Genomic DNA, 72,089 nt, shown 5'->3' with positions numbered 1-72,089 from the left:
GGAATACCCAGGTGCCTCAATCCACCCAGATGTGTATTTAAGTTGCCACCTTAGATAAACCATTAATTTAACAATCTCACATCTATCATGGATACACTCACCCAATCCACGTCTACTATCATAGCATAGCATAATAAGCAAATGTAGAAGTAACTCCCAAAGGTTTGATAATAAACAGGTACTAGGTACTACCTCAACTACTCCCCAAACCCACAATTTAATTAGATCCTAAACATGCAATGGTGTGAGGATTGATCTAATGCAATAAAACTGGGTAATTGGAAGTATGATCAAAGTGTTACTTGCCTTGCTGATGATCCGCAAAACCTAGCGATTCAAAGTAGCAAGCGGCGCACTCTGGGTACTATATCGCAAACAAACAAGCATACAATAAATATTCATCTAATGCACAGGTAAAACTCGAATAATAGATCTAACCAGAAAGTTCAACTGAAGAACTCCGGTTGGCAAAAAGAATCGAATGGAACGAAACAACAAAAGACAAACGGCAAAAGAAACAGGCTTCGTTTACTATTATGGATCTAGGGCAATTTTTATAGTGGCAAAAAATTGTTTGAGTTGGTTAAATGGAAAGAGGGTTTCGAGACGGAACTCCAGGCGCTTGAATCGCCTGATTCCGATAAACGAGCGAAAAGTTATACTAAAACGAAAATCGGATCAGGAATCGCGATCAGAAAAATCGCGGATTTAATCCGAGAAAAAGAAAACGACACACAGATTAACGAACGGACGTTCGTTATCTGAATCGAAACGATGAACGCGTTCGTTAAAATGAACGAACGAGTGAACACTCGCTAATTAAATTAACCGGAAAAACCGATCTATAAAAAAACGAAACTAAAAAACCGAATGAAAAACCGACGGAAAAGCGAACGGTTTTTCGAGAAAAACCGGCGGCGGCGAGGTCTACCTCCGGCGAGCGGCGGGGCGGCGGTCCGGCGGGCGGCGAGGTCGGCGCGGGGCGGCGGCGCGGCGAGGGGCGGCGGCGGCGTGGTGCGGCGGCGGTGCGATGCGGCGGCGGCGGCGAAGGCGGCGGCGGCGGCAAAGGCGGTGGGCGGGGCGGCTAGGGTTTGGGGCTCGGCTGGGCCTCCCCCGGCTTATAAGGCCGGCCGGGCCAAGTGTCCGGGTCGGACACGGCCCGTTAGGTCAGTTCGTGTTTTTTTTAAATAGTTACGCTTAGAAAAACAACAAAAGGAATACTAAACGGACTCCAAAAATCCCAAAATAAATTTTCCCCAGCTTCTAAAATCAAGCCGCACAGGATGAACATTTATTTGGGGCCTAAATGCAATTTTGAAAAAACATGCATTTTTCTAAATTCAAATAAAATAGCAAATAAAACCAAAATAAAATCTTATTTGATTTTATTATTAAATCCTCAATATTACTTTATTTTGGGAAAGTCATTTTATTCCCTCTCTCATATTTTTTTGTAATAGAAATAATTGAAGATAAAATAAATAAAATCAAATGATCCTATTTTCAAAATTTGAGAAAACTCAAATATGAAAATAACGAAATCCCCAACTCTCTGCAAGGGTCCTTGAGTTATGTAGAATTTTCTAGGATCAGCCAAAATGCAATAAAATATGATATGCAATGATGATCTAGTGTATGACATTCCAAATTGAAAATTTGGGATGTTACAGACCTGCCACATTTTGTGACGATGGTATGGGCTCCAACGCCCCTTCATCGGACTGGTATAGCAATCTGTGATTTGGGTAGCCTTTGGCTAGGCTGCTAAGGTCGTATTCTTCGGCGACCAGGACTTCGGTCCATCTGTCGTTGAGTAGGTCTTGGTCAGCTTGAAGCTGCTGCTGCTTCTTTTTTAGGCTCCTTGCCGTAGCTATCAGCCTGCGCTTGAAGCGCTCCTATTCGAAGGGCTCTTCGGGTACGATGAAGTCTTCGTTGCCGAGGCTTACCTCATCTTCGAAGAGCGGAAGGTAGTTGTCGTCCTCCGAACCATCGCTGGGCAGGGCCTGTTCGTCGGGGCTGGCTTGCCCGTTTTCTTGTTCCTCCTGCTCGGATGTTGCTCCCACATGGTCTTCATTGCTTTCGGCGCCGTCCGGAGCACTATTTTCTCTATTGCCATTATTGCTGCAACGTGACTTGGGGCAGTGTTTGGGGCGCCGAAACTTAGGGTATGACTCAGGAGTTCTAACTGGATCTCCCTTGTCTTTGCCGCGAGGCTTTTTAAGTGTATCAATCATGTACACGTCATGTGAAGGGGTGGACGTCTCGCGCCTGATGACTGGCGGGTCTTGGCCTTGTTCCTTATCGGCATCGTCATCTATACCGTCAATGTCTGCAGAGCCAGGAGTAGGCATGTCGGTTAAGTCCTTGGCAGTGGCTATGAAGTGGGTGGTGGGTGGGAAGTGAAATTCTCCGTGAATGACAGGTTCTTTGAAGAGTTTAGCACATCGCCCAGAGGTGAGTGCTAAAAAACATCTCCGACGCTGAATTCGAAGATCGATAACCGATCTAGCTCGGTGTCCGCAAGCGTACTTGGTCTGGAACTTATAGCCAGAGAAGAGTCTGGAGTTCCGTTGGTGCAAATATTGCAGGGTGTCGAGTATGCGTGTGGCTCCAACGCCGCGGACTCTGTGGCCTTGAATGGCACGATCTGCTCTAGTTCTAAGGCCATTGCAGCAACAGGAGCCATCTCCTGAATCTGGTCCGATGACAGATTTGAGTCATGTTCATCGGGGCAAGGGGGAGCGATCGTTGCGGTCTCAAATCCATTGAAGATCAAGTCTCCGCGAATATCCACGACATGGTTCAAGCTTCCAAATCAGACCTGATGGCCAGAGGCGTAGCTATCAATCTGCTCTAGATGGCCAAGCGAGTTGGCCCGCAGTATGAAGCCTCCGAATACGAAAATCTGTCCAAGGAGGGAGGTTTCTCCTTAGACAGCGTCACTATAGACGATCGGAGGGGCCATCGAACCTCTCGTTGACGACACAGTGGAAGTCTTAATAAAAGCACCAATGTCAGTGTCAAAACCGGCAGATCTCGGGGACGGGGTCCCGAACTGTGCGTCTAGGATCGATGGTAACAGGAGACGGGGGACACAATGTTTACCCAGGTTCGGGCCCTCTCTATGGAGGTAATACCCTACGTCCTGCTTGATTGATCTTGATGAATATGAGTGTTACAAGAGTTGATCTACCATGAGATCGTAAAGGCTAAACCCTAGAAGTCTAACCTGTATGACTATGGTAATGAATCTCTCCTTTCCGGACTAACCTCTCCAGTTTATATAGACACCAAGAGGGATGAATCTAGGGTTACATAGAGTCGGTAACATAAGAAGGAATCTTCATAGTCAATCTCCAAGCTTGCCCTCCACGCCAAGTAGAATCCAATCCGGACACGGGTACGGTCTTCGGCCTTCATGTCTTCGTAGCCCATCAGTCTGGCCCATGGATAACAGGCCGGACGCCCGAGGACCCCTTAGTCCAGGACTCCCTCAGTATGTACCAGTAGCTATGTGTTTGATCTCTCTCTCTCATGTTCTTGAGGTGGTACGATCTTGATGTATCGCGAGCTTTGCTATTATAGTTGGATCTTATGATGTTTTCTCCCCCTCTACTCTCTTGTAATGGATTGAGTTTTCCCTTTGAAGTTATCTTATCGGATTGAGTCTTTAAGGATTTGAGAACACTTCATGTATGTCTTGCACGTGCTTATCTGTGGTGACAATGGGATATCATGTGATCCACTTGATGTATGTTTTGGTGATCAACTTGCGAGTTCCGTGACCTCATGAAATTATGCATAGGGGTTGGCACACGTTTTCATCTTGACTCTCCGGTAGAAACTTTGGGGCACTCTTTGAAGTTCTTTGTGTTGGTTGAATAGATGGATCTGAGATTGTGTGATGCATATCGTATAATCATACCCACGGATACTTGAGGTGACATTGGAGTATCTAGGTGACATTAGGGTTTTGGTTGATTTGTGTCTTAAGGTGTTATTCTAATACAAACTCTATGATAGATCGAACAGAGAGAATAGCTTCATGTTATTTTACTACAGACTCTTGAATAGATCGATCAGAAAGGATAACTTTGAGGTGGTTTCGTACCCTACCATAATCTCTTCGTTTGTTCTCCGCTTTTAGTGACTTTGGAGTGACTCTTTGTTGCATGTTGAGGGATACTTATATGATCCAATTATGTTATTATTGTTGAGAGAACTTGCACTAGTGAAAGTATGAACCCTAGGCCTTGTTTCAGTGCATTGCAATACTGTTTGTGCTCACTTTTATCATTAGTTACCTTGCTGTTTTTATATTTTCAGATTACAAAAACCTATATCTACCATTCATATTGCACTTGTATCACCATCTCTTCACCGAACTAGTGCTCCTATACAATTTACCATTGTATTGGCTGTGTTGGGGACACAAGAGGCTCTTTGTTATTTGGTTGCAGGGTTGTTTGAGAGAGACCATCTTCATCCTACGCCTCCCGCGGATTGATAAACCTTAGGTCATCCACTTGAGGGAAATTTGCTACTGTCCTACAAACCTCTGCACTTGGAGGCCCAACAACATCTACAAGAAGAAGGTTGTGTAGTAGACATCAAGCTCTTTTCTGGTGCCGTTGCCGGGGAGGTTAGTGCTTGAAGGTATATCTTTAGATCTTGCAATCGAATCTTTTTGTTTCTTGTTTTATCACTAGTTTAGTCTATAAAATAAAACTACAAAAAAGAATGGAATTAAGGTTACCTCATATGCTTCATCTTTTTAATGTCTTTCATGAAAATAAGGATTCCGATAATTGTGCCAAAGTGTTAGAAGAAGAATGCATTAGAATGTTTGGCACTAAATCTTTGTATGATGAGCATGATTGCAATGTTGTTAGTATGAATTCTTTGAATATCCATGATGCTAATGATATGCAAAGCCGCAAGCTTGGGGATGATATGTTTGATGAAGATGATATTTTTAGTCCCCCAAGTTTTGATGAGCAAATTTATTTTGATAATAGCATGCCTCCTATTTATGATGATTATATTGATGAAAGTGGATTTGGATAGGTCATGACTTTATTTAATGATGAATCCACTATTTCGGAAGAGGTTCCAATTGATTATGAGAACAAAGTTGCCATCTATGATGATTATTGTGATGACATGTATGCTATAAAGAATAATGATAACCATGAAACTTGTCATCATGATTTTAGTTTTCAATTGGATTATGCCCCACATGATAGTTATTTTGTTGACTTTGCTCCCACTATTATGAATGAGAAGAATTTTGCCTATGTGGAGAGTAGTAAATTTCCTATGCTTGTAGATCATGAAATCAATGCTTTATGTGATAGTTATATTGTTGAATTCATTCATGATGCTACTGAAAATTATTATGAGGGAGGAATATATGCTTGTAGGAATTGCAATAATACCAAGTTTCCTCTCTATGTGCTTAAAGTTTTGAAGTTTAGCTTGTTTTACCTTCCTATGCAAGTTGATTCTTGTTCCCACAAGTTGTTTGCTCACAAAATCCTATGCATAGGAAGTGGGTTAGACTTAAATGTGCTAATCATATTCTTCATTATGCTCTCTTTATGTTACAATTCTTATCTTTTATGTGAGCATCATTGAAATCATCATGCCTAGCTAGGGGCGTTAAACGATAGCGCTTGTTGGGAGGCAACCCAATTTTTGTTCCTTGCTTTTTGCTCCTTTTAGTAATAAATTAATCATCTATCCTCTCTGATGATTGTGTTTTTTATGTTTTAATTAGTGTTTGTGCCAAGTAAAACCTTTAGGATCTTCTTGGGTGATTGCTATTTGATCTTGCTGTAAAAAATAGAAAGTATGCGCTCACGAGAATAATTTTCATTTTTTTACCAGAGAGCGATAAAATACCAATTACACTTGAAGTAGATTAATAAAAAAATTGCCTATGACTTCCTAATTTCCCAGGATTTTTTTAGTTATAGAAGTATTCGAAAGCTACAGATTACTACAGACTGTTCTGTTTTTGACAGATTATGTTCTCTATGTGTTGTTTGCTTATTTTAATGAATCTATGAGTAGCATTGGAGGGTATGAACCATAGAGAAGTTGGAATACAGTAGATATTACCCCAATATGAATTTAGAATGAGTTCACAACAGTACTTAAGTGGTGATTTATTTTCTTATACTAACGGAGCTTACGAGTTTTCTGTTAAGTTTTGTGTTGTGAAGTTTTCAAGATTTGGGTGAAGATTCGATGGACTAAGGAATAAGGAGTGGCAAAAGCCTAAGCTTGGGAATTCCCAAGGCACCCCAAGGTAAAATCCAGGGACACCAAAAAGCCTAAGCTTGGGGATGCCCTAGAAGACATCCCCTCTTTCGTCTTCGTTCATCGGTAACTTTACTTGGAGCTATATTTTTATTCACCACATGATATGTGTTTTGCTTGGAGCGTCATTTTATTTTATTTTGTTTTATTTGCTGTTTGAATAATATCCCAAGATCTGAAATTCTTAAATGTTAGAGAGTCTTCACATAGTTGCATAATTATTCGACTACTCATTGATCTTCACTTATATCTTTCGGAGTAGTTTATCATTTGCTCTAGTGCTTCACTTATATCTTTTTAGAGCACAGTGGTGGTTTTATTTTATAGAAATAGATGAACTCTCATGCGTCACTTCTATTATTTTGAGAGTCATAAATAGCATGGTAATTTGCTTTGGTTATGAATTTAGTCCTAATATGATGGGCATCCAAGAGGGATATAATAAAAACTTTCATATAAAGTGCATTGAATACTATGAGAAGTTTGATGCTTGATGATTGTTTTGAGATATGAGGATGGTCTATTAGAGTCATGCTAGTGAGTAGTTGTGAATTTGAGAAATACTTGTGTTAAAGTTTGTGATTCCCGTAGATTGCACGTATGGTGAACCGTTATGTGATGAAGTCGGAGCATGATTTATTTATTGATTGTCTTCCTTATGAGTGGCGGTCGGGGACGAGCGATGGTCTTTTCCTACCAATCTATCCCCCTAGGAGCATGCGCGTAGTACTTTGTTTCAATAACTAATAGATTTTTGCAATAAGTGTGTGAGTTCTTTATGACTAATGTAGAGTCAATGGATTATACGCACTCTCACCCTTCCACCATTGCTAGCCTCTCTAGTACCGCACAACTTTCGCCGGTACCATAAACCCACCATATACCTTCCTAAAAACAGCCACCATACCTACCTATTATGGCATTTCCATAGCCATTCCGAGATATATTGCCATGCAACTTTCCACCGTTCCATTTATTATGACACGTTCCATCATTGTCATATTGCTTTGCATGATCATGTAGTTGACATCGTATTTGTGGCAAAGCCACCGTTCATAATTCTTTCATACATGTCACTCATGAGTCATTGCACATCCCGGTACACCGCCGGAGGCATTCACATAGAGTCATATTTTGTTCTAAGTATCCAGTTGTAATTCTTGAGTTGTAAGTAAATAAAAGTGTGATGGTCATAATTATTAGAGCATTGTCCCATGTGAGGAAAGGGTGATCAAGACTATGATTCCCCCATAAGTCGGGATGAGACTCCGGACGAAAAATAAAAAAAGAAAAAATGAGAAAAAAAGAGGCCATAAAAAGGAGAAAAGGCCCAAATAAAAAAATAAAAACAAAAAATGAGAGAAAAAAGCGAGAAGGGACAATGCTACTATCCTTTTACCACACTTGTGCTTCAAAGTAGCACCATGATCTTCATGATAGAGAGTCTCCTATGTTGTCACTTTCATATACTAGTGGGAATCTTTCATTATAGAACTTGGCTTGTACTCCCTCCATTCCTAAATATAAGTTTTTTTAGACATTTCAAATAGACTACAACATACAGACGTATGTAGACATATTTTAAAGTGTAGGTTCACTCATTTTGCTTTGTATGTAGTCACTTGTTGAAATCTCTAGAAAGACTTATATTTGGAAACGGAGGGAGTATATTCCAATGATGGGCTTCCTCAAAATGCCCTAGGTCTTCGCGAGCAAGCGAGTTGGATGCACACCCACTTAGTTTCTTTTTGAGCTTTAATACACTTATAGCTCTAGTGCATCCGTTACATGGCAATCCCTACTCACACACATTGATATCTATTGATGGGAATCTCCATAGCCCGTTGATACGCCTAGTTGATGTGAGACTATCTTCTCCTTTTTGTCTTCTCCACAACCACCATTCTATTCCACCTATAGTGCTATGTCCATGGCTCACGCTCATGTATTGCGTGAAGATTGAAAAAGTTTGAGAACATCAAAAGTATGAAACAATTGCTTGGCTTGTCATCGGGGTTGTGCATGATTTAAATATTTTGTGTGATGAAGATGGAGCATAGCCAGACTATATGATTTTCTAGGGATAGCTTTCTTTGGCCATGTTATTTTGAGAAGACATGATTACTTTGTTAGTATGCTTGAAGTATTATTATTTTTATGTCAATATTAAACTTTTGTCTTGAATCTTATGGATCTGAATATTCTTGCCACAATAAAGAGAATTACATGGATAAATATGTTAGGTAGCATTCCACATCAAAAATTCTGTTTTTATCATTTACCTACTCGAGGACGAGCAGGAATTAAGCTTGGGGATGCTTGATACGTCTCCAATGTATCTATAATTTTTGATTGTTCCATGCTATTATATTATCAACCTTGGATGTTTTATATGCATTTATATGCTATTTTATATGATTTTTGGGACTAACCTATTAACCTAGAGCCCAGTGCCAGTTTCTGTTTTTTCCTTGTTTTAGAGTATCGCAGAAAAGGAAAATCAAACGGAGTCCAATTGACCTGAAACTTCACGGAACTTATTTTTGGAATGGAAGTAATCCAGGAGACTTGGAGTAGACGTCAGGGAATCTTCGAGGAAGCCACGAGGCAGGGAGGCGCGCCCTACCCCCTGGGCGCGCCCCCCACCCTCGTGGGCCCCTCGTGGCTCCCCTGACCGACTTCTTTTACCTATATATATCAATATACCCTAAAAACATCGGGGAGCAGAATAGATTGGGAGTTCCGCTGCCAGAAGCCTCTGTAGCCAACGAAAACCAATCTAGACCCGTTCCGGCACCCTGCCGGAGGGGGGAATCCCTCTCTGGTGGCCATCTTCATCATCCTGGTGCTCTCCATGACGAGGAGGGAGTAATTCTCCCTCGGGGCTGAGGGTATGTACCAGTAGCTATGTGTTTGATCTCTCTCTCTCTCTCTCTCTCTCTCTCGTGTTCTTGAGGTGGTACGATCTTGATGTATCGCGAGCTTTGCTATTATAGTTGGATCTTATGATGTTTTCTCCCCCTCTACTCTCTTGTAATGGATGGAGTTTTCCCTTTGAAGTTATCTTATCGGATTGAGTCTTTAAGGATTTGAGATCACTTTATGTATGTCTTGCATGTGCTTATCTGTGGTGATAATGGGATATCATGTGATCCACTTGATGTATGTTTGGTGATCAACTTGCGAGTTCCTTGACCTCGTGAACTTATGCATAGGAGTTGGCACATGTTTTTGTCTTGACTCTCCGGTAGAAACTTTGGGGCACTCTTTGAAGTTATTTGTGTTGGTTGAATAGATGAATCTGAGATTGCGTGATGCATATTGTATAATCATACCCATGGATTCTTGAGGTGACATTGGAGTATCTAGGTGACATTTGGGTTTTGGTTGATTTGTGTCTTAAGGTGTTATTCTAGTACGAACTCTATGATAGATCGAACGGAAAGAATAGCTTCATGTTATTTTATTACAGACTCTTGAATAGATCGATCAGAAAGGATAACTTTGAGGTGGTTTCGTACCCTACCATAATTTCTTCGTTTGTTCTCCACTATTAGTGACTTTGGAGTGACTCTTTGTTGCATGTTGAGGGATAGTTATATGATCCAATTATGTTATTATTGTTGAGAGAACTTGCACTAGTGAAAGTATGAACCCTAGGCCTTGTTTCAACGCATTGCAATACCGTTTGTGCTCACTTTTATCATTAGTTACCTTGCTGTTTTTATATTTTCAGATTACAAAAACCTATATCTACCATCCATATTGCACTTGTATCACCATCTCTTCGCTGAACTAGTGCACCTATACAATTTACCATTGTATTGGGTGTGTTGGGGACACAAGAGACTCTTTGTTATTTGGTTGCAGGGTTGTTTGAGAGAGACCATCTTCATCCTACGCCTCCCACGGATTGATAAACCTTAGGTCATCCACTTGAGGGAAATTTTCTACTGTCCTACAAACCTCTGCACTTGGAGGCCCAACAACGTCTACAAGAAGAAGGTTGTGTAGTATACATCACTGACCAAGTGGAATAATGAGCTCATTACGCAGTTCTATTCTACAGCTCATTTCTATCCAGATGGAAGGATTGTATGGATGTCCGAAGGTACAAGGTACCAATCAACAGTTGCTGAGTGGGCCAAGTTGATCAATGCCCCTGCAGAGCTTGAGCATGACATAGATGTCTATGCCAAGAGAAAGAAAGATCACAACTCCATGGCCAACATGTACAAGGAAATACCTAACAAGTCCTTGGAGACTCACAAGCTAGGCTTTGTATATTATATGTTATCTGGACTCGCCACTATTAACACCATCTTGAGGCACACCTTGTTGCCCAAATCAGGAGATCACAGGATGATCAGAGGCCACTCCATCAATTTGCTTCAGTTGTTTGATGTGCCCCAGAAGTTTAAGGTGATGAGTTTGATTGTTGAGACCATCAAGAGAACAACTGCTGACCAGAAGAGATCATGTGGGTATGCTCCACACATCCAGATGCTCATCAACTCCAAGATGGGCACATGCACATACTTGTTGGATAAAGAACACCTTCCCTTGAGGCCTGACTTTGAGGACAATACAGTTGTCATGGATGCTGAAGATCCTACATCAGTAGAGGCTCAAGAGAAGAGGGAGAAAGCAAAAGCTGAGAAGGCAACCAAGATGCCAAGTGCTGAAGAAGCTTCACATGTTTTTCTCAAGTCAAAGCAAGATCAACTTGGATATCTTATTCAAGCCACTTTGAGGATTGAGAAAGGATTGGCCACCCTGACTCAGAATCAAGGGAGTCTTGAGAGGACCATTGAGACAAATTTCTACGATCTTGACTTGAAGGTGACAGAAATGCAAACAGCTGTTGAGCAGCTCCAGGAAGAGGCTGAAGAAAGGAAAGGAAAAGCTACCACTAACGCTTTTCAGAGAGTACCTAGGGCACAGAGATCTGCAGCAGTGCCTGTGGCAGACACAAGAGCTACTACGTCAGCACCTGCAGCCATAGCTTCAGTAGCCCCTCCGGTTGCAACTCCACCAGCTCCAACAACCTCAACAGATTCATTCGTCCTAGGAGTCCTCTCCACGCCACCTCCCGAAGATCAAGCCAAGAGAGCCGCATAGCACTATGCATTTTCAAGCTTTTTGGTAATTGGTTGCCAAAGGGAGAGAAAGTGTATAGATCATAGGCTTCGCGAGAGAGAGATCTTCTTCTTTTTGCTATCTCCTTTGCTACTTGTTTGATACTTATTTGTTTGCATGCCTGGATGATACTTTATGTGTGTGTGATATACTTGTATGGTCATGTGTTTCATCATATCATACTTTAGTGCTTGTACTTGAATAATGATATTATTTATCTCTCATGTATGATCATTCACTTTGCCTTGGTGATGAGTGCATATTTCATATTCTATCATTTTGAGCACTCCACCAAGATGTATGTGACATGGAAGAGTAACCCATGATCCTAATCGACTGTGCATTTGCATTCAAAATCAAATTTTAAATAATGCACAAATTTAGGGGGAGTTCTTGCTTATCACATACTTCTCAAAGCGACGATATATTTCATTCTTATTATCATTTTTCGAAGCTTTGATCTATATGTTGTCATCAATTACCAAAAATGGGGAGATTAAAAGTGCAACTAACCCTGGGTGGTTTTGGTAATTATTAACAAGATATAGCTCATTGAACTAATACTCTTTCAAGATGATCATTTTAGAAATTTCTATGATTGGCATGGCATGGACTAGAGATGTGGGACCCTCAAAATGCTAAGGACACATATTGTCTCAAGCTCAAGACTCTACATTTTCATTTTAGTGACCCAAGATCACATTGAGTCCATAGGAAAAGCCAATACTATTAAAAGGGGATGAGGTGTTGCTTAATGGCTTGCTTGCTCAAAATGCATAGTGATATGCTCCAAAAACCCGCAACCACTTTCTCATATCCACATATGTCCCAAACCAAAAGTCAAACTCGCCCCACCGATTTGATCTATCCGGCGCCACCGAGTTCATTTGACACACATCCATAGCCAGAAACCCTGATCAATTAGGTCTCAACGATAGGGATCTCTGTCTCACCGAGATGGGATTGCAAACTCTCTATTTCCCTTCGTAACGTTTCGGTCTAACCGAGATGAGTGACCGGTCCCACCAAGTTCGCAATGCAAACTCTTTGTTTCCTTTTCTTAACGTTTCGGTCTCACCGAAATGAGTGATCGATCCCATTGAGTTTACCTGACCAACTCTCTGTTTGCCTATTACAGAAATCGGTCTCATCGAGTTCATGTGATCGGTATCACCGAGATTACGTTATGCCCTAACCCTAATGAAATTGGTCCCACCGAGTTGACATGTCGGTCCCACCGAAAATCCTAACGTTCACATTTTGAACTAAATCGGTCTGACCAAGTTTGAGTATTCGGTCCCATCGAGTTTGGTAAATTGTGTGTAACGGTTAGATTTTGTGTGGAGGCTATATATACCCCCCACCCATCCTCCATTCATGAAGAGAGACATCATAACGAGCCTATACTTCCAGCATTCATTTTCTGAGGGAGAACCACCTACTCATGTGTTGAGACCAAGATATTCCAATCCAACCACAAGAATCTTGATCTCTAGCCTTCCCCAAGTTGCTTTCCACTCAAATCATCTTTCCACCATATCCAAATATGCGTGAGAGAGTTGAGTGTTGGGGAGACTATCATTTGAAGCACAGGAGCAAGAAGTTCATCATCAACACACCATCTATTACCTTTTGGAGAGTGGTGTCTCCTAGATTGGTTAGGTGTCACTTGGGAGCCTCCGCCAAGATTGTGGAGTTGAACCAAGAAGTTTGTAAGAGCAAGGAGATCGCCTACTTCATGAAGATCTATCCAAGTGAGGCAAGTCCTTCATGGACGATGGCCATGGTGGGATAGACAAGGTTGCTTCTTCATGGACCCTTCATGGGTGGAGCCCTCCGTGGACTCACGCAACAGTTACCCTTCATGGGTTCAAGTCTCCATCAACGTGGATGTACGATAGCACTACCTATCAGAACCACGCCAAAAATCTTCGTGTCTACATTGCGTTTGCGCCCTCCAAACTCATCCCCTTTACCTTCATATGCAATGATTTACATTCCGCTGCTATACTCTTAGATTTGCATGTGTAGGTTGATTGCTTGACTTGTGATAAGTTGCTAAAATCTGGCAAGAGTTACAATTGGGAAAAGGCTAGATTTTTATTTGGTCAAGTAGTCTAATCACCCCCTCCTCTAGACATACTTTCGATCCTATAGGTCGAACACACTTTTCTGAGTCAATGCCCGGCCTCGGAAGATCAACACGTCGCTGCCCTACCTAGGCTCAGCAAAGAGGTCCCCGTTGGTCTACATCCTAAGCGCTCTGGGGTCTTGGGCCCATCACCCATTGCACTCAGGGCCGTTGCGCGCAGGGTGAATACCAGCGCCACCTCGGATGGTCAACATGATCTGACTGTGCCGCAATGCTGAACTAGACGTCTGACAAAGCTTGGGCTGATACTGCGATGCCGAGGCCATTAAATATTCCCGCGTGGTGGTTGGTGCATAAAGGCCAAAGGCCAACTCAGAACAAATACCCAAAGCATTAGTGTATTAGTAGCTCGTAGAGACAACCAGAGACTCACGATCAATGTGACCTCGTCGCCCCGTCTCGTGGACTTACGACAACGGCCCAGAATGCCTGGCCGTGCCACATAATTATCTCGTGGGTGCTCTCCGGGCCTGCCCAACTTCCACATCAACTCACGGGTACCCCTCAGGGATGACCTGTCACATCCCTAGTTCTGGTATGACCTAGACTAGATAGTCATGTGTGCGTCATGTTTAAATTTCAATGAATTGAAATGGGGACATGTGAAAGCCTCAGAAATCATTTCTGAAAATGACCAAGATAAAAATTGCTTCAAATAGGTCCAAGAAAATGTTCTTCTCTATGAAAATATTGGCCAGAGGTAAAATTCAAACCAATATTTTTAGGAGCTCATAAATATTTATTTTGGGCATTTGAAGTTAATGCAATAACTATTTGCACTGGATTTATATTTGTTATATATTTAATATGTGTCCAATAATTCTGAGAAATTGTGAGGGGCTTTGGAATAGTCCAACTAGTCCCTACAAAAATTCTCAGAACAAAACAAATTGATTTTGTATTTTGAAGAAACAAATGTCAAAAATTAGAAAATAGAAACAAATAAGAGAGAGAGAAAGGAACAGACTTTTCTAGCGCTCACCTGGCAGCCCACCTGGCCCAACTACTGTTGGCCCAGCCCACCGTAGCCGCCACCATCTTCAACCTCCCGCTAGTAGGCAGGAGGGCGTGTGGCCGCCATGCGCACACACGCGTGCGCCACCTACTGCTTCTCGCCGCTGCCCTGATGCGCCTGGAGACTCCATGACACCCCCGGACCTCTCTCTCTCTCCCGTGTTTTCCCCCTCCTCTGATCTCTCTCTCGCTCGGACCTGAGCACGCCCGAGAGCGCCGTCGTCGAACCCATGACCATCGTGCTCCCCGAGCCGCCCCGAGCTGCCCCCGAGCTCCGCCAGCCTCCGCTACATCGCCCCGTCGAGTCCCACGAGCTCGTATGGCATGTAAAGCCACCATCGCCGTTGTCTTCCACCTCGGGCTCCGACCACCACCGATGTCGATTCGCCGCACCCAGGACATCCCCGAGCCCGCTCAGCTGACTGATATGAGCTCACCGCCCTTTCCCCCTTGTTACCTCCATCGTTTGAGACACCTAGCATATGTAACCGTCATGGCCGAGCTTCCCCTGCCGCTGACCATGTCGTCATCGTCGCCACAGCTCGTTTCATTCGACTCCTAGCACACCCTCGAGCTCGTGGACCTCCCAGGAGCCCGCCCAGCCTCTCATCTTGCTTGCTAGCCAAGCGTAGCCCTGCGGCCATGCATAGCCGTCCTCCGGCCGCTGTTGTCGCCTTTGTCATTGCCGCTGTAGTCCGTCCCGGCATCACCCACGGCCACCACCCGATGCACCTCATCGCGCCGCAGCCATAGAAACCTACCCCACCCCCTCTCATCGATGAAATTGCTGGAACGAGCGACACTGCCGCTCTAGTTCGTCGTCGTCTAACCGCCGGCGCATCTGACATGGCACCATCATTAAACGCTAATGACGCCACTAACTAACCTCTAGCTCACTGATGGATGGAACCTCTGCTTAATTAACCCTGAGTTTATTTCCTCCTTAGATTAGTTTATAACCGAGCGGGGCCCGAGCGTCAGAATTGACCCTGCTGACGTGGTCGTTGACTAGGCCCACTTGTCAGCGACACTAACCAGCCATGTGTCACTGACATGTGGACCCCACATGTCATGTTTGACCTGGACTAGCCTAGTTGACTGGCTGATGTCATGATGATGTCATGCTGACGCAGTAAATAATTTATGTATTTAAAATAATTCAGAAATTCCAGAAATTAGTTAAAACTTCTAAAACTCATAGAAATTCAACCGTAACTCCAAATGAAATCATTTATATATGAAAAATTATCAGAAAAATCCAATCTATCAATATGTACCATTTCCATGCATGTTAGAACTACTTATGGATTCTGTTTAGGACAAATCAAATAAATGGCATTCGCATATCCACATATGGAGTTTGAATTTGAATCTTGGATTCAAACCAACTTCATTTAAATTGCTGCTAGTTGCATTAGCTTGAACCACAAGATATTGCCATGTCATGATCATGCATCATATTGTTGCATTGCATTGATTGTGTTCTTTCTCTGTTGCTAGTATTTGTCCCCTCTCAGTAGATGTGGTTCCGGCGATGAGATCGATGACACCGATGAAGAACTATACTATCTTCAGAAGTGCCAGGCAAGTAAAATCCCCTTGTTCATTCCGATAAAATCCCACTCTCTCGCTCCTGCTCTCTGTTACTGCATTAGGATAACAATTATTCAACTGTTACATGTTGCAGTAGTTGAACCCCTTTCCTCTGCATGACATGTCTTTGCCACAGTAAATAGTTGAAACCCACTAGCATGAGTAGGAGTTGTTTGAGCCATGATGTGCCTACTCATTTATGATTGCTTGTTATGCCTGCTATTGCTTAGACTTGTATCAGGTCTGATTCGTCGGGGATGAATTGGAATGTGGTCATCATGTCCCACTGTTGAGAGCTAAGTGTGTGAACACGATTTGGTAAAGGTATCGATGAGAGGCCATGTAGGAGTACATGGTGGGTTTTTTCATTGGAACTGTCCTTAGGAACTGAGATATGTATGTGTGATTCAAGATCAGCTACTACCACACGTTGGGCCTGAAACCAATGGACTCTCTCGACTTATTAACTGCCCTTGTCCTCTGTCCAGGAGTTGCAAGTAGTTTCTGGTGTTTCTAGTATACTGGAGGCTGTGCGCAGCGCTGACCCTAGGGGTGAGCTGTGATGTAGTAGGTACGTGGCCCGGTGTACCAAGACGCCCGTTTGGTGCCTCGAGAACCCTGTATAGATCATTTGGGGCCGCTGAGGACACCGCGGCCGGATCTCCTTACAGATGGAACGCGAATAGGCGATAAACCTGGACTAGGGACTTGTATGGTTAGTTAGGTCGTGGCCGACACCCTCGCCAGGCTTCCACTTGAAGGTTGCCGAGATACATGACGTGTACATGGCGGTAAGTGGCGAGAGCGTGTGTGAAGAAGTACACCCCTGCAGGGTCATCAAACTATTCGAATAGCCGCATCCGCGGTAAAGGACTACTTGGTTGCTTATACAGTTCATAGACAAGTGAAAGTAGATACTCTAAAATGCGCAAGATAAGCGTGAGTGCTATGGATGGCCTTCTCGTAGGGAGACGGGAGCGGATCCATAGTGGTGTATTGATATGGTGAATATGTGGACTCGTGTGCGCCCCTCAAAAGAGTTACCAACAGTCGTAGTACAGGATAGCTACTGAGTCAAGCTGGCTTGCTGCAGCCAAACTCCACCACCCCTTTATTGATACAGATGCATTTGTAGATAGTTCTGATGTAAGTCTTGCTAGGTACATTTATACTCATGTTTTCTTAATTTATGTTTTGCAGAGAGACTTCAGTCTCACTAGTAGTTCCACGTGGACTTCGGCGTTTAGCTTGTTACCTCAGCTACAATCTTGTACCCTTGGGAGGGTCTTGTAGATGGTCAGGCTCTAAAGCCTTCTTCATTTTCATATGTCTGTACCCAAACATGTTTATGCTTCCGTTGCTTGTATGCTTTGTATGTTGGGTCATGTGACCCATGGTTGTAATTGTTACTATGTATGACTCTCCAGAGCCTTCTAAATAAATACTTTGAGTCATAGAGTTTTGTTGTGATGCCATGTTGTATTTGCACACATCGAGCATATTGTGTGTATGATTTGAAATGCTTGGTATGTGTGGGATCTGACAACCTAGTTGTTTATTCTTGGTAGCCTCTCTTATGGGGAAATGTCTCCCAGTAAATCCACTGAGCCATGGTAGCTTGCTTCTGCTCCGGAACACTTAGGCTGGCCGGCATGTGCCCTTATTCATTCATGTGCATGTCCCTTTGGGGAAATGTCATGCGTTGTTCCTTTAGGTCCTTGTAGCTTGCTATGAATTGGGTTCATATGTTGATGACCGACATGTTCGTTGCTGTGTCATGTATGCCTGTCCCTGTAAGTTAGTGCCACCTTGGGTTTACGACTAGTCATGTCAGCGCAGGTTCTCTGTCATATGGATGCTAGCGACACTATCATATACGTGAGCCAAAAGGTGCAAACGGTCCCGGGCCAGGTAAGGTGGCACCCGTGGGGATACTGTGCGTGAGGCCGCAAAGTAACATGAGGTGTTACATGCTAGATCGGTGTGACTTTGGATCAGGGTCCTGAAACGACCCGAGTTCAACAATGGTCTCAAGTAAAGTTCAGGTAACTGTGTGTCTATAACATCAAGGGGGAATCCGAGGAACCACCCTTGATGGAATCCACTTGATGTAATCGTCAAGCTGAACTTAGGAGGAATCGCCCTCGAGGTTCACAAATGAGGTGTTACACGACAGAGTCGTATTGTGAGTGGTGAAAGAGGAATCACCCTCGATGACCACGACTGAATAGCTACACTACAGAGTTATCATCAGGAGTGTGTTACGAGATATCACCCTCGGTACTCGATAGCAGCTTTGCAGAGTGCTACTTCTTCAGCTTGCTTTTGTTTTTCCCCTGAAGAGCAAAGGGTGATGCAGCAAAGTAGAGATAAGTACTTCCTCTAGTTGGAGAACCAAGGTGTCAATCCAGTAGGAGACAACGCACAAATCACCGAATACTTGCACAAACAATCAAACAACTTGCACCAAATGCGATAAAGGTGTTGTAATCCCTTTACAGTTACTTGCAAAAGTGAGATCTGATAGAGATAGATAAACGGTAAAGTAAATATTTTTTGTACTTTTGGTTTATAGACCGGAAAGTAAAAGATTGCAAAATAGTAGATCGGAAACTAGTCTGATGGAAAATAGAAACTTATATGATGGAAAATAGACCCGGGGCCATAGGTTTCACTAGAGGCTTCTCTCAAGAAAGCAAATAATACGGTGGGTGAACAAATTACTACCGAACAATTGATAGAAAAGCACAAAGTTATGACGATATCTAAGGCAATGATCATGAATATAGGCATCACGTCCGTGTCAAGTAGACCGAAATGATTCTGCATCTACTACTATTACTCCACACATCGACTGACTCCTGCCTGCATCTAGAGTATTAAGTTCATGAAGAACAGAGTAACACATTAAGTAAGATGACATGATGTACAGGAATAAACTCAAACAATATGATGTAAACCCCATCTTTTTATCCTCGATGGCAACAATAGAATACGTGCCTTGCTGCCCCTACTATCACTTGGAAAGGACACCGCAAGATTGAACCCAAAGCTAAGCACTTCTCCCACTGCAAGAAAACCCAATCTAGTTAGCCAAACCAAACCGGTAGTTCGAAGAGAATTACAAAGATATAAAATCATGCATAAAAGAATTCAGAGAAGATTCAAATAATATTCATAGATAAGTTGATCATAAATCCAAAATTCATCGGATCTCAGCAAACACACCACAAAAAAGTATTACATCGAATAGATCTCCAAGAACATCAAGGTGAACATGGTATTGAGAATCAAAGAGAGAGAACAAGCCATCTAGCTACTAGCTACGGACCCGTAGGTCTGTGGTAAACTACTCACGCTTCATCGAAAGGGCAAAAGAGTTGATGTAGAAGCCCTCCGTGATCGAATCCCCATCCGGCAGGGTGCCGGAAAAGGTCCCTAGATGGGATCTCATGATTAGAGAAGGTTGCGGCGGTGGAAAAGTGTTTTCGTGGATGCCTCTGGTGGTTTGGGGATATTTGGGAATATACATGCGAAATAATTAGGTCGGGAGGTGCACGAGGAGCCCACAAGGGTGGGGGCGCGACCTACCCCCCTGGGCGTGCCCTCCGTCCTTGTGGCCGCCTTGTGGCTCCTCTAACTTCATCTCCAAGTCTCCTGGTTGTCTTCTGGTCCGAGAAAAATCATCGTGAAGGTTTCATTCAGTTTGGACTCCGTTTGGTATTCCTTTTCTGCAAAACTCAAAAACAAGGAAAAAACAGGAACTGGCACTGGCCTCTAGGTTAATAGGTTAGTACCAAAAATAATATAAAATAGCGTATTAATGCATATAAAACATCCAAAACAGATAATATAATAGCATTGAACAATAAAAAATATAGATACGTTGGAGACGTATCAAGCATCCCCAAGCTTAATTCCTGCTCGTCCTCGAGTAGGTAAATGACAAAAACATATTTTTTTTTGATGTGGAATGCTACCTAACATATTTATTCGTTTAATTTTCTTTATTGTGGCATGAATGTTCAGATCCATAAGATTCAAAACAAAAGTTTAATATTGACATAAAAACAATAATACTTCAAGCATACTAACAAGGCAATTATGTCTTCTCAAAATAACATGGCCAAAGAAAGCTTATCCCTACAAAATCATATAGTCTGGCTATGCTCCATCTTCATCACACAAAATATTCAAATCTTTCACAACCCCGATGACAAGCCAAGCAATTTTTTTCATACTTTTGATATTCTCAAACCTTTTCAACTTTCACGCAATATATGAGCATGATCCATGGACATAGCACTATATGTGGAATAGAAGGTGGTTGTGGAGAAAAAAAGAAGGAGATAGTCTCACGTCAACTAGGCGTATCAATGGCTATGGAGATGCCCATAAATAGATATCAATGTGAGTGAGTAGGGATTGGCATGCAATGGATGCACTAGAGCTATAAGTTTATGAAAGCTCAAAAAGAAACTAAGTGGGTGTGCATCCAACTCGCTTGCTCACGAAGACCTAGGGCAATTTGAGGAAGCCCATCATTGAAATATACAAGCCAAGTTCTATAATTAAACGTTCCCACTAATATATGAAAGTGACAACATAGGAGACTCTCTATCATGAAGATCATGGTGCTACTTTGAATCACAAGTGTGGTTAAAGGATAGTAACATTGTCCCTTCTCTCTTTTCTCTCATTTTTTTTATTTGGGCCTTCTCTCATTTTTGGGCCTCTTTTTTTTGTCCGGAGTCTCATCCCGACTTGTGGGGGAATCATAGACTCCATCATTCTTTCCTCACATGGGACAATGCTCTAATAATGAAGATCATCACACTTTTGTTTACTTACAACTCAAGAATTAGAACAAAATATGACTCTATGTGAATGCCTCCGACGGTGTACCAGGATGTGCAATGAATCAAGAGTGACATGTATGAAAGAATTATGAACGGTGGCTTTGCCACAAATACGATGTCAACTACATGATCATGCAAAGCAATATGACAATGATGATGCGTGTCATAATAAACGGAACGGTTGAAAGTTGCACAGCAATATATCTTGGAATGGCTATGGAACTTCCATAATAGGTAGGTATGGTGGGTGTTTTGAGGAAGGTATATGGTGGGTTTATGGTACCGGTGAAAGTTGTGTGGCACTAGAGAGGCTAGCAATGGTGCAAGGGTGAGAGTGCGTATAATCCATGGACTCAACATTAGTCATAAATAACTCACATGCTTGTTGCAAAAATCTATTAGTTATTGAAACAAAGTACTAACCACATGCTCCTAGGGGGATAGATTGGTAGGAAAAGACCATCGCTCGTCCCCGACCGCCACTCATAAGGAAGACAATCAATAAATAAATCATGCTCCGACTTCATCACATAACGGTTCACCATACATGCATACTACGGAAATCACAAACTTTAACACAAGTATTTCTCAAATTCACAATTACTCACTAGCATGACTCTAATATTATCGTCTTTATATCTCAAAACAATCATAAGGAATCAATCTTCTCATATCATTCAATGCACTTTATATGAAAGTTTTTATTATATCCCTCTTGGATGGCTATCATATTAGGACTAAATTTATAACCAAAGAAAATTACCATGTTGTTTAAAGACTCTCAAAATAATATAAGTGAAGCATGAGAGTTCAAAAATTTCTATAAAATAAAACCACGGCCATGCTCTAAAAAGATAAAAGTGAAGCACTAGAGCAAAATTGCCTAGCTCAAAAGATATAAGTGAAACACATAGAGTATTCTAATAAATCACGATTCATGCATGTCCCTATCAAACGGTGTGTACAGCAAGGATGATTGTGGCAAACTAAAAATCAAAGACTGAAATCATACAAGACGCTCCTACCAAAACACATATCATGTGGTGAATAAAAATATAGCCTCAAGTAAAGTGACCGCTAGACGAAGACGAAAGAGGGTATGCCTTCTGGGGCATCCCCAAGCTTAGGCTCTTGGTTGTCCTTGAATATTACCTTGGGGTGCCTTGGGCATCCCCAAGTTTAGGCTCTTGCCACTCCTTATTCCATAGTCCATCAAATCCTTACCCAAAACTTAAAAACTTCACAACACAAAACTCAGCAGAAAATCTCATAAGCTTCATTAGTATAAGAAAACAAATCACCACATTTGGTACCGTTGCAAACTCATTCTTTATTTATATTGGTGTAATATATATTGTATTCCAACTTATCCATGGTTCATACCCCCTGATACTATCCATAGAATCATCAAAATAAGTAAACAACACATAGAAAACAGAATCTGTCAAAAACAAAATAGTCTGTAGTATCTGTAACTCTCGAATACTTATGTAACTCCAAAAATTCTGAAACATTAGGACGACCTAAGCAATTTGTCTATTAATCTTCTGCAAAAATAATAAAATCAATAGCACGCTTCTATGAAAAATGAAAATTATTTTCCTTGGTGCAAAAGTTTATGTTTTTCAGCAAGATCAAATCAACTATCACCGTAAGCTATCTCAAAGGTCTTACTTGGCACAAACACTAATTAAACACAAAAACTCATCTAACCAGAGGATAGATGAATTATTTATTGCAAAACAAAACCTAAATAGCAAAAAAATTGGTTGCCTCCCAACAGATCTAGGTATTTTCATCTTTGGTATGCAGTCCATAAGTAGCTCTCATAATAGATTCATATGGCAATTTAATTTTATTTCTTGGAAAGTGTTCCATGCCCTTCCTTAATGGAAGTTGAAATCTAATGATTCATTATTTCATATAAATAATTGCACCAATCGTTCTAAGGAAAGGTCTACCAAGAATAATAGGACATGTAGGATTGCAATCTATATCAAGAACAACGAAATCTATGGGCACATAATTCCTATTTGCAACAATAAGAACATCATTAATCCTTCCCATATGTTTCTTAATAGTGGAATCCACAAGATGCAAATTTAAAGAACAATCATCAAATTCACGAAACCTAGCACATCACATAAAGTTTTTGGAATCGTGGGAACACTAGCACCAAAATCACACAAAGCATGGCACTCATAATCTTTAATCGTAATCTTAATGGTAGGTTCCCACTCATCATAAAGTTTTCTAGGGATAGAAACTTCCAATTCAAGCTTTTCTTGAAAATATTGCATCACAACATCAACAATATGTTTAGTAAAAGCTTTGTTTTGATTATAAGCATGAGGAGAATTCAACATGGATTGCAACAAGGAAATTCAATATATTAAAGAACAATTATCATAATTAAATTCCTTGAAATCCAAAAGAGTGGGTTCATTGCTACTTAAAGTTCTGACCTCTCCAATCCCACTTTTATCAATTATTGCATCAAGATCTAAAAACTCCAAATCATTGGGATGCCTTTTAACTAAAGTTGACTCATCTCCAGTCCCATCTTTATCAAGATTTATATTGGAAAACAAAGATTCAATAGGAGTCACATCAATCACTTTAAGATCTTCATCTTGTTGGGGAACGTAGCATGCAATTTCAAAATTTTCCTATGCTCATGCAAGATCTATCTAGGATATGCATAGCAACGAGAGGGGTAGAGTGTGTCCATGTACCCTCGTAGACCGAAAGCGGGAGCGTTTGACAACACGGTTGATGTAGTCGAACTACTTCTTGTTCCGACCGATCAAGCACTGAACGTGCATCACCTCCGAGTACTACACACGTTCAGCTCGATGACATCCCTCGAACTCTTGATCTAGCAAAGTGTCGAAGGGGAGTTTCGTCAGCACGACGACGTGGTGACCGTGATGGTGAAGTGATCCATGTAGGGCATCGCCTAAGCACTACGACAATATGACCGAAGGCGTAAACTATGGAGGGGGCTGCCGCACATGGCTAACAATCGTTGTTGTGTGTTCTAGCGTGTTGGGGAACGTGGTAATTTCAAAATTTCCTACGCACACGCAAGATCATGGTGATGCATAGCAACGAGAGGAGAGAGTATTGTCCACGTACCCTCGTAGACCGAAAGCGGAAGCGTTAGCACAACGCGGTTGATGCAGTCGTACGTCTTCACGATCCGACCGATCAAGTACCGAACATACGGCACCTCCGAGTTCAACACATGTTCAGCCCGATGACGTCCCTCGAACTCCGATCCAGCCGAGTGTTGAGGGAGAGTTTTGTTAGCACGATGGCGTGGTGACGATGATGATGTTCTACCGACGCAGGGCTTCGCCTAAGCACCACTACAGTATTATCGAGGTGGACTATGATGGAGGGGGCACCACACACGGCTAAAAGATCAAACGATCAATTGTTGTGTCCATGGGGTGCCCCCTACCCCCGTATATAATGGAGCAAGGGGGGTGCGGCCGGCCTAGATAGGGGCACGCCAGGAGGAGTCCTACTCCTACCGGGAGTAGGACTCCCCCCTTTTTCCTTGTTGGACTAGGAGAGAGAGGGGAAAGAGGTGGAGGAGAAGAAGGAAGGGGGGAACGGCCCATGCCCTGGCCGCCTCTCCTCTCTTTCCACCAAGGCCCACTAAGGCCCATTAAGTCCCCGGGGGGTTCCGGTAACCTCCCGGTACTCCGGTAAAATCCCAATTTCACCCGGAACACTTCCGATATCCAAAGATAGGCTTCCAATATATCAACTTCATGTCTCGACCATTTTGAGACTCCTCGTCATGTCCGTGATCACATCCGGGACTCCGAACAAGCTTCGGTACATCAAAACATATAAACTCATAATATAACTACCATCGAAACGTTAAGCGTGCGGACCCTACGGTTCGAGAACTATGTAGACATGACCGAGACACGTCTCCGGTCAATAACCAATAGCGGAACCTGGATGTTCATATTGGCTCCCACATATTCTACGAAGATCTTTATCGGTCAGACCGCATAACAACATACGTTGTTCCCTTTGTCATCGGTATGTTACTTGCCCGAGATTCGATCGTCGGTATCTCAATACCTAGTTTCAATCTCGTTATTGGCAAGTCTCTTTACTCGTTCCGTAATACATCATCCCGCAACTAACTCATTAGTTGCAATGCTTGCAAGGCTTAAGTGATGTGCATTACCGAGAGGGCCCAGAGATACCTCTCCGACAATCGGAGTGACAATTCCTAATCTCGAAATACGCCAACCCAACAAGTACCTTTGGAGACACCTGTAGAGCACCTTTATAATCACCCAGTTACGTTGTGACATTTGGTAGCACACAAAGTGTTCCTCTGGTAAACGGGAGTTGCATAATCTCATAGTCATAGGAACATGTATAAGTCATGAAGAAAGCAATAGCAACAAACTAAACGATCAAGTGCTATGCCAATGGAATGGGTCAAGTCAATCACATCATTCTCTAATGATGTGATCCCGTTAATCAAATGACAACTCATGTCTATGGTTAGGAAACATAACCATCTTTGATCAACAAGCTAGTCAAGTAGAGGCATACTAGTGACACTCTATTTGTCTATGTATTCACACATGTATTATGTTTCCGGTTAATACAATTCTAGCATGAATAATAAACATTTCTCATGATATAAGGAAATAAATAATAACTTTATTATTGCCTCTAGGGCATATTTCCTTCATAGCGGTGCCCCCCTCATATATATATATATATATATAGGTTGGAGGGGAGGAGAGGCAGCCAAGGGGAGCCCCAAGTAGGAGGAATCCTACTTGGGCGCCTCCCAATTCGGCCTCCCCCCTTCCATATCCATCCGGAGGGGGAAGGAAGGAGGAGGGAGGAGGGAAGGAAGGGGGAGGCCAAATCCCTCCCCCTCCTTTCTCCCTTCTCTTCTTTCCTTCCCCATTATTTTGGCCTACATGGGGCGCACCAGCCCCTTAGGGGCTGGTCTGTCCCCCTCTTGGCCCATTAAGGCCCATGTAGTTGCCGGGGGGGATGCCCGGAACCCCTTCCGATGACCCGATATGTACCCGGTACCCCCGGAACACTACCGGTGTCCGAATACCATCGTCCAATATATGAATCTTTACCTCTTGACCATTTCGAGACTCCTCATCATGTCCGTGATCTCATCCGGGACTCCAAAAAACATTCGGTCACCAAATCACATAACTCATATAATACAAAATTGTCATCGAAAGTTGAGCGTGTGAACCCTACGGGTTTGAGAACTATGTAGACATGACCGAGACACCTCTCCGGTCAATAACCAACATCGGAACCTGGATGCTCATATTGGTTCCCACATATTCTACGAAGATCTTTATCGGTCGTACTGTAATGACAACATACGTTATTCCCTTTGTCATCGGTATGTTACTTGCCTGACATTCGATCGTCAGTATCTTCATACCTAGTTTAATCTCGTTATCGGCAAGTCTCTTTACTCGTTCTGTAATACATCATCCCGTAACTAACTCATTAGTCACATTGCTTGCCAGGCTTATTATGATGTGCATTACCGAGAGTGCCCAGAGATACATCTCCGATACTCAGAGTGACAAATCCTAATCTTGATCTATGCCAACCTAACAAACACCTTCAGAGATACCTGTAGATCATCTTTATAATCACCCAGTTATGTTGTGACATTTGATAGCACACAAGGTATTCCTTCGGTATCCAGGAGTTGCATAATCTTATAGTCGAAGGAATATGTATATGACATGAAGAAAGCTATAGCAATAAAACTGAACGATCAACATGCTAAACTAACGGATGGGTCTTGTCCATCACATCATTCTCCTAATTATGTGATCCCGTTTATCAAATGACAACATATGTCTATGGTTAGGAAACTTAACCATCTTTGATTAACGAGCTAGTCTAGTAGAGGCTTACTAGGGACATGGTGTTTTGTCTATGTATCCACACATGTATCAAGTTTCCGATTAATAAAATTCTAGCATGAATAATAAACATTTATCATGACATAACAACTTTATTATTGCCTCTAGGGCATATTTCCTTCACATCTTTATTTTCACGGAAACTAGAAGAACACGTTATTACAAACCAATCTCGTTTAGCACACATCTTAGTGGTTCTTTATTTGCACTCATTAGTGGAAATTCTCATAGCTTTGAGAGATTCATTAATATCATGCTTTGGTAGAATAGATCTAAGTTTCAAACAATTAACATCAACAGAAATTCTATCCATGTTCCTAGCCAAATCAGCAATCCTAAGCAATTTTTCTTCAATCAAAGCATTAAAATTCTTTTGCGAACTCACAAATTCTTTAACACTATTCTCAGACTCAGAGGGCACCTTATTATAATTTTCATAAGAATTCTTGTAGGAATTACCATAATTATTAGAGGAATTACTAGGAAACGACCTAGGATTAAAATTACCTCCATACGCGTTATTACCAAAATTGTTCCTACCAACAAAATTCACATCCATAGATTCTTTATTACTTTCAATAAAAGTAGACAAAGGCATATCATTAGGATCAATAGAAGCACTCTTGCTAGCAAATAATTTCGTAAGCCCATCCATCTTTCCACTCAAAACATTAAACTCTTCAATTGTATGCACTTTTTTTACTAGTGGAAGATCTTTCGGTATGCCATTGAGAATAATTAACCATTATATTATCTAGGAGTTTAGTAGTTTCTCCTAAAGTAATTTCCATAAAAGTACCTTCCACGGCCGAATCTAAAAGATTTCTAGAAGAAAAATTCAATCCGGCATAAAAAATTTGTATAATCATCCACAAATTCAAACCATGAGTAGGACAATTTCGTATCATCAATTTCATCCTCTCCATAGATTGTGCCACATGTTCATGATAAAGTTGCTTAAAATTCATAATCTCGTTTCCAAGGGAGATGATTTTAGTAGGAGGGAAACACATGGAAATAAAAGTATCTTTACACTTATTCCATGAATCAATACTATTTTTAGGCAAAGATGAAGACCAAGTTTTTGCACGATCTCGAAGTGAGAATGAAAATAGCTTCAATTTAACAATATCATTATCCACATCTTTTTTCTTTTGCATATCACACAAATCAATGAAATTGTTTAGATGGGAAGCGGCATCTTCACTAGGAAGGCCAGAAAATTGATCTTTCCTAACAAGATTCAGCAAAGCGGCATTAATTTCACAAGATTCCGCACTACTGGCTGGAGCAATCGGAGTACTAATAAAATCATTATTATTGGTGTTGGAAAAGTCACACAATTTGGTATTCTCTTGAGCCATCGCGACAAACCAAGCAATCCAACACACGAACACACAAAAGCAAACGAAGAAAACGAATGGAAGAGGGGCGAGGAAAAGGCAAATCTTTTCGAAAATCGTTTTAGAAGTGGGGGAGAGGAAAATGAGAGGAGAATGGCGAATAATGTGATGCAAGAGATGAGAGTTTATGATGGGTACTTGGTATGTCTTGACTTGGCGTAGATCTCCCTGGCAACGGCACCAGAAATTCTTCCTACTACTTCTTGAGCTTGCGTTGGTTTTTCCCTTGAAGAGGAAAGGTTGATGCAGCAAAGTAGAGATAAGTATTTCCCTCAGTTTGAGAACCAAGGTATCAATCCAGTACGAGACAACGCACAAATCACCGAATACTTGCACAAACAATCAAACAACTTGCACCCAACGCGATAAAGGGGTTATCAATTCCTTCACGATTACTTACAAAAGTGAGATCTGATAGAGATAGATAAATGGTTAAGTAAATATTTTTGGTTTATAGATCGGAAAGTAAAAGATTGCAAAATAGTAGATCAAAAACTAGTATGATGGAAAATAGAGACTTATATGATGGAAAATAGATCCGAGGGCCATACATTTCACTAGAGGCTTCCCTTAAGAAAGCAAATAATACGGTGGGTGAACAAATTAGTGCCGAGCAATTGATAGAAAAGCGCAAAGTTATGACGATATCTAACGCAATGATCATGAATATAGGCATCACGTCTGTGTTAACTAGACCAAAACGATTCTGCATCTACTACTATTACTCCACACATCAACCGACTCCTGCCTACGTCTGGAGTATTTAGTTCATGAAGAACAGAGTAACACATTAAGTAAGATGACATGATGTAGAGGAATAAACTCAAGCAATATGATGTAAAACCCATATTTTTATCCTCGATGGCAACAATACAATACGTGCCTTGCTGCCCCTACTATCACTAGGAAAGGACACCGCAAGATTGAACCCAAAGCTAAGCACTTCTCCCATTGCAAGAAAAGCCAATCTAGTTGGCCAAACCAAACCGATAGTTCGAAGAGAATTACAAATATATAAAATCATGCATAAAAGAATTCAGACAAGATTCAAATAATGTTCATATATAAGCTGATCATAAATCCACAATTCATCGGATCTCGGCAAACACACCGCAAAAAAGTATTACATCGAATAGATCTCCAAGAAACTCGAGTAGAAGATGGTATTGAGAATCAAAGAGAGAGAAGAAGCCATCTAGCTACTAGCTATGGACCCGTAGGTCTGTGGTAAACTACTCACGCTTCATCGGAAGGGTAATAGAGTTGATGTAGAAGCCCTCCGTGATCGAATGCCCCTCCGGCAGTATGCCGAAAAAGGTCCCTAGATGGGATCTCACGGGTACAGAAGGTTGCGGCGGTGGAAAAGTGTTTTCGTGGATGCCTCTGGTGGTTGGGGGATACTTGGGAATATATAGGCGAAATAATTAGGTCTGGAGGTGCGCGAGGGGCCCACAAGGGTGGGGGTGCCCTACCCCCTGGGCGCGCCCTCCATCCTCATGGCCGCCTCATGGCTCCTCCGACTTCATCTCCAAGTCTCCTGGTTGTCTTCTAGTCTAAGAAAAATCATCGCAAAGGTTTTATTCTGTTTGGACTCCATTTGGTATTCCTTTTCTGCAAAACTCTAAAACTGGGAAAAACAGGAACTGGCACTAGGCTCTAGATTAATAGGTTAGTCCCAAAAATAGTATAAAATAGCATATTAATGCATATAAAAATCCAAAACAGATAATATAATAGCATGGAACAATCAAAAATTATAGATATGTTGGAGACGTATCACAAAGTCGAGCAACAAAAGGGGTGTGATGTGATGTGAGGTGTAGGGCTCTAGTCGTCGATCACGTTGATCGAGTCGTCGATGATGATGCAGGGGCAACAGGGACAGGGTGGGGGTCACTGATGGATCACTAACCAACCTATGCTAAGCAGTTTAGGATAAGCAGGTAAGGTACAATAGTAGGTTACAAAGCAGGCTATCCATCAGAATAGGAGCAATCAATTACAGTAGCAAAATCTAATGCAAGCGTGAGAGAGAATGGAATGGGCGATATCAGAATGACCAAGGGGGTTTGCTTGCCTGGAAACTCTGCTGAAAGGGAAGAAGGGTTGTCGATGGCGTAGTCGATCGCATCGGCATCAACATCGGTCACGGGGTCTACCGGAGAAAAGGAGGGGGATGAAACAGTAAATAAAAGCAAACAGATGCATCATTAAGCATTGCATGACGATAGGCGGTGTTAGGGTGTTCTAGCGCAGTGCTACATGATACCGGCGAAGGGGGAAAACATCCGGGAAAGTTTTCCTGAAGTTTTGATAATTTCGGACAGGTGAAATGAAGGGGGACGATTCCATGTTCGCAATGCTAGGGGAGTGTGGTAGATGAACGAAGGGCGTACCTGGATTCGCCTCACTTTTCTGAGCAACTTTCATCTACAAAGTATTTTCATCTAAGCTACCGATTATTTTATATGATTTTCCAAAGATTTAAACAATTTCTAGATTTATTTTAAATCAAAAATGATTTTATTGTGCAATCATGACGTCGGCAGTCAAGCCAGCTAACTCAGGTCAAACCTGGCAGATGGGTCCCACCAGTCATTGACAATGGACTAACAGGGTTTTCTAAATTAAACTAATTAACCAAATAACTAATAGAGGCCCAATGTCAGTAACTAATCAGTTTAAGTTAATTAAAAACTAACTAATCTACTTAGTATTAGGGGTGGGGGCCACTACTCAGTGACTGGGGTTGCCCAGTCAGGGTTGACCAAAGTCAATGGGTTAAAGGGGGGCCAGCGGGGCATCTGGGGGCCACCAGTCAGTGACTGTGGGGTGGCCCAAGGGCGGCAATGTCGGCGGGTGGCGCCGGAGTAGCTCTGGCGAGTTCTTTCGCAGTGGTTCTACGCCGGAACCGGCCGGAATCGCGCTACGGTTCACCAAATCACGCGCAGAGTAGCTATACGGGACCCTAACGCTTGTGCGCATCTAACGGTGGCGGGCGCGGGTGCAGTGGTGGTCGGCAGGGGTGCTGGCGACGAACCGTGGCAGCGACGAGGATCGGGCGTGGACCGGGGTGAGACTAGAACGGCTTGGAGGGCGAGCTAGGGGCGCAGTGCAGTGATGTGCGCGCCCTGGAGCGCGCCAGTGGCTCGCGCGTGGGCTCGGGAGCGCGTACGGCACGTAGGCGGCAGCCATGGCGGGCAGCAGAGCTCTTTTTCCTCGGCGAGGCGAGCTAGAGGGGGCGCGGGCACACGGGGAGAGGGAGGAGGGGCGAGAGCTCACCGGGGAGTCGCACATGGCCCGGCTATGGGTTTAGGAGCTGAAGTGGGCGCTAGCGTCGGAGGAGAACGACGACGGTCGAAGGAGGAAGACGAAGGGGATCCGGCGCTGGGGTGGCTCCCGCCTTGACGTTGTCGGTGCAGACGAAGCAGCAGATGGCCGCGGGGCTCGTGGACACGTGGGGCGGCGAGGAGGGTGCGGTGGCGCGGCAACGCGGCGGCGATAGTGCATCGGGGCGAGGTGGATCTGGAGAAGGGGGCGAGGCCAGAGGGGGAGAGGGGGCGTTCCAAGGAGAGTGAGTGGGTGTGAGGAGCCCGAGGGGGTCGTGGGACTCGACCTTATCCCCCACCGCGTCGACGCCGGCGAGCTGGTCCGGCGGGGCGTCGGCCCTATTGCGACCCCGGTCGGGGGAACAGGGAGGCGACCGTGGGGGCTAGGTGGGCCAACTGGGTTGGGCCGCCCAGGTGGCTATGGCCAGGGGCAGTGGGCCTTTCTTTTTCCTTTTACTAGTCGACCCGTTGCGCCAAATGGCGCAGAGGCACGCTAAATCCATGTGCGCGATGAAAAACATATCCATAGTTTAATTCCCTTTAATAGGAAACATGGTGGATTGTTATCTACAATGAGATGTATATACACATTTTAATTTGATAGCACAATATATTTGCTACCATGTTCGCAAAGACCCATTTGTAACCATGTTCATATTGAAAATATTTGCATCTTCAGTGACTATGTGTTTGAGCAAAAAATACATAGGCTTTTGTTTAAAAATATATGTACCTTTAAAATCATGAGTGCTTTCAAAATATTTTCATTAGTTAGGAGCTTTAGGTTTAAGCAAACATGTATGATTGGAGCTTTAGCCCCTCTATATAAAAATAATGAAGGAGCATCAAACATTGAATAGCAGATGAACAATAGTTTGAAACGTCTCCATAACAACAATAGCTATCATCTATGACATTTGTTTTATAACTATCAAACATGGCTAAATCATCATTTCTATTGAATCTACATAACAAGTATTTATGGCAAGGGACATCATCACATAGATTAAAGAGAAAAGAGGAATTCATCAACAGTTCAACACTAAAGCATCAACCACTTGCATGGTGGTAGGAGCAAGTGGCAACGTCTCAAGTCTCTAAGTTGGCTCCATGGTCAGCAATACATCATCATACGCACATCTTGGCTACAACTGATACATGCATCTCAAACAACATGTTGGTGTTTTTACCTGATGAAATAGATAGTGACACAAATTTATTTGCTAGGTACAAATTATACCAGCGACTTGTATGGAAAAAATGCAATGTTTCATTAAGATCACTATTCGACCATTTTTATAAAAAGAACCAAAACTGAATCCAGAAAACAAATGTTGTTTTCCCCTGTAATACCTGAATGAGCTAGTCCATAGATTTAATCTGAATTCGACATCGAATGGATTCTATTCAATTTTGTGAGCACGTTGAACACAATCTACTATATTCTAACAGTCGATAAACCATCAAAGTAAACAATTCAAAATTTGCATGGGTACAAACATAGATAAGATAAACCTCCAGGTTCGTTATGGTTTAGTTGAACTCTACATACTAATGAGAAATTTCAGGAAAATGTGAAAGCACCTCAAACCACATTTTCTTACTACCAAGCTCCCATGCGCTGTCACCTCTTCCTGAACTCAAACTAATGGCTCGTCTCCTTAGATACCTACTCCCTCCGTTCGGTAATAGATGACCCCGTCGTATTTTTTGCGAAACAGTCCTTCTATTTTTTCCGACCAATCCCGCGGTCCTCCGCTCCCGACATAGAACTCCGTCGCTCACCATTCTTGCTCGCCCGCTCGCCGTCTTGGCTCTCCGACGCCGCCCCCCACCGCCTTCCTCCCTCCCCCGCCCCACGCCGCCTTCCTCCCCCGAACCACGCTGCGATGCTGCCGGCTCGTCCCCCTCCTCGTTCCCCACCGTCTCAAGCTTCAATTTTTGCCACATCGCCGGTGGTTGATCTGCCGGCAGAATTGCGGGCGGCGGCCTGGAGCGGCAGTACGCAAGCTCTGACTCCATACCGAGCCAGCCGGCACACCCGCCAAGGAGCTTCGCCAGCCGCTGCCCTAGCGCCCGCGGCCGTCAATGCGTGGTCGGGCGCCGCGTCGATGTTGCCGCTGCTCGGCGCCGCCGTCGCCGACTCGTGGCTCGGCCGGTACCGCACCATCGTCGCCTCCTTCGTTATCTACATCACGGTCAGCCTAGCCACCTCTCACCTCTGGAATCCCTTTCTCCATTCTCAAGTATACTGTTCAGTTAACCTCTCTGTAGTCTGTAGGCGCCATAAGATTGGATCAAAGCATTAGTCTTTTTTGTCCTGCACAAATCCCGCTTGCCAGTAGTCATTGGATCAAAGCATTAGTCATTTCTCTGTAGTCTGTACTCCCATCTGCCACTTGCGTGCGACTTGAGATCGCACAAATCCCGCACAGATGGCGCACAGATTTGGGCACTAGGCTGCATCTTCAGAAACATGCAGCTATTCTTTGCCGTATCTTGGTTCAGTCCTCTGTTTCTGCTAGATTTTTTGTTCTCCACTTGTGTGTACACTGAAGGGAAAATTCAGAACCTGAGCTCTCTCTGAAGAAGGGGATGCAGTTACCAGTTAACTGAATTTCTTCTTTTCTGGTGGTCTGACATGTGTGTTTGTTTATTTCTCTTGCTCTCTTGGCTGCTCCAGTGGCACAAAAGGCGAGCTACCTTGGCGTGCAGAAGAGGCCCCCCTCCCTTGCCTTGTGCCCGGCGACCAACAACTGCGTGTCGACGTCCGAGAGGATAAGCAATTCCAATCACTACGCTCCCCCATGGTAACCATCTGTGTTCAGTTCTTTCACCATTGATCATGAACCACATTATATGATAAATTCAGTGAGTAAGAAATTGCAGAGTCCCAAATATGACAAAAATGACATCTGCATTTTCTAAAAACAATTTAGTTGCAATACAATGTCAATTACCTGAAGCAGCACATTCGGATTTAGTTGCAATACAATGTCAATAGTTGCAATACAAGGTCAGTTAGTTGCTTCATTTGTTATTATTATTATTATTACCACTGATGTGTTTCTAGAAGAAACAATTATTACTCCTAATTCATGCTCACACAACCACTTCATGCTCACACAATCATACAAGTTGAACCACATAGTTATTGACACAGAGATTGCCATGTTGCTAATAAAAAAATTGCATCATCCTTTCCTTTCATATACAGTAATCAAATCTGTTGGAGTTTACACACAATCTGTGCTCGTATCCTATGCTCTTCCTGGTCATCAACAATGGAAATGATTGTGTGAAATTTAACACATTACTGGCCTGCAAACTGCTTCCATTATCCTGCTGAACACAACCTTTGCAGGGACGCACGGAATTGCTCCTTTCCCTTTCTCTGCTTCTTTTCCTTTCTTTGCTTGGAGGGCGCTACTGCTCTTCTTTCTCTTTCTCTGCTTCGAAGGTGGTGGTGGTGCTGCTACTGCTTGTAGGGTACTGCTGCTTGGAGGATGTTGCTGGTCTTCTTTCCCTTTCTTTGCTTGGAGGGCGCTGCTGCTCTTCTTTCTCTTTCTCTGCTTCGAAGGTGGTGGTGGTGCTGCTACTGCTTGTAGAGTACTGCTGCTTGGAGGATGTTGCTGGTCTTCTTTCCCTTTCTCTGCTTGGAGGGTGCTGCTGCTCCTCTTTCTCTTTCTCTGCTTCAAATGTAGAAATGTCAGTTCAGTGTGTAATATGAATCTTTTTTGCCTTTATAAATTGCAGAAGAAGAAAGGTAAATTTCAGCATTCTAGCTTTCTTGCTGGGGGAGCTACATCTGCTGCTAGGAAACTGGTTGCTCAAAATGGGACTCTGAAGGTATGCAATTCTTATCTGCAAACAGCTCTTACACCAGTTTTATCAGGCAACATGCTGACACAACCTGAACTTTATTGTTGGCAGGCTATTTGGCCTCACAGTGGCCACTATCGCCCCACAGAGGAGAACTTCCAGGAGTTTAAAAGCTTCCTCAATGACAGCTTGGTTGATCTCACTGATGCACCTGAAGAAACTGGCTCTCTTCAGACAACTCAAGTCATTCAAACAACATCTACAGAGACAGAAAAACGTGAGGAACCAGTGGTGGCGCGCGAGAAGATCCTTCAGAGGAGATGGTGGTAGCAGCTGCACCCCTGTGGTAGCATCAGCATCTACAGAAGAACCAGTGGTAGCATCAACACCAACATCAACATCTACAGATCGTTCAGAGGATCAACATCTATAGAAGAACCTGTGGTAGCAGCTGCACCCCTGTGGCCACGAACCTTGCCGTGGAGATGCAGGGACACCTTCCCACGCTACAGCAAGGAGGAGAGGAAGATGGAGCCGCGGCGGAAGATGGAGCTGCGGCGCCTGAGCCTGGCAGCGGCAGAAGATGGAATCGCGGCGCCTGAGCCTGGCAGCGGCGGAAGATGGAGCCACGGCGCCTGAGCCTGGCAGCGGCGGAAGATGGAGCCACGGCGCCTGAGCCTGGCAGAGGCAGAAGATGGAGCCGCGGCGCCTGATCCTGGCAGCGGCGGAGACGGAGCTCGATGTGCTGGAGTCACCGGCGCTATCTTGCTGCCGGAGACAGAGCTCGAGGTACTCGGAGGTGGGGAGCTCGAGGTGCTGGGTGCGGGAGCTCGAGGAGCTGACGCCGGCGACGGGGTCCTAGTGCTAGGGATGGAGCTCGAGGTTCTGGCCGGCGGGAGATCGAGGTTCTGGCCGGCGGACGGAGGTTCCGCGCGGTGGATCGCGACGAGCGGACGGAGAACTGGGTACTGAATTGTAATGATTTCAAATTTCGGAAGGGCCTTATTGTAAAATTGATTTGTTCACGATTCCGCCTCCCCTGGAGTCATCTATTACCGAACGGAGGGAGTACTATCCAATCACGTGATCACATAATATCCTTCTTTCTCCAAGGGAGGGTATACCTTGCATCACTACAACTAAAAAGGAAATAATATGAATGAATTAGATGGTGATGGCTTCCTCACCAAATAAGCATGTAAAGACAATAAGAACTTACATATGTTCAAGCAGGAAAAGGAAGCAAACCAAGTACATGTTTGAATGAATATATAATCTATTGCAGACCTTGCCTAGTACAAATAGTGACAAGCAAGCACAAGATGCATCAGCTTACATGCTTTAAACCACTTCCATTGACATGCACAACTGATTACATTACAAAGAAGTATATCGTGTCATATAGGCATGGGCATGATACCACCCGTTGCGCCAACTGGAGCAGAGACCCACTAACACCATGTGTGCTTTGAAAAAAATTCCATATATTAGTAGGTTTAGCTGTGGCCAAGCACGTACACTGCTTTACACCCGTTTCAGAATCATTCTTTTTTAAACCATGCAATAGGATTGCATATATTCCAGAGGAGTCTTTACACAATCGGGGATGATCAAATGACCCAAGCTCACACCAGCCTACTGCCTAGTATCAGGATCGATGACTCTCTGGAGCAGCGCGAAGACACTATTAAAGCCCGCTATCTTGTCCCTCCATATGCTCCAAATGACCACGGAGATAAAAGCATTCACAATTTTCTTTCGCCCACCCTGCATTCTTGACCTAGCATCCTGCCACCGGACACGAAGAGCAAGATCAGTAGGAGTGACCTCGTTTCAGAACCATTCTAAAAAAATACCTAAAGTCTGTCAATATAGACGAAAACAAAATTCTTGAGTACTTACCGAGGCTTCTCTATGTAAACTGGAAGAGAGACAAAAATCAGACATCACAACATATAAAATCCCATGAAAATGTGTTGCTCAACAGTTCTTCCAGTTGGTGTATTCTCATATTCCAGGGAAACATGAAATTCATACAAAATGAAAAACCTAGGACATGGCTGGGTATAGTCTTTAAGACAAAACCAGGATTTGACTAATCAACACAGGACAGCAAAGCACAAATTTTGAGAGTTCAGAGCAAGCACAAAATTTGGAGAGCCAGATTGCATAAAAGTTGACAAAAGGTCACTTGATTAGCCTATAAATGCAGGAGAAGTCAAATTCTAAGTAATTTTTTCTCCTCCATAAGTGCTTACATCATACAACTCACCTCGACAACCCAGGAAGTAGTCTTTGCTGTAACAACAAAAAGAACAAACTTGTAGGGAAAGATCCCTCCATCTTCAAGCAACATCCTTGAAAGGCTTAGTTATTCCTGCAAGGATTTGAGTAAATATCTTGTTTTATTACAGGACAGCACAGAAATGAGAAAGGTAAACAAACATGAAGCATTGTGAGTGCCATAACGAGAGGCAAGTACATACATAATCTAGCGCCTGAGAGCTGAGATTATATCGCACAGCTGAGAGGGTCTCAATAGTTACATAAAAGGGTAAACATTGTAGCTGGCCATGAATTATTTGATAGCAGAAAATCTTGACAGAATAGCATCTCTACAGATCAATTGTTAGCAATGAAAAATATACCAAGAGATAAAGCAAAAGGCAGTACAATTTATTTGGAAAAGATGAATGCTAGCTACTATAATAGAACCAATTATATATGTCATTCCTCATTTAAAGAAAACACTTTATTGAGAGTGACATATTAATCAACTCATAAGTCCTAAATGAGTAAAGAAAGGACATTCATAGAGACGATTTGCGAACATGATGGTTGTTGTAAGGTGCAAGTATATAGGTGCAACAAAGAAAGCTAAACTGCTATTTGGAAGCTACTGGGCAACAAATGTTTCTGAAAATTGATGAAGCAATCACACACACATATATACTATTTTATTAGCTGAATGAAACATGGTCCAACCAAGCACCGCAGGGAAGTCCTCGGCTTGATCAACCAACCATTGCATAAAGAAAATGTCAAAGGACGATAGCTAAAGAAAATATATAAGCTTAAGTGGCAAACAAATAGCTTTTGCACTCAGTGTATATAGCCATACTATTTATATACTAAAAGAATAGTCTGCTTGGTTGAAAGCTTTTTCTATATATATCTATCGTGTCAAATCAATTTATAATTTAACTCCACAACAACCGAAATTGTAAGTGTGCACACATTTCAGGCACGTATCCTACTATGCAATAGATTTTAGAAGTATCATGAGAAACCAGAGAATTAACTTGCCTGCCTCACCTATCATCTGGAGATTAACAGAAGGCCGAACCAACACATCCAAGCATTTGTAGAATTGGACCCCAAACAATTGAGAAATGATGCCTAGAATGGAAAGGCTGCACAAGGCACACAAGAATAATCTAAAGCAGGGTAATCATAAAAATGGAATATTATCAACCTACCACAAAGCAGGATGCTGAACTATACAACTCATGTCTTTTCAGGAACATTTTTGCACACAAAAAATTTAGATGCACAAAATAGAGCCAGGAAAGCTGGATACTATAATCTGAATCACCAAAAATCAGTTGAACTATTCATACCCAAAAGTAGGCAAAAGGGAGAGTACATATATTAGTTCTTCCAAACCATCTAAGACGGGTCATATTTAGCTGTAGGCAAAGAAAGGTACATTTCTGTAGTTATAGACTTATAGTTGCATAAGCACCATGCATGCGGTATGATGGCATCATGACCAAAACTATGAAATTCAAAAGACATTTTTGTACTAATTGGCTCCTCAGTGAAGCTGGTACAGAAGAAGAGGATCGTACTGGGTATTGTTCTTATCTTTCTAGAAAAGAAAGGGTAAAAACTGATTCAGAGCTGTCTGCGGATAGGCAAATCTATTCATCTTGATTAACTAAAGAGTTTATATACTTATTCCCTCGATTTTATTCTGTCTAGTAGGTTTGCAGTAGACGTGGGTACAGGTTACTCAATCTGAAAGCCGGAACGGTAGTGTTGGAGCAGATCAAACGACTGGGCCACTCAAATGTGATTTTCATCAGTTGGTCATCACGGATACTTGACTCGCATACTTCTTCCCTCGACTTTGTTCTGTCCAGTAGGTTCTGCAGTAGATGGAACCAAAAGAGATGTTTTGTCCTCAATGTGCTAATTCAAACTAAACAATCAGAATGAGGCGTGCTCTCTAGAGATGGAAAGCAACGAACTGAATGTCCCAGCAAAACAACAAACTGTACCATAAGAGTTTGAAGAATTTATTGGTTGCACCATTACTAATGAACTTAACATCCACCTGCCAAATGATATTCGATCTAGGGGTAGGATAAACAGAATTAAGGGGAATAAAGAGAAGGGAAGCGGAAAAGATAACAACGATAAGGCGAAGGTGTCGCAATTGTGCGAGATTCTATCTATTTGTTCGTGTTTAAGAATCAGCTTTTTTATCTGTCTGACTTCATGAACTGATAATTGGATATTCACTCTTGCCGTATACTTTTTTATTTGTGTGAATGACTTAGTTAATATTCATTCATCGTCATGTACAGTTTAGTTGCAACTGAAATATATGTACTTATAACTATCTGAATGCTTAGATTTTCCTGTCTACATATATATGACCAAACAGCAAGTTAGAGGCTTGCAGAAAACACACACAAATCGCCAGATATCTTGTAATAATGCAGTATAGGATATCTTGCAGTTCCGGGCAATACTGACCAACAGACCATCTTCTTAATAGCCCCAAGCTACTGAGAAACCTGCAAACCCATCCAAACCAACAAAAATGACATTAGGAACAGACCCCTTGCATCACCTGCACTTCTCCAACCTCTACTGATAGAGACATACCTTGCATCTGGTACTCATAGAAGCATGGGGGATGTGGCAGATATACAGGACAGGGGCCGTGTTCTCCGGCTCCTCTGGTTGCTTCTTCTCCCGAATCCTCTGCTCTTTCACCTCCAGAGGCTACAACAATCACAACACAACATCAGGGACAAGGAAAAGATGCATGTGCGTGTGTTTTTCTATTGGGTTCGATTTGGTTCGAAGGCAAAGCACGCACGCACCATGAAGTCCTTCCCCTCACGGTCTTGGAACCAGCCGAGCGCCGCAAGAACACCCGCCTCTGTTTCCTCTTCTTCTCCATCAACCCCATCTCCCTCAGTGAAACCTCCATGTAGCTCTCTCTGTCATTGAAGAATTCAGGTTATCAAATGTAAAAATGTACAATATATGTATTTCTCACTATCAAAATTGACCAGCGGCGCAGGACTGTAGAGTAAAAGACCAGCACGCTATGCATGCCTACCATGTTTCACAATGAAATAAAGCTGGATTGCAACTGAAATATCTCTCCTTGTATCTCCTATATCCCACACACCTAAATTAAACAAGCAAGTTAGCATGTCATTATTTACAAAGAAACACCACAACAACCTTATCAACTACTCCTTTCTTCTCTGTAGTTCTAATTTTTTAACAAGGTGCAATGATTTATCCCTATTTACTCTTACACTAAGATGTAAATTTAGTGTGTGGCATATATGTTAATACACCCAACCTAAAATCTGAGGAGAGTAAAAACTTATGCAGGACAGGAGCATCATGAGGCCTAGGTTGGGATCAGCTCACCTTCTAGCATAGGACGAACTCATCTGGACAGTACCAAATAGAACATTCAATCCTTAACAATGTATTCAATAATATGAAAGAGAAATGCATCCTGTTACAGGCGAAGAAGCTCACCTTGCGCCTCATAAGTCCAGTCAACCAAGAGTTAGCTGCATTCTTCCAGATCTCATCTAATACTTTTGTCACTCGTTGCTCCACAATGTTCCAGATCTTAATATATTATCACTAAAGAAACATTCGTGAGAATATTTCGATCAGATTAGAGAATCAACTAATAACTATCAACTACTTTTTCGACGTTGTATTTTTATACGCACCTTAACAAGGCCAATCCAGCTATAGCCTGTAGGTTTGGCCCATGCGGTTGTGGACTATCTTGCATCTCCTCGTTTTATCCAAGAATCCAGTGATGGAAATCCACTCCCTCAAGCCGGAGAAGAAACATAGCTGAGAAAATCTCGCCGGAGAATAAGAACAGAGCATGGGCTGGGACTTACCAGGGTGATGCACATGTAGTTGGCCGGCGGGCGCGGAGTACTGCGCGAAGGGGGCGGCGGAAGCGGGATCCGGCACCGGCGGCTCGAGGGGATGGGAGGCTCCCTGCCGCTACTGTCACTCCCCACGGTGAGGAGATGCAGTGGCTGCCGGCCAAGGAAGGAAGAGGCCGCGGCGGGGAGGCGGAGGAGGAGGCGCTCATGGTGGAGGACAGGAGGATGGGGGCGGAGTGCTGCGGCGGCTGTGGGGCTGGGCGTCTGGGCGAAAGGAGTCAGGCACGTCGCGCGCGGCGCGGGAAGTGCGGCCTGGCCCAAAGCGCTCTCACACGTTCAATGGGCTGACCCAGCCAATAAAGAAACCACTGACGAATAGGACCATCAGCCAACTCGGGCCACTCGTCATAATGCGAAAGGGTACCGGCGGGTGTGCATGCGACGATTCATCCTTTCCATCAACTGCAGACGAGCCAGGAACCCACGACGCGCACGCGGGGAAGTCTCACCCCGCCAATAGACAGGCGCAGAGAGCCCACCAGTCATGGAGGAGGAGAAAAAATAATAGCAAGGTAAAATGTGCAGTAAAGATCTAATGGTCTGGAAGACTCGGTTGACCAAAATCTGGCAGATCGAACGGTCAACGAAGGAGCAAATCGGGGGAGCTTCCTGATGGGGAGTCACCTAGCATCCTTATAGGTTAAAATTTCCCTTTTGTATTTTCTTTTACTTTAACCTAGTTTATGTTTCTTTTAGTTTTACTTATTTTAGGTTTTATAAAATATAGCACTAGCCCCTAAATCAGTATTAGTAATTAGGCTACTGCCATACAAAGTTTGACACTTTAATAAAATAGGTTTGTTTTTGTTTATTATTTAAAAGCATTTGGTAATTGTTTTCAGCTACTGTTTTATTTATTTTAGGGAATTAAACAATCTAAAAAAATGTTGGTTAACCACCAATATTAACAAATGAAAATTTGCCACATGATGAACATTTCAGTTTGCATGTTTTAAAACTTTGAATCTTGGACTGTAATTTGAATTTGATTTTGAACCGGGTTGAATCAAAGGGGGATTTAGCACCAGTGAAAACGATAATATCGCACCATTAACATGGGATTACTGTAGCTTAATTATATGGGCGTCACAGCGCTGCAGTAGCAAGCTGGACGGCCAGAGCTAGGGTAGCAGGCGTCGAGGTCGGAGGTGAAGGGGAACGTAGCATGCAATTTCAAAAAAATTCCTACGGTCACGCAAGATCTATCTAGGAGATGCATAGAAATGAGAGGGGGAGAGTGTGTCCACGTACCATCATAGACCGAAAGTGGAATCGTTAGTTTAACATGGTTGATGTAGTCGAACGTCTTCTTGATTCAACCGATCAAGTACCGAACGTACGGCACCTCCAAGTTCTGCACACGTTCAGCTCGATGATGTCCCTCGAACTCTTGATCCATCAAAGTCTCGAGGGAGAGTTTCGTCAGCACGACAGCCTGGTGACGGTGATGATGAAGTGATCCACGTAGGGCTTCGCCTAAGCACTGCGAGAATATGACTAGAGGAGTAAACGGTGGAAGGGGGCAACGCACACGGCTAAGAACAGTTGATGCGTCTTCGAGGTGCCCCCCCTCCCGCCCCCGTATATAAAGGAGGGAAAGGGGAGGATACCGGCCTATGGGCACCCCAAGTGGGAGGAGTCCCACTTGGGCTCCTAGTCCAATTCGCCCCCTTCCTTTTACCGAAAGGGGAAAGGGGGAAGAAGAGGGAGGAGGAGAAGGAAAGGGGGGCGCCGCCCCCTCCCCTAGTCCAATTTTAACTCCTTTGCTGGGGGCGTGATGAGGACATCAATACAATTGTTACACCCACAGCCCCTGCTGCTATACATACTGGACCAATTACTAGAGCTCGTGCACGCCAACTAAATTACCAGGTACTTTCGTTTCTTGGTAATGATTCTAATGTTTATGAGAATATGATGCTGCCTAAATTGGATACATTTGTTTTGCTTACAAATGAAGGGCCTAGCTTGGAGAAGGATGAACATTGGAGCAAGAACAAGCATGGAGATGATGCCATGCGCAAGGGGAACAAGAACGGAGTTACAAGTGATGATTTCAGGACTTTGAAGCCACCATAATGGGTGCATGAAGCCTTGGACGAAATATACAAGATGCCACTTCATAAATTTCGTCCCGAGGCTATTTTAGGTGCTGCGTCACCTTATTATTGGGCCAGGCCCATGTAATTTCGAAATACATAAGTATAGGCTATTTTTAGAGTCCGTATGTGTGGGGAAACAAGAGATAGGGTTGATTTCGGACCCCTCCACCAAGGGCCACGAAATTCCCCCCTCTTCCTCCATATATACAGCCATTAGGGCATCGCTTAGACTTTGGGTTTTGTTTAGATTAAAAGTTCGACATAGCTGCAACTTCGCGTACTTCGTTTGTGTTCAACGACCAGACAAAGGCGTCACAGAACCCCACCTTGATCAATAAAGCTTTTATCTTATATTCACAATATCCAGATTGCAATCTCAGTTTCTTGCTTGTTCTTCGTTTGCTCGCAGGAAACAGACCCTCGTGGTCAGGTTGATCGTGCTCCGGCGTGGTCAATAACCTCTCGGAGTTGGTTTAGCGATTGCTAAGGCGCGACGTCCACGCACGTTCGTAGTCGGATCGTCAAAGTCGCCTGCCACCAAAGCGATATCCATCATCTCATCGAAAGACGGGACACCTTTGCCTCTATCAAGTGGTATCAGATTTCCAGGTTGCTCGATGAGATTTTACAGTTTTTCGTAGTTTAGATCGAGTCTGTTCTTCATACCTATAGTCCACGAAAAAGCCACACAAAAAATTTAGGGTTAGTTCATCATATCCGAACCAATCTGAGCCTTTGCATAATCTTTTTAGGGTTTTGCTTTGTTGAATTTGCGGTTGCATCGTCGTGTCTAGTTGCTGGTCTTAGCGTCTAGTCTTTTAGAGTTTCGAGTTCTGGTCATAAGTTGTCACGCCGCCAGCGCACCATCATCATCGCCCCTGCCACCTACCACCACCGCTCCGAATCCGTATCCATATACCACCACCAATCCGTGCCATATACCACCACCGATCCATATCCATATACTACCACCGCTACCACCACCGCTGCCATATACCACCACCTCAGGTACGAGATGATGTCCATATTCCTAAACTGAAATTGAATATTCCACCATTTGAGGGTAGATATGTTCCTGATATATATCTTACTTGGGAGTTAGAAACTGAACAACGATTTACATGTTTACAATATCCTGAGGAGAGACGAGTTGCTGCTGTTGTTTGTGCTTTCACTAGTTTTGCATGTGTATGGTGGTCTGAACATTGTAGATTATATCCTATTCCAACTACTTGGGCTGCTTTGAAAACTGCTATGCGTACTTGTTGGGTTCCACCATATTATCAACGTGAATTGCTTCAGAGATTACAGCGCTGAAGACAAGGAAAAAATTCTGTAGAAGAATATTATCAGGAATTACAAACTGGCATGATTAGATGTGGTATTGTTGAGCACAACGAAGCTATGCTTGCACGTTTTCTGGGTGGATTAAATAGAGAGATTCAGACCATTCTAGACTATAAGGAGTATACTAATATCACTCGTTTATTCCATCTTGCTTGTAAAGCTGAACGTGAAGTGCAGGATCGACAAGCATTGGCGCGAACTAACTTTTCTGCAGGCCGAGCTTCATCATGGACACCGCGTGCATCTTCTACTTCAACTGCACCAGCACCTCAATCACGTGCCTCCTCCAGTCGTGATACAAGAAAACAGGCACAACCACCATTATCTGCCAAGAGCGCACCTGCTGGGCCTGCACAGAGTTCTTCTTCTTCCATGGCATCAACAGGGCACACAAGTGATATTATTTGTCGTCGTTGTAAGGGAGGAGGTCATTATGCGCGAGAATGCAAATCTCCGCGTGTGATGATTGCTACCGCGGATGGTGGATATGAGTCCGCTAGTGACTATGATGAGGAGACTTTGGCTCTTATTACACGTGAAGAACATGGTGGAGATGATTCTGATCATGAGACGCAATACATGGCTCCTGAAGACGCTGACAGGTATGAATGTTTAGTTGCTCAACGTCTTTTGAGTGTGCAGGTCACACAAGCTGAGCAAAATCAGAGGCACAATTTGTTCCATATCAAGGGAGTTGTGAAAGAACGTTCTGTGCGCGTCATCATAGATGGAGGGAGCTGCAACAACTTGGCTAGCATGGAGATGGTGGAGAAGCTTTCTCTCACCACAAGACCACATCCACATCCTTACTACATCCAATGGTTCAACAACAGCGGCAAGGTTAAGGTAACACGTACTGTTCGTGTGCATTTTAGTATCTCTACATATGCTGATTATGTTGATTGTGATGTGGTACCTATGCAAGCATGTTCCTTATTACTTGGTAGACCATAGCAATTTGATAAAAATTATGTACACTATGATAGAAACAATCACTATACTCTTGTTCATAGGGATAAAAATATTACTTTGCTTCCTATGACTCCTGATTCCATTTTGAAAGATGATATTAATAGAGCTAATAAAGCAAAACAGGAGATGAATAAGAGTGAAAATCATATTGTGGCAAAAGAATTTGAGCAACAAATGAAGCCTAATAATAAACCATCTAGTGTTGCTTCTGAAATTAAATTGAAAAGTGCATGTTTATTTTCCACCAAATCTGATATTGATGAGCTAGATTTCAGCAAATCTGTTTGCTATGCTTTTGTGTGCAAAGAGGCATTATTTTCATTCAAGGACGTGCCTTCCTCTTTGCCTCCTGCTGTCACTAACATTTTGCAGGAGTTCGCTGACGTCTTTCCACAAGACGTGCCACCGGGATTACCGCCTATTCGAGGGATTGAGCATCAGATTGACTTAATTCCCGGTGCTTCACTGCCAAACCATGCACCATACCGTACCAATCCAGAGGAGACGAAGGAGATTATGCGTCAAGTACAAGAGCTTCTCGACAAAGGTTATATACGCGAATCCCTTAGTCCTTGTGCTGTTCCTATTATTCTAGTGCCGAAAAAGGATGGTACATCACGTATGTGTGTTGATTGTAGAGGCATTAATAATATTACTATTCGTTATCGTCATCCTATTCCTAGGCTAGATGATATGCTTGATGAATTGAGTGGCTCTACAATATTCTCCAAAGTTGATTTGCGTAGTGGATACCATCAAATTCATATGAAATTGGGAGATGAATGGAAAACAGCATTCAAAACTAAGTTTGGATTATATGAGTGGTTAGTCATGCCTTTTGGGTTAACTAATGCACCTAGTACTTTCATGAGATTAATGAACGAAGTTTTACGTGCTTTCATTGGACGATTTGTGGTAGTTTACTTTGATGACATATTGATTTATAGCAGATCTTTGGAAGAACATTTGGAACATTTACGTGCTGTTTTTATTGCTCTACGTGATGCACGTTTGTTTGGTAACCTTGGGAAGTGCACCTTTTGCACCGACCGAATATCTTTTCTTGGCTATGTTGTTACTCCACAGGGAATTGAAGTTGATAAAGCCAAGATTGAAGCTATTGAGAGTTGGCCGCAACCCAAAACGGTCACACAAGTGAGGAGTTTTCTTGGCCTCGCTGGATTCTATAGGCGTTTTGTGAGAGATTTTAGCACCATTGCTGCACCTCTCAATGAGCTTACAAAGAAAGATGTGCCTTTTCTTTGGGGTACCGCACAGGAAGAAGCCTTCTCGGTATTGAAAGATAAGTTGACACATGCTCCTTTACTCCAACTTCCTGATTTTAATAAGACTTTTGAGCTTGAATGTGATGCTAGTGGAATTGGATTAGGCGGTGTGTTATTACAAGATGGCAAACCTGTTGCATACTTTTCTGAAAAATTGAGTGGGCCTAGTCTGAATTATTCTACTTATGATAAAGAATTATATGCTCTTGTTCGGACTTTAGAAACATGGCAACATTATTTATGGCCCAAAGAATTTGTTATACATTCTGATCATGAATCTTTGAAACATATTAAAAGTCAAGCTAAACTGAATCGTAGACATGCTAAATGGGTTGAATTCATTGAGACTTTTCCTTATGTCATTAAACACAAGAAGGGAAAAGAAAATGTTATTGCTGATGCATTGTCTCGCCGCTATACTATGCTTTCACAACTTGACTTCACAATATTTGGTTTGGAGACCATCAAAGATCAATATGTGCATGATGCTGATTTTAAAGATGTAATGCAGAATTGTAAAGAAGGAAGAATGTGGAACAAGTTCGTCGTTAACGATGGATTTGTGTTTCGTGCTAACAAGCTATGCATTCCAGCTAGCTCCGTTCGTCTTTTGTTGTTGCAGGAGGCGCATGGAGGAGGATTAATGGGACACTTTGGCGTGAAGAAGACGGAGGACGTACTTGCTACACATTTCTTTTGGCCAAAGATGAGACGGGATGTTGAGCGTTTTATTGCTCGCTGCACTACATGTCAAAAAGCTAAGTCACGATTCAATCCTCATGGTTTATATATGCCTTTGCCTGTACCTAGTGTTCCTTGGGAGGATATATCTATGGACTTTGTTTTAGGTTTACCTCGAACAAAGAAGGGGAGGGATAGCATATTTGTTGTCGTGGATAGATTCTCGAAAATGGCACACTTTATACCATGTCATAAAAGCGATGATGCTGTTAATGTTGCTGATTTGTTCTTTCGTGAAATTATTCGCTTGCATGGTGTGCCAAAAACTATTGTTTCAGATCGTGATACTAAATTTCTTAGCCACTTTTGGAGATGTTTATGGGCTAAGTTGGGGACTAAACTGCTTTTTAGTACTACTTGTCACCCCCAAACTGATGGACAAACTGAAGTAGTCAATAGAACGTTGTCTACTATGCTTAGGGCTGTTTTGAAGAATAATAAGAAAATGTGGGAGGAATGCTTGCCTCATATTGAATTTGCTTATAATCGTTCATTGCATTCTACTACTAAGATGTTCCCTTTTGAAGTTGTGTATGGTTTCCTACCTCGTGCACCTATTGATTTGTTGCCTCTTCCATCTTCGGAGAAGGTTAATTTTGATGCTAAACAACGTGCTGAATTGATTTTAAAAATGCATGAGTTAACTAAGGAAAACATTGAGCGCATGAATGCTAAATATAAACTTGCTGGAGATAAGGGTAGAAAACATGTTGTGTTTGCACCTGGAGATCTTGTTTGGTTACATTTGCGTAAGGATAGATTTCCTGATTTGCGCAAATCAAAGTTAATGCCACGTGCTGATGGTCCCTTTAAGGTGTTAGAGAAAATAAATGATAATGCATATAAACTTGAGCTGCCTGCAGATTTTGGGGTTAGTCCCACTTTTAACATTGCAGATTTGAAGCCTTATTTGGGTGAGGAAGATGAACTTCCGTCGAGGACGACTTCATTTCAAGAAGGGGAGGATGATGAGGACATCAATACAATTGTTACACCCACAGCCCCTGCTGCTATACATACTGGACCAATTACTAGAGCTCGTGCACCCCAACTAAATTACCAGGTACTTTCGTTTCTTGGTAATGATTCTAATGTTCATGAGAATATGATGCTGCCTAAATTGGATACATTTGTTTTGCTTACAAATGAAGGGCCTAGCTTGGAGAAGGATGAACATTGGAGCAAGAACAAGCATGGAGATGATGGCATGCGCAAGGGAAACAAGAACGGAGTTACAAGTGATGATTTCAGGACTTTGAAGCCACCATAATGGGTGCATGAAGCCTTGGACGAAATATACAAGATGCCACTTCATAAATTTCGTCCCGAGGCTATTTTAGGTGCTGCGTCACCTTATTATTGGGCCAGGCCCATGTAATTTCGAAATACATAAGTATAGGCTATTTTTAGAGTCCGTATGTGTGGGGAAACAAGAGATAGGGTTGATTTCGGACCCCTCCACCAAGGGCCACGAAATTCCCCCCCCCCTCTTCCTCCATATATACAGCCCTTAGGGCATCGTTTAGACTTTGGGGGTTTTGTTTAGATTAAAAGTTCGCCATAGCTGCAACTTCGCGTACTTCGTTTGTGTTCAACGACCAGACAAAGGCGTCACAGAACCCCACCTTGATCAATAAAGCTTTCATCTTATATTCGCAATATCCAGATTGCAATCTTAGTTTCTTGCTTGTTCTTCGTTTGCTCGCAGGAAACAGACCTTCGTGGTCAGGTTGATCGTGCTCCGGCGTGGTCAATAACCTCTCGGAGTTGGTTTAGCGATTGCTAAGGCGCGACGTCCTCGCACGTTCGTAGTCGGATCGTCAAAGTCGACTTCCACCAAAGCGAAATCCTCCATCTCATCGAAAGACGGGACACCTTTGCCTCTATCAGGGCGCCACCCCTTGTGGGCTGCCTTGCCTCCCTCCTATGGCCCGCATCTTCCCCTTGGGGGTTCCGGTAACCCCCCCCCCCCCCCCGTACTCCGATATGTACTCGATACATTCTGGAACACTTCCGGTGTCCGAATACTATCGTCTAATATATCAATCTTTACCTCTCGACCATTTCGAGACTCGTCGTCATATCCATGATCTCATCCGGGACTCCGAACAATCTTTGGTCACCAAAACACATAACTCATAATACAAATCATCATCAAACGTTAAGCGTGCGGACCCTACGGGTTCGAGAACTATGTAGAAATGACCGAGACACCTCTCCGGTCAATAACCAACAACGAAACTTGGATGCTCATATTGGTTCCCACATATTCTACGAAGATCTTTATCGGTCAAACCGTAATGACAACATACGTCATTCCCTTTGTCATCGATATATTACTTGCGCGATATTCGATAGTCGGTATCTTCATACCTAGTTCAATCTTGTTACCGGCAAGTCTCTTTACTCGTTCTATAATGCATTATCCCGCAACTAACTCATTAGTCACATTGCTTGCAAGGCTAATCATGATGTGCATTACCGAGAGGGCCGAGAGATACATCTCCGATACTCGGAGTGACAAATCCTAATATCGTTCTTTGCCAATCAACAAACACCTTCGGAGATACATGTATATCATCTTTATAATCACCCAGTTACGTTGTGACGTTTGATAGCACACAAGGTATTCCTCCGGTATTCAGGAGTTCCATAATCTCATAGTCAAAGGAATATGTATAAGTCATGAAGAAAGCAATAGCAATAAAACTTAACGATCATTATGCTAAGCTAATGGATGGGTCTTGTCCAATACATCATTCTCCTAATGATGTGATCCCATTCATCAAATAACAACACATGTTTATGGTTAGGAAACTTAACCATCTTTGATTAACGAGCTAGTCTAGTAGAGGCATACTAAGGACACTGTGTTTTGTCTATGTATTCACACATGTATCAAGTTTCCGGTTAATACAATTCTAGCATGAATAATGAACATTTATCATGGTATAAGGAAATAATAATAACAACTTTATTATTGCCTCTAGGGCATATTTCCTTCAGTCTCCCACTTGCACTAGAGTTAATAATCTAGATTACACTGTAATGATTCAAACTCGCATGGAGTCTTGGTGCTGATCATGTTTTGCTCGTGGAAGGGGCTTAGTCAATGGGTCTACCACATTCAGATCCGTATGTATTTTGCAAATCTCTATGTCTCTCTCTTTGACTTGATCACGGATGGAGTTGAAGCGTCTCTTATGTGTATGGTTCTCTTGTGCAATTGCTCCAGTGTTGTCACAAAAGATTTTTATTGGACTCGATGCACTAGGTATTACACATAGATCGGATATGAACTCCTTCATCCAGACTCCTTCATTTGTTGCTTCCGATGCAACTATGTACTCCGCTTCACACGTAGATCCCGCCGCGACGTTTTGCTTGGAACTGCACCAACTGACAGCTCCACCATTCAATATAAATATGTATCCGGTTTGCGACTTAGAGTCATCCGGATTAGTGTCAAAGCTAGCATCGACGTAACCATTTACGACGAGCTCTTTGTCACCTCCATAAACTAGAAACATATCCTTAGTCCTTTTCAGGTACTTCAGGATGTTCTTGACCGTTGTCCAGTGATCCACTCCTGGATTACTTTGGTACCTCTCTGCTAAACTTATAGCAAGGCACACATCATGTCTGGTACACAGCATTGCATACATGATAGAACCTATGGCTGAGGCATAGGGAATGACTTTCATTTTCTCTCTATCTTCTGAAGTGGTCGGGCATTGAGTCTGACTCAACTTCACACCTTGTAACATAGGCAAGAGCCCTTTCTTTGACCGATCCATTTTGAACTTCTTCAAAACTTTATCAAGGTATGTGCTTTGTGAAAGTATAATTAAGTGTCTTAATCTATCTCTATAGATCTTGATGCCCAATATATAAGTAGCTTCTCCAAGGTCTTCCATTCAAAAACTCTTATTCAAGTATCATTTTATGCTATCCAGAAATTCTATATCATTTCCAATCAACAATGTGTCATCCACATATAATATTTGAAATAGTAAAGAGCTCCCACTCACTTTCTTGTAAATACAGGCTTCTCCAAAGTCTGTATGAAACCGTATGCTTTGATTACTTCATCAAAGCGTATATTCCAACTACGAGATGCTTGCACCAGTCCATAAATGGATCGCTGAAGCTTACACACTTTGTTAGCACCTTTACGATCGACATAACCTTCTAGTTACATCATATACAACTCTTATTTAATAAATCCATTAAAGAATGCAGTTTTGACGTCCATTTGCAAGATTTCATAATCATAAAATGCGGCAATCGCTAACATGATTCGGATAGACTTAAGCATCACTACGGATGAGAAGGTCTCATCGAAGTCGACTCCTTGAACTTGTCGAAAACCTTTCGCAACATGTCGAGCTTTGTAGACAGTAACATTACCATCAGCGCCAGTCTTCTTCTTGAAGATCCATTTATTCTCTATGGCTTGCCGATCATCGAGCAAGTCAACCAAAGTCCATACTTTGTTTTCATACATGGATCCCATCTCAGTTTTCATGGCCTTAAGCCATTTCGCGGAATCTGGGATCATCATCGCTTTCTCATAGTTTGTAGGTTCGTCATGGTCTAGTAACATGACTTCCAAAACAGGATTGCCATACCACTGGTGCGGAACGTACTCTGGTTGACCTATGAGGTTCGGTAGTAACTTGATCTAAAGTTTTATGATCATCATCATTAACTTCCTCACTAGTTGGTGTAGGCATCACGAGAATGGTTTTCTGTGATGAGCTACTTTCCAATTCGAGAGAAGGTACAATTACCTCATCAAGTTCTACTTTCCTCCCACTCACTCCTTTTGAGAGAAAACTCCTTCTCTAGAAAGGATCAATTCTTAGCAACAAAGAAACGACAGCTTAGGTTTCTTGCCAATCCACAGTTCACACGGTGTCATCTCAACGGATTTAGATGGTGCCCTATTTAACATGAATGTAGCTGTCTCTAATGCATAACCCCAAAATGATAGTGGTAAATCGGTAAGAGACATCATAGATCGCACCATATCTAATAAAGTATGGTTACAACGTTCGGACACACCATTACATTGTGGTGTTCCAGATGACGTAAGTTGTGAAACTATTTCACATTGTTTTAAATGAAGACCAAACTCGTAACTCAAATATTCGCCTCCGCGATCAGACCGTAGAAACTTTATTTTCTTGTTACAATGATTATCCACTTCACTCTGAAATTCTTCGAACTTCTCAAATGATTCAGACTTGCGTTTCATTAAGTAGATATACCCATGTATGCTCAAATCATCTGTGAGGGTCAGAAAATAACGATACCCGCCACGATCCTCAACTCTCATCGGACCGCATACATCGGTATGTGATACGTCTCCAACGTATCTATAATTTTTGATTGCTCCACGCTATCTACTGTTTCAGACTATATTGGGCTTTATTTTCCACTTTTATATTATTTTTGGGACTAACCTATTAACCGGAGGCCCAGCCAGAATTGTTGTTTTTTGCCTATTTCAGTGTTTCGGAGAAATAGAATATCAAACGGAGTCCAAACGAAATAAAATCTTCGGGAACGTGATTTTCTCACCGAACGTGATCCAGGAGACTTGGACCCTACTCCAGGGAGTCAAAGAGGAGGTCACGAGGGTGGGGGGCGCCCCCCCTAGGGCGCACCCCCTGCCTCGTGGGCCCCTCGGTGCTCCAGCGACGTACTCCTTCCTCCTATATATACCTACGTACCCCCAAACGATCAGAACAAGAGCCAAAAACCTAATTCCACCGCCGCAACTTTCTGTATCCACGAGATCCCATCTTAGGGCCTGTTCTGGAGCTCCGCCGGAAGAGGGTCATCATCACGGAGGGCTTCTACATCATCCTAGCCCCTCCGATGAAGTGTGAGTAGTTTACCTCAGACCTTCGGGTCCATAGTTAGTAGCTAGATGGCTTCTTCTCTCTCTTTGAATCTCTATACAAAGTTCTCCCCCTCTCTTGTGGAGATCTATTCGATGCAATCTTCTTTTTGCGGTGTGTTTGTTGAGACCGATGAATTGTGGGTTTATGATCAAGTCTATCTATAAATAATATTTGAATCTTCTCTGAATTCTTTTATGTATGATTGGTTATCTTTGCAAGTCTCTTCGAATTATCCGTTTGGTTTGGCCAACTAGATTGATAGTTCTTGCCATGGGAGAAGTGCTTAGCTTTGGGTTTGATCTTGCGGTGTCCTTACCAAGTGACAGAAGGGGCAGCAAGACACGTATTGCATCGTTGCCATCGAGGATAACAAGATGGGGTTTATTTTATATTGCATGAATTTATCTCTCTACATCATGTCATCTTGCTTAAGGCGTTACTCTGTTTTCAACTTAATACTCTAGATGCATGCTGGATAGCGGTCGATGAGTGAAGTAATAGTAGTAGATGCAGAATCGTTTCGGTCTACTTGTCATGGACGTGATGCCTATATACATGATCATGCCTAGATATTCTCATAACTATGCTCAATTCTGTCAATTGCTCAATAGTAATTTGTTCACCCACCATAGAATACGTATGCTCTTGAGAGAAGCCACTAGTGAAACCTATGGCCCCCGGGTCTATTCTCATCATATCAATCTCCATCACTTTAATCTTGCTTTGCTTTTTTACTTTGCTTTTACTTTTTACTTTGCATCTTTATACCAAAAAAACCAAAAAATATTATATCTATCAGATCTCACTCTCGTAAGTGACCGTGAAGGGATTGACAACCCCTAATCGCGTTGGTTGCGAGTAGCTATCGCTTTGTGCAGGTACAAGGGACTTGAGCGTGGCCTCCTACTGGATTGATACCTTGGTTCTCAAAAACTGAGGGAAATACTTATGCTACTCTGCTGCATCATCCCTTCCTCTTCAGGGAAAACCAACGCAAGCTCAAGATGTAGCAAGAAGGATTTCTGGCGCCGTTGCCGGAGAGTCTACGCAAAAAGTCAACATACCAAGTACCCATCACAATCCCTATCTCTCGCATTGCATTATTTGCCATTTGCCTCTCATTTTCCTCTCCCCCAATTCACGTTTTATTCGCCCTCTCTCTCTCTCTATCCTCCCTCTCTATTTGCCTCTTTTTGCCCGCTTGCTTTTTGTTTGCTCATGTGTTAGATTGCTTGTTTGTCGCGATGGCTCAAGATACTACCAAATTGTGTGACTTCACTAATACCAATAATAATGATTTCCTTAGCACTCCAATTTCTCCTCTTATCGATGCTGAATCTTGTGAAATTAATGCTGCTTTATTGAATCTTGTTAGTGAAGATGCTGCTACTCATCTGAATAGCTTCGTTGATTTATGTGATACGCAAAAGAAAAAAGATGTCACGACCCGGATTTGACAAAATCCAAGTCTTTGTGCTTCCTGTGCTATCCTTGGATCGTAGCTAGCACACACAGTAACAATAATGAATATCAGTAAAACATACATCATTTTACTACAACGATAGATCCAGAATTAAGCAAATACATACCATTTGCACAGCTCAATGCTGGCGCATAATACAACGGAGTTATACGTAGTCGCTAAGTTAGGGCACCATCAACGCCACTGGGCTCGTTGAGTGTAGACCATAACCCTATTGTCTCATAATCTGTTGAGATCTGCACATGACAGGTGCAGATGAGTACGTGGAATGTACTCGCAAGTTGCAAAGGAAAGTATAACAAAATATATATGCAGGGTAAGTATTGGTGGAGGTTTCCTTTGCATAAAGCCAATTTTCTCCTATACTAAATTTTTGTAAAGTTCTTTTGAAATAAAAAAATAGTTTTTGGTATAAAAGATAGGAGTGAGACAGTTCGATATACGCACCAGTGCTCATTCTCCAAAATAGTTTTAAAACATACATAAGGTTGAAGTGAAACACATTCACTATGCTCATTCCTCAACTTTAACCCTTAAAACATATTTTTAGAAAAAGAGAGGGGAGATTCTTCTTCAGTCCAAGTCTTCAGTTGCTCAAAATTGCCCGTAACCGGGAGCACGACTAATCGATTAGGTTTAACCCTCTGCAGAGGTCGTACACGTTCCCCACATGACACAACCAACCCCGTTTATCGTTGCACGCTTGGGTGCACGACTAGGAGGAGATTGTGATGAAGCCTTTCCGTAACAGCCCCCTATACCACCAAGCCCCCGCAACTTCGGCACGAAGGCCTCTCTCCGATGGCGGTCCTGGGGTAGGGTTTCCCGTTAGTACTAAGCTAAGCCAGAGCCCATAGTAGCATGTGGCTGTACTGGAAGCTACATCCAACTGTACTTGGAAGATCTCAGGGCCCTGGACGTCGGTCCCCACCAAAAACCTGTGTGCAAGACCCCAGTCGGACGCATTCACTGCAAGACCCCGATTGGGCGTAATCACTTGTAGACGCTCCCATCAATACCATTCCGCCCAGGGAGTAGAAGGAAAACAATATATAGTTTTTGTTTTTCATTTTTTTTCACAAAAACGTTGCCCCAAAAGAGGGCAAGTTTATTTGTTTAAAACTTATTTGATTGTCAACCCACCCATTTGTGCAAGCGCGACCAAGCATGGTAGTAAGTGTTGAACCTAAGGCTCTAGATAGTAATAGTACTTTGCAAAACTTTTGTAAAACATGCATAACATTAAATTCAGAGAGATATGCATAATATGAAAATATAGGTCAGGGCATGATCAAATTGCAACTTGCCTGTGTCTTGAAGTTGATTCTCTATTCGTTACCGTCACTCCTTCACTTTACGATATATCTATCGATGAAACAAAATACTTCAACACACACAATCCAAATGATGATCCAAATGAAAGATTCAAATTGACAATAAATACATTCGTAGGATAATTAGCATGACGTGGCTATGGTTTGAGATAGAATCAAGTTTGGTCTTAACCGAGACATGACATAGTCATATTCTACGATTGGATTCAAGTGATACTAAGTGAAGATCATGGTTCGATATAAAAGATGGGTCGTGAGACAATTCCTACAACAAATTCTATCACAAGACTATTCGGAATATTTGACTTGGTTAAACGAAAGTGGGTATGGCATACGTTTCAAGATAAAGAATTAAATTCTTAATCTTGTAACTCCAATTTTTTTGTGGTGATATCAAATGATCAGAGAGGTTCCCTAGGGATCTAAGAGATTTAACCTATAGTCACATTTTATTTTAACGAAGTTATTAAACGATGATCAAAGAAGATCAAACTAAGGTGTTGAGGTTAAAACATCAACTAAGCATTGCTAAAGAATAATTCAATGAGATCTAATAGAAAGGTGAGGTCCTAAGGACCAACTTTCTTATATAAAACATTTTTACGTGTTTTACAAAATAAAAGATATAGCAAAATTACTCAAATACACTTTCTAAATTTGAATCAAAATTTAAATCACCAAAGTTGAAATATTTTAATTCCATAATAAACTAAATGTTTCAAGGAATCCGGGGATATAAAGTTTGTCGAATTCGGACATACGGTTTGAGAGATACGATTTTTCGAACTTCAGGTATTTTCTGAAAATGCTATACGAGAATTACATGGAGCTGCTACGTGTCAAATTTTGAATGGCCGATACCTCTTCGTTTTAAAGAAAAATAAAAGAGAGGAGTGATTGCTGCTTACGGGGATAGATGGCCGGCGATGTTACGCAACAGCGGCGGCTCGGGTTCGTGGGACTCCGGCAGTCTCCGATGACGAAGGCAAGGTGGACGGTGATGGGATTGTGTACCTAGGGTAGGATCATGGACCTGATCCAAGTAACTTACCCTAGGACATCCTTAGAAGAGGTCGCCTTCCAGTCGACCAACGAGGATTCACTCGACTGGCCTGAAGGACTCGACCACGAAGACTCACTCGACCACCAGGAGGTCAAGAGGCACTCTGCACTGCAACGGCCTGTAATCAAGTAGACTTTATGATAGTAAAGGCACTTTATGTGGGGCGTTACCAGTAACGCCCCAGACTTAACTCACCTTAAACCCTCTCCTGCGTGGGCTGGCTAGGGTCCTGGCGCACTCTATATAAGCCACCCTCCTCCACAGGCAGAAGGGTTCGGCACCTTGTAATTCATACATTCATAATCCACTCGACCGCCTCCGGGCTCCGAGACGTAGGGCTGTTACTTCTTCCGAGAAGGGCCTGAACTCGTACATCCTTTGTGCTTACAACCTCTCCATAGCTAGGACCTTGCCTCTCCATACCTACCCCCCACTCTACTGTCAGGCTTAGAACCACGACAGTTGGCGCCCACCGTGGGGCCGGTGTTTTAGCGATTTTGTGGAGAAGTTGCGATTCTTCCGAGTACTCTCATCATGGTGTCTGCTGGAGTTTTGGTCAAGGGTCAAGAGATCCGTCTCGGCACTCTCACCTTCATCGCCGACGACTCCGCATGGCTCCAGGAGGCTCCACTCGACGTAGACGCGCTCCCCGTCCGCGGTGCGACGCATTTTCGCGCATGTGTCCGCGGCGTTCTGCTGCGGCAACCGTCGACCCAGTATCGGTCGGCTCCTCCATCGTCCACCCTCCCGGTCTCCCGCCAGCGCAAGCGCTCAGGCCGGTCGAGGCTTCAGCGATGGGTGAGTCACGCGGTGGCTCGCCAATCGGCCACTACACAAGTTGCGGCAATCGAGCCCAACGAATCTCTCTACGGCTTGTTCGATCAGTCGACTGGCTCCGGAGAGACTGCATCCGAGTGCGGAAGCAGTGATCCAGCGGCGGAAATCTTGATGGTCGACGGGCCCCACAGCCCTCCTGGCTTCGCCCGTGGTGGTGGAGCAGGTGACGGCGGCGACCCTGCACGAGACTACGAAGAGTACCAGCCCGAGCCACTCGACTCTCTGCAAAGAGAAGAGCTTCGCCGCAGGAACGAGGATCCCCTGCGTATTCCCATCGCAGGAGAAACCCCCGAGGCTCGTGCCTTGGAGGAGGCGCGTCTGGCCAATTTGGCCGAGCGCACTCGACTGGAGAACCTTCAGCGAGCACTCGACGAGCGCGCGCGGCAACGAGTTCCCGACACCAGTCGACGTCAACTCTTCCCGCCGACTCAGGTATATCGAACCCCAATTCAGAATTTAGCAGCTGCGACCCGTATAGCAGAGTCCATTCAGCCTTCGCAGTCGGAAGCTGGCAGAGGTTTGCTGCAGATCAGGGATCTGCTCCGGGCAGCAGGAGATCAGAATTCAGCCGTGTCTCAGTCGCGCAACAGAATTCACAGTCGATCTGTCACTGTGAATACGGTTCAGTCGGCTCACAGCCCCAGATCGCCTCCGCGGCGCGAAGGGCGTGAGAATCGGCGAGATCAATATGGCGACAGACTCGACCGAGATGATAGGCGTCGAGTGCCCTATTCCCCTCCGAGGGGTGGGTCTTACGCTCCTCGGCAGCCAGATGATAGGCGTCAGTACAGTACAGGGCGTAGGGTTCCAGTTGACCCCAGAGAGCCAGGCTTCGACGCGCGATCCATTATCGTGCAAGGGTTGGTCGACCGGAACAGAGCCCATCGAGGCGCACTCGACAGAGATGTACCCACGAGCAGTCGAGTACATGTTTCTGGTCCTGAATGTTTCAGCAGAGCTATCAGAGCCGCAGTTATCCCCCCCAATTTCAGGTTGGCAACAGGAGTCAGCAAGTTCACTGGTGAGTCTAAGCCTGAAACTTGGCTTGAAGACTACCGAGTGGCAGTTCAGATCGGTGGTGGGAACGACGAGGTGGCCATGAAGCATTTGCCCCTCATGTTGGAAGGTTCTGCCAGGGCATGGTTGACTCAATTACCTCCTAGCAGCATTTACACTTGGGAAGATCTGTCCCGAGTGTTCGTCAGAACGTTTGAAGGGACTTGCAAGCGACCAGCGGGATTGACAGAGTTGCAAGTCTGCGTGCAGAAAACTAATGAGACTCTCAGAGAGTATATTCAGAGGTGGATCACTTTGCACCACACTGTGGAAAATGTCTCTGATCATCAGGCAGTATGCGCCTTCAAAGACGGCGTCAAGAACAGAGAACTGAGTTTGAAATTTGGTCGAACCGGTGACATGACCTTGAGTCGGATGATGGAGATTGCTACCAAGTACGCCAACGGCGAAGAAGAAGACCGACTCCGAAGCGGCAAGCACAAGCCGAGTCAGTCGGAAAAAGGAAACACCAGTCGGAAACAGAAGCGGAAGGCTGAACCGGCAGCTCCTGGAGAGGCTCTGGCCGTGACTCAAGGAAAGTTTAAGGGGAAACCAAAAGGATCCTGGAACCCCAAGAAGGTAAAGGATAAAGAAGGGAACGACGTGATGGATATGCCGTGTCACATTCACACGAAGAAAGATGAAGAGGGGAATATCATTTACCCAAAGCACACCACTCGCCAATGTCGACTCCTGATCCAGCAGTTTCAGGGAAAACAGTCTAAGGACAAGGAGAAGGAGTCGGACAAGGCCGAAGACAAAGAGGACAGTGAGGGAGGATATCCGCATATCAACTCCACTCTGATGATCTTTGCAGATGTGGAAAGCAGAAGTCGACTGAAAGTGATTAACCGAGAGGTGAACATGGTTGCCCCAGCAAAGGCAAATTATCTGAAGTGGTCTCAAACACCCATCACATTCGACCAATCTGATCACCCGACTCATATTGCCACCCCCGGGAGGCAAGCTTTGGTGGTCGATCCAGTTGTCGAAGGCACTCGACTGACAAAGGTGCTGATGGATGGTGGAAGTGGGCTGAACTTATTGTATGCAGACACATTGAAAGGTATGGGCATTCCGATGTCCCGACTGAGCACTAGTAACATGAGCTTCCATGGAGTTATACCAGGGAAGAAGGCCGAGTCACTCGGCCAGATAGCTTTGGACGTAGTGTTTGGTGATTCGAAGCATTTTCGCAAAGAAAAGTTGACGTTTGAGGTCGTGGATTTTCAAAGTGCATATCATGCCATTTTGGGGAGACCAGCCTATGCACGGTTCATGGCTCGACCATGTTACGTGTACCTCAAATTGAAGATGCCCGGTCCCAAAGGTGTGATCACTGTCACCGGTGATAGGAAAAAGGCAGAGGAGTGCTTTCAGAAGGGCTCCAAGATTGCCGATTCCCAAGTGACAGCGGTCGAGTTCGAAGAATACAAGCAAAACGCAGATCCGAGTGACTTGCTGCGATCCAAGAAGCCCGCCACAGAGTCTGCATTCCAGTCGTCCGGTGAGACGAAGCCTGTTCACATTCACCCGACCGACCCCGAAGCAGCTCCGACCCGCATCTCCACAACACTCGACCCAAAATAGGAAGAAGCGCTCATCCAGTTCCTCCGTGAGAACTGGGACATTTTTGCATGGAAGCCCGCTGACATGCCAGGTGTTCCCAGGGGACTGGCTGAGCATCGCCTAAGAGTCGACTCGTCTGCAAAACCAGTCAAAGAGCATCTTCGGCGGTCCGCCGTCCAGAAGAGAAAGGCCATCGGTGAAGAAGTGGCTCGACTGTTGGCGGCAGGATTTATCCGAGAGATATACCACTCCGAGTGGCTCGCTAATGTCGTCATGGTTCCTAAGAAGGACAAGTCGCTCCGAATGTGCATTGATTTCAAGCACATCAACCGGGCCTGCCCGAAAGATCACTTTCCTCTCCCTCGCATAGATCAAATTGTTGACTCGACCGCGGGATGCGAGAGGTTGTCTTTTTTAGATGCTTACTCCGGGTACCACCAGATCCGTCTGTACGGGCCCGATGAGGTAAAAACAGCTTTCATCACTCCATTCGGGTGCTTCTGCTATATCACCATGCCATTCGGCCTCAAGAATGCCGGAGCCACATTTATGCGAATGATTCAGAAGTGTCTACTCACCCAAATCAGTCGGAATGTGGAAGCTTATATGGATGATATTGTTGTCAAGTCACGAAAAGGTTCCGACCTGCTCGCTGACCTCGCCGAAACATTTGCCAACCTCAGAAGGTATGATATCAAGCTCAATCCATCAAAGTGCACATTTGGAGTTCCTGGTGGCAAGTTACTCGGTTTTCTCGTTTCCGAACGGGGAATCGACGCTAACCCAGAGAAGATTGGCACTATTCTCCGAATGAAACGCCCTGTGCGAGTGCACGATGTCCAGAAGCTTACTGGATGCTTGGCCGCATTAAGTCGATTCATCTCACGACTCGGTGAAAAGGCACTGCCTCTTTACCGACTGATGAAGAAGGCTGACAAGTTCGAGTGGACTCCAGAAGCTGATGCAGCGTTTGCCGAGCTAAAAGCTCTGCTCTCCACCCAGCCGGTGCTTGCTGCTCCAATCAGCAAAGAGCCTCTGTTGCTCTACATCGCAGCCACAGGACAAGTCGTCAGTACTGTGCTAACGGTCGAGCGGGAAGAAGAAGGAAAAGCTCTCAAAGTTCAGCGCCCAGTGTATTATTTGTCTGAAGTCTTGACTCCATCCAAGCAGAGATATCCTCATTATCAGAAGCTTGTGTATGGAATATACATGACCACAAAGAAGGTTGCTCATTATTTCTCTGACCATTCCATCACAGTCGTCAGCGACGCTCCACTATCAGAGATTTTGCACAACAGAGATGCAACTGGTCGAGTGGCCAAATGGGCGATTGAACTTCTTCCCCTTGATATCAAGTTTGAGGCAAAGAAAGCCATTAAGTCCCAGGCGATAGCAGATTTCCTCGCCGAGTGGATTGAACAACAGCAGCCGACTGAAGTTCACTCGGAGCATTGGACCATGTTTTTCGATGGCTCTAAGATGTTGAATGGTTCCGGTGCTGGGGTTGTCCTGGTTTCCCCCAGAGGAGATAAGCTCAGATATGTGCTCCAGATTCACTTTGATTCCTCCAACAATGAGGCAGAATATGAGGCCCTCCTATATGGGTTGCGCATGGCCATTTCACTCGGCGTCCGTCGCCTAATGGTCTATGGCGACTCGGATTTAGTGGTCAATCAGGTGATGAAAGAGTGGGACGTGAGAAGCCCAGCCATGACTGGATACTGCAGTGCAGTGAGGAAGCTGGAGAAGAAGTTCGAGGGGTTGGAGCTCCATCATATACCCCGACTGAAAAATCAAGCAGCTGATGATCTAGCAAAGATAGGTTCCAAGAGAGAAGCCATTCCGAGTGGTGTGTTCTTGGAGCATATACACACTCCGTCAGTCAAAGAAGATCCTTTCACCGAAGAAACTCCGCAGCCCAAGAGCGCCACAGATCCGACTGAAGTTGAAGTCCCAGCGGTGGTCGACTTGATCATGGAGGTTTTGGTGGTCATTCCCGACTGGACGATTCCGTATGTCGCATATATCTTGAGGAAAGAGCTTCCGGAGGATGAGGAAGAGGCTCGACAGATCGTCCGTCGATCTAAGGCCTTTACCGTAATCAAAGGACAATTATACAGAGAAAGCGCGACTGGAGTCGGTCAGAAGTGCATAACACCAGAAGAAGGTCGACTCATCCTCAATGATATTCACTCGGGGACCTGTGGTCATCATGCGTCCTCTCGGACCATCGTGGCCAAAGCATACCGAGCCGGATTTTACTGGCCCAAGGCGAATGAGATGGCAAAAGAGATAGTAGATAAGTGCGAGGGATGTCAGTTCTACTCGAATATGTCGCACAAGCCTGCGTCAGCTTTGAAGACCATCCCACTCGTCTGGCCTTTTGCAGTTTGGGGGCTGGACATGATCGGTCCTTTGAGAACAGGACGAAGTGGCTTCACGCATGTACTGGTGGCAGTCGACAAGTTCACCAAGTGGATCGAGGCTAAACCAATCAAGAGCCTTGACACCGGTACTGCTGTTAGCTTCATCAGGGAACTAATATTCAGATATGGAGTCCCGCACAGCATCATTACGGATAATGGGTCGAACTTTGACTCAGAGGAATTCAGAGCTTTCTGCGACTCCCAGGGCACACGGGTCGACTACGCATCAGTCGCCCATCCGCAGTCGAATGGACAAGCAGAGCGAGCTAATGGACTGATTCTCAAGGGACTGAAGCCTCGACTGATGCGTGATCTCAAACACGCGGCTGGAGCTTGGGTCGACGAACTTCCATCTGTACTCTGGGGACTGCGGACCACACCTAATCGGTCGACCGGAAGAACTCCATTCTTCTTGGTCTACGGAGCTGAAGCAGTCTTGCCGAGTGATCTTCTCCATAATGCTCCTCGAGTTGAAATCTACAACGAAGCAGAAGCTGAACAAGCGCGGCAGGACGCAGTCGACCTTTTAGAGGAAGAAATGGAGATGGCTCTGATCCGGTCGACCATCTACCAACAAGATTTGCGCCGTTTCCACGCCCGAAATGTGAGAGGTCGAGCCTTCCAGGAAGGGGATTTGGTTCTCCGAGTGGATCAGCACAAACCACACAAGCTTGCTCCTTCTTGGGAAGGCCCCTTCATCGTCACCAAGGTTCTCCACAACGGGGCGTACCGTCTTTACAACGTCGAGCATAATATCGACGAGCCCCGAGCTTGGAACGCGGAGCTACTCCGCCCATTTTACACTTAAGTTTTATCACTCGGATGAGTTGCAATAAAGTACTTCTGTAGCTCATGGACATCAAAATAATAGTGTCATAGTTCCCCCATAATTTCTGTCACTTTTTATTTTTGTCCACATAAAACTCCCCCTCAGTGGGTGGCTTAGCCGCGAATCCGTTTCGCCTAAGTTTGTAAAAATCCTACCGAGTGGTGAGCCAGACTCTCACTCGGAGGCTTAGCTGCGAATCCGTTTCGCCTAAGTTTATCAAAATCCTACCGAGTGGTGAGCCAGACTCTCACTTGGAGGCTTAGCTGCGAATCCGTTTCGCCTAAGTTATAAAAATCCTACCGAGTGAAGAGCAACCCTCTCACTCGGGGGCTTAGCTGCAGCCCTGTGCTCGCCTAAGTTATAAAAATCCTACCGAGTGGTAAGCCAGCCTTCCACTCGGGGGCTTAGCTGCAGTCCAAGCACTCGCCTAAGTTATCAAAATCCTACCGAGTGAAGAGCAACCCTCTCACTCGGGGGCTTAGCTGCAGCCCTGTGCTCGCCTAAGTTATAAAAATCCTCCCGAGTGGTAAGCCAGCCTTCCACTCGGGGGCTTAGCTGCAGTCCAAGCACTCGCCTAAGTTATCAAAATCCTACCGAGTGAAGAGCAACCCTCTCACTCGGGGGCTTAGCTGCAGCCCTGTGCTCGCCTAAGTTATAAAAATCCTACCGAGGGGTAAGCCAACCCTCTCACTCGGGGGCTTAGCTGCAGCCCTGTGCTCGCCTAAGTTATAAAAATCCTACCGAGTGGTAAGCCAGCCTTCCACTCGGGGGCTTAGCTGCAGTCCAAGCACTCGCCTAAGTTATCAAAATCCTACCGAGTGAAGAGCAACCCTCTCACTCGGAGGCTTAGCTGCAGCCTCATGCTCGCCTAAGTTATAAAAATCCTACCGAGTGAAGAGCAACCCTCTCACTCGGGGGCTTAGCTGCAGTCCAAGCACTCGCCTAAGTTATCAAAATCCTACCGAGTGAAGAGCAACCCTCTCACTCGGGGGCTTAGCTGCAGCCTCGCGCTCGCCTAAGTTATAAAAATCCTACCGAGTGAAGAGCAACCCTCTCACTCGGGGGCTTAGCTGCAGCCTCGTGCTCGCCTAAGTTATAAAAATCCTACCGAGTGAAGAGCAACCCTCTCACTCGGGGGCTTAGCTGCAGTCCAAGCACTCGCCTAAGTTGTGAAAATCCTACCGAGTGAAGAGCAATCCTCTCACTCGGGGGCTTAGCTGCAGCCCTGTGCTCGCCTAAGTTATAAAAATCCTATTGAGTGAAGAGCAACCCTCTCACTCGGGGGCTTAGCTGCAGTCCAAGCACTCGCCTAAGTTGTGAAAATCCTACCGAGTGAAGAGCAACCCTCTCACTCGGGGGCTTAGCTGCAGCCCTGTGCTCGCCTAAGTTACAAAAATCCTACCGAGTGAAGAGCAACCCTCTCACTCGGGGGCTTAGCTGCAGTCCAAGCGCTCGCCTAAGGTATAAAAACCCTGCCAAGTGGAGAGCAACCCTCTCATTCGGAGGGCTTAGCTGCAGCCCAGTGCTCGTCTAAGTGGACTAAAGAATAAGTCGATTGCAGCACAGGCACCTTGCTTTGAACCTGCAAAAGACATTCCGAGCCGAAGGCAATCGTATTCAAGCACCAAATCCAAGTTTGAATCGACATCTAAAGGAACCGAAAGTGCTCAGGCGTCAAGCCTGTTAAGGTTTGTCGGTTACAATTTCACTCGGCATACCGAGGCAAATTTAAAGCGTCGAGCCAGAAGAAGTTTTTTACCCCTCCTGTGGAGGGCTGGAAGGTGCAACAAATTCATCAAGGTCAATCCCGTCGGCGATCCGAGTGGCAGCTGCAAGGAAAGTTTCCATAAAGGATCTGAAGTCGTGCTTCTTGGTATTGGCCACCCGAAGGGCCGCCAGCTTCTCTTCTCGCGCATCTTTGCAGTGGACTCGGGCCAGACACAGAGCGACATCTGCACCACACCGAGCCGAGGACTTCTTCCACTCCTGCACTCGACCAGGGATCGTGTTCAAGCGGGCCATCAGCGACTCAAGGTCATTCTGAAGTGTCTCCTCAGGCCAGAGCGTCGAGTCGATGCGAGATGTGGCGGCCTTCAGCCTTGCGAGATAGTCCACGACAGCTGCAACACGAGACTCCAGTCGGAAAACATCCATGGCAACTTCGTCGTTCACCGGAGAATTGACGGGGTCAAGGTTTGGCTCCAGTCGGCTGGTTTCTTCTTCAAAGTTTTGACAAAATTCTGCAAGGGTGATCACTAAGTCAAGGAGATAGTCGAATGGAAAAAGCCACAATTGGAAATATTTGCCAAACATGGAGGTCTACCTTCAAGCATAAGGAACAACTTCTTGGCAAGGCCACTCAGGAAGGCCTCCAGTTCAGTTTTCTTCTCAGTCAATTTGCTGACTTGGTCGGTCAGGGCAGCTTTGTCAGTTTTCAGTCGACTGACCTCCTTGTTGGCAATCCCAAGAGCAGCTTTCAGATTGGTATTGTCTTGTTCGAGCTTGGTGACTGAAGCTAACTTCTCGTCAGCAAGCTTGATCTTCTCAGCTAGCTCAAGGTCTTTCTTCTGCTGGGCCTCCCTTACCTTACCTGCAAGTTACAGCAAGATCAGATGCTGAAACAAGCAAGGGGAAAAGCAGTCGTCAGGGTCTCACCAAACATACCTTCGGTCTCCTCCTTTGCCTTTGTCAGCTTCTCCTGAACCAGCTTCAAGCTCAGCTCGACTTGAGTATGTTTTGTTCCAGCTCTGAGTAGCGAGCCACAAGATCACAAGAGTTCTGCGAAGAACCAATCGACTAAATGTCAAATATAATTCACTTCCGAGTGAAAAAGGGAAAAACACACGTTTCTAAGACTACAGCCGAATACAAGCATTCGACCGTAGTCTCGGGGACTACACCCAGTGGGTGCACTCAGCGTGCCCCCACTAATCCTGTTGAAGACAAAGTCGACCAGTCGACCTCAAAAAAAAAGTGTGCGAGATGCATTCTCTAAGACTGTGATCAACTGCAAGCAGTCGACCACAGTCTCGGGGACTACACCCAGTGGGTGCACTCAGCGTGCCCCCACCGGTTTGTGAAATCCAGTCGACCAGTCGACTGACAGAAAGATTGACATTATAAAGCCTAAGGCCGACTGCCAGCAGTCGACCTTAGCCTTGGGGACTACACCCAGTGGGTGCACTCAGCGTGCCCCCACCGGTTTGTGAAGTCCAGTCGACCAGTCGACTGACAGAAAGATTGACATCATAAAGCCTAAGGCCGACTGCCAGCAGTCGACCTTAGCCTTGGGGACTACACCCAGCGGGTGCACTCAGCGTGCCCCCGCTAACACGGAGTTTATTCGACACACCCAGTGGGTGACTAATATAAATTCCGGAAAAGAAAAGTTTTTGGTAGCATATCCAACAGAACAAACAGCGGTCGACTGACCTGGACATTGCTTTGGAGGGCAGAACTGGCGTCATAAGCTGCCTGGCTCGCGTCCCGGATGGTCTTCAGCTGCTCCATCATGAGTCCCGCCTGGCGTATTGCCTCCTTCGCTGCGCCAGCTTGGTCCTCTGGGACGTGGTGCGTCGTAAAGAGGGAGGGCTGCTGAGCACTCGTCAGTGGATTTGCGAAGGACACCGTGTGTCGAGTGGTGTTCCCTTCCTCCACAGTCAGAATCTCAGGCGCCGTCACATCTTGAGGTACCTTACTGGCGGATGCTTTCCGACTCCTCCTGCGTGTCAGTGGTTCTTCATCCTCGTCGTCATCAGGGAGATTGATAACAGTGTTGGGTGGAGCTGCGGAGAAGGATCAGGATCAGAGATCGCGAGTCAGTCGACTAAGAACGGTGTTAAGAACACAGTACCTGGATTCGAAGTTGCTGCATCCTCCATCTCATGGTTATCAGCCCGGGCCGAGGTCTCAGAAGTAGCAGCACTGCAACTCCAAAGGATCAGTCGACTAACTTCAGCGTCGACCAGAAATAAAGTTCACACAGAATAAGAAAATATGAGCAGCACGGTTACCCTGATATGGTAGGGATGGACACCTTCATCTTCGGCAAGAGTTTGATCGGCTTCGACGAGGCCGCCCTGGGCTGCTTCGGCGCCTTTTCAGTCGGCGCTGGAGAGGTGGTCCTAGGGCGCTTGGTCGACTGCGTCGCAACCCCCTTGCCACGTTCAGTCGAAGGGTCGTGGACGAGCTTCGACCGCCTTTCCGAGCGCGGTGGCACGACCTCCTCCTCCTCCTCTTCCTCGTCCTCGACGTCGTCTTCATCACCGACATCATCATCATCGTCGTCATCGTCCTCTGCGACATCCGAGTCCCATTCCTCCTCTTCCTGGCTCTCGCCTCCGCTCGCCTCGCCCTCCTCAGTCGAAGCTTGTGCCCCATTGGGCATCGAGTACAGCTCGGTGAGGGCCTAACAAATGCCCAGACAAGAATCAGTCGACCAGTCGGCAGGATTAACAGAAATGAATACGACGAGGGCGCAGTGGAGAGCAGAGCAAGTGTACCTTGTTTGAGTCGCTGTTGTGGTCGAGTGGAGGAACCCTTCTGGCTCCGCGCGGGTTGTCCTTGTTTCCGGTGACGGCCGCCATCCATCTTTCCAGAGTGACATCGTCGACTGCTTCTGGATGGACTCTGGTCTCGTCTTCGGTCCCACAGTACAACCACATGCAGTGGCTCCGGAACTGGAGAGGCTGGATGCGACGCCTGAGGAAAACCTCCAAGAGGTCCATGCCTGTCACTCCCTCCCGAACCAACTGCACCACGCGCTCCATCAACATCTTCACGTCGGCTCTCTCCTCCGGAATCAGCTTCAGAGGGGAAGGCTTGCTCACTCGGTCCATGGTGAACGGAGGGAGTCCACTCGACTGCCCTGGCGTCGACTGGACCTGGCAGTAGAACCAAGTCGACTGCCAGCCTCTAACGGACTCGGGAAAGGTCATGGGCGGGAAGGTGCTCTTATTCCTCACCTGAATCCCCAGGCCCCCGCACATTTGGACGACTCGGGTTCTCTCATCACCGGGGCTCGCCTTCTTCACGGTCTGAGATCGACACGTGAATATATGTTTGAACAAACCCCAGTGCGGTCGACAGCCCAAGAAACCCTCACACATGGACACGAACGCAGCAAGATAGGCAATGGAGTTTGGGGTAAAGTGGTGGAGCTGCGCTCCGAAGAAGTTCAAAAAGCCACGAAAGAAAACACTCGGCGGCAAGGAAAACCCGCGATCAACATGGGTGGCCAAAAGCACACACTCACCCTCTTCTGGCTGGGGCTGCCACTCCTTCCCCGGAAGCCTCGCAGCTCCGTGGGGGATCAAGCCCTCGTTGGCCATGTCGAGAATGTCATTCTCAGTGATGGTCGACTGGATCCAGTCTCCTTGGACCCAGCCTTTCGGCAGGCGGGATCTGGACGAGGACCCTCCGCGGCTGGTGGATCTCCCCTTCGCCTTCTCCGACGCCGACGCCTTCTTTGCACGCTCCAGCGCCGCCGTCTTCTCCTTGGCCATGGTCGCCGGCGAGATGCGCGAAGGGAAGTGGTGCGGGGGCGAGAGCGAGCACGCTGAGCAGGGAGGAAGGAAGCAGAGAGAGGGGGAGAATGCTAAGGCGCAGCACAAAAATCCTCGCCGGGCACATTTATAAGGTCCCTTCCGAGTGGATGACAGGTGGGCCCGGTCGATCTAATCATATCTGGAACAGTTATGCAGACGGGATACGTGGCGAAAAAGGCGGCGCGGAGATCGAGGCGTCCATGCCCCGTCCCATCCGAACGCCGCGGTCCGCCCCGCTTCGCGCGCGCCCCAAAATTTCGCATCCCGCGGAATCCGCGAGCAACAAACCAGTCTGTCAGGCACGGTGTTTCCGGCGATCCGTCGCTCGGAGAACGTCGAAGCCTGAAAGATCACTCGACGCAAAAACAGAATGGATCAAGTCGACTGAAGGCAAGTTTTTTCCTGTCGACAAAGGGATTCTTTGGTCCAGAACAGCGCACAACCGGAGCACAAAGATTAATCGGAAACGACATCAACTCCTTCTTCACTCGAAGCCTCGATCCATTCGGGGGCTAATGATGGGATTGTGTACCTAGGGTAGGATCATGGACCTGATCCAAGTAACTTACCCTAGGACATCCTTAGAAGAGGTCGCCTTCCAGTCGACCAACGAGGATTCACTCGACTGGCCTGAAGGACTCGACCACGAAGACTCACTCGACCACCAGGAGGTCAAGAGGCACTCTGCACTGCAACGGCCTGTAATCAAGTAGACTTTATGATAGTAAAGGCACTTTATGTGGGGCGTTACCAGTAACGCCCCAGACTTAACTCACCTTAAACCCTCTCCTACGTGGGCTGGCTAGGGTCCTGGCGCACTCTATATAAGCCACCCTCCTCCACAGGCAGAAGGGTTCGGCACCTTGTAAGTCATACATTCATAATTCACTCGACCGCCTCCGGGCTCCGAGACGTAGGGCTGTTACTTCTTCCGAGAAGGGCCTGAACTCGTACATCCTTTGTGCTTACAACCTCTCCATAGCTAGGACCTTGCCTCTCCATACCTACCCCCCACTCTACTGTCAGGCTTAGAACCACGACAGACGGCGGAGAGGAGGCCGAGGCGAGCTCGAGGATAGCCACGGAAGGCTCGGACCTGTCCTTGGGCGACCGTGAGGTCTCGCCGGAGTTGGGCTGAGCTCCAGCGGATGCGGGTGTCGAAAAACAGCGCACTCTGGCTGTACAAACGGGCAAGATAAAGTTCAATAAGATGCGCATAGAATTTAGGGAGATAAAGGTTCAGGATTTGGGGCATGAGGTACCTCGGGCGCGACGGAATCGTCATCAGACTTCGCTGTTCTTGTCGGATTCCAGTGAGCAATTGCCCACAGGAGGGATCGAATTAGAGAGGGATTTTGAGGGTGACGGTGTAGGGGTGTGGGGTGTATCTAGGGATGGTATTTATAGGTGCGAGGGGAGTCCATACGAAGAGATCCATGACGACCTTAGTGTGGCCATTAATGGCTGTTCGTGCATATACGTTTCTTGGATCCATTCGACGAGTTAAAGCAGTAACGTTGAGTTTTGATTGCCTGAATTGATTCATAATAATGTCCTCCGCATTTTTCGTGTAGACGCCGAAGTGAAACGGGCAAGGATGTGAATGGGAGAAGGAGATAAAGTGGTGGCTCCATGGCTGTTTCTTGCCTCTGTACGTGTTCTCGTGGTGAACGTACAGGAGGGAGGAAGAAGAAGGGCAGGATGGGCCTTAGTGGAAATTAAGCCCAACAGGAAAAGGAGAAGAAAAAGAAACTAGAGCAG

The 72,089-nt window shown here is 44.7% G+C and overlaps 1 protein-coding gene and 1 long non-coding RNA gene across 15 annotated transcripts; one reads left to right on the top strand and one right to left on the bottom strand.

Annotated features, from left to right (window-relative positions):
- Positions 1-33,449: 33,449 nt before the first annotated feature.
- LOC123103397 (IQ domain-containing protein IQM4-like) lies at positions 33,450-36,674 on the top strand. Of its 2 annotated transcripts, XM_044524970.1 has the most exons (5): positions 33,450-33,971; positions 34,457-34,583; positions 35,138-35,436; positions 35,530-35,622; positions 35,707-36,674. In XM_044524970.1, exons 1-4 carry the CDS (start codon positions 33,862-33,864, stop codon positions 35,618-35,620), a joined length of 627 nt encoding a protein of 208 aa, XP_044380905.1. In that variant the 5' UTR covers positions 33,450-33,861; the 3' UTR covers positions 35,621-35,622; positions 35,707-36,674. The 2 variants fall into 2 exon arrangements, with proteins under 2 accessions (XP_044380905.1, XP_044380906.1); XM_044524971.1 differs by lacking the exon at positions 35,138-35,436 and having other exon boundaries at positions 33,453-33,971.
- Positions 36,675-36,853: 179 nt separating this feature from the next.
- Positions 36,854-42,065, bottom strand: LOC123103398 (uncharacterized). 13 transcript variants are annotated; one of them, XR_006449788.1, is made up of 10 exons: positions 41,595-42,064; positions 41,392-41,502; positions 41,278-41,300; positions 40,955-41,026; positions 40,713-40,832; positions 40,492-40,611; positions 38,082-40,400; positions 37,868-37,972; positions 37,498-37,516; positions 36,854-37,383 (listed from the first exon to the last, which is right to left on the bottom strand). It is a non-coding gene; the product is annotated as an uncharacterized lncRNA (long non-coding RNA). The 13 variants fall into 13 exon arrangements; XR_006449785.1 differs by having other exon boundaries at positions 37,498-37,972; positions 41,595-42,065; XR_006449786.1 differs by having other exon boundaries at positions 36,854-37,972; positions 38,082-39,746; positions 39,879-40,400; positions 41,595-42,065.
- Positions 42,066-72,089: the final 30,024 nt, after the last annotated feature.

The sequence above is a fragment of the Triticum aestivum genome, chromosome 5A, assembly GCF_018294505.1.
Source record: "Triticum aestivum cultivar Chinese Spring chromosome 5A, IWGSC CS RefSeq v2.1, whole genome shotgun sequence".
NCBI lineage: Eukaryota > Viridiplantae > Streptophyta > Magnoliopsida > Poales > Poaceae > Triticum > Triticum aestivum.
Note: the sequence above shows the minus strand (reverse complement) of the source record. Positions and strands in the feature narration are given on the sequence as shown.

Coding starts and splice junctions, on each gene's coding strand:
- LOC123103397 (XM_044524970.1), top strand. CDS start 33,862: ATGCGTGGTCGGGCGCCGCGTCGATGTTGCCGCTGCTCGGCGCCGCCG. Junction 33,972..34,456: donor CCTTCGTTATCTACATCACG/GTCAGCCTAGCC, acceptor TGGCTGCTCCAG/TGGCACAAAAGGCGAGCTAC. Junction 35,437..35,529: donor TCCCTTTCTCTGCTTGGAGG/GTGCTGCTGCTC, acceptor TATAAATTGCAG/AAGAAGAAAGGTAAATTTCA.